Genomic DNA, 72,089 nt, shown 5'->3' on the forward strand with positions numbered 1-72,089 from the left:
AATTAATTGAAGTAGACTGAAACAATTTGACGTAGCTAATCCAAAACCATGATTTTTCTATCCAATGCAAACATAGTTTGAAATATCGGTCTTGGATTGGTTGATCCAGCATTGGTAGAGGCTGATATTGAAAATCAATTTAAAAGAAAAGAAGGCAAAATTGTCCTATCCCAACATACGGGCAATTCAGATCGATATTAGATCGAAACCATGAATACAAGGGTTTGTAGGAAAATTTCTACAATCGGCGTTTAGTAGCCTTTTCCTCAAAAATATTGTATATGGAATGAGATTAAGACTTTACAACAATTATAACGGCTGTTATTTTCTTAAGAAAAAGAACTCTGTGCGGGAGTATGAAGAGTGTGGCCTATGCCAATACTCCAATGAATCCATCTCTCTCTCTTCCTCATATGAAAAGATACCTTAGCCCTTAATGAGGAGGAGAGAGCCACACATGAGAGTGCTTGCATAAGTAGCACACTCACACTCTCAAATAGAAAACTACTTCTCTTCTTTTTTATTTGTACTTTTATTTGTGAGTAGAATTTTTAATTTGTCGCCCACAGATCGAAAAAGGTGGAGGAGAAGAAACTAGAGAAAGAGAGAATATTCAAGATACCCAAAAACACCAGCAGAAAGCCAGAAACAGGAACCTTTCATATATGGAGACCTCGCAACGTCTGTGTTGCATGTCTCTATCTTTCATTCTCTCCAGTCTCTGTCCCTCCTCACTCGCCCTCCCTTCCTCCCTGGTTGTGCTTTGAAAGTTGAAACCATCACCAGAAAACGATAGGGGTTTATCCTCCTCTCACCCTTTTTCTCATTTTGGTGGAGTTATTGGATTTTCTATATTTATTTGCTTCTGTGGTCGTCGTTTTTGTCTTTTTTCGGAGTGGTATTTATTAAGTTTCGAATGGAAGGAATTGAGTATTAGCCTATTAGGGCATAGAGGAAATTCCACAGGTAGAAATTATCGATTTCCATTTTTTCCGAATGACCGAAAATATCGATTTCAAGCCTTGAAAAAGAGAAATATTTTTTTTGTGGTTGTTTATTTTTCTTCGTTTATGGGTCTTCTGGGTCTCCATTTATTGGGAAGTAGGAGGAACCGTGCTTCAGATCCCTTTCCTCTTCTTCTGGAGCCCTAATCATCCACTGAAGAAGCAAAAGCAGAGTCACTTGCTTCAAGAGAAGAGTAGGGAAGGGAGAGCGAGGGGGTTATCATCATCTCCTCATCGTAACAATAATCGTTGAACCACCCTGAACAAAGCAGAAACAGTTTTGCTTCTCTCTATCTGGGCTTCTGAACCAAAGTACATCGCTCCGCGCAGTCCTGCCGAAGAAAATGAAGGGTATTTTCAAGTCCAAGCCCCGGACACCCGCGGAACTCGTCCGCCAGACCCGTGAGCTCCTTATTCTTGCCGATCGCGATGGGATCCCCCGTGAAGACAAGCGTCAGGAGAAGGTAATTCTTTTGATGTTTTTTTCCCCAATTGAAAGAGGGAGAGACTGGTAATCAAGTTTGATCTCCCCCCTTTATAATAAAGATTCAACTCTTTATCCAGAATTATGTATGATTTGGGTATTTACCATTTGAATTTCTGGGTTGAGAATTCGCACCTTCGAACTTGAAACTAAGGAAGTTGGCATGACGGATTCCATTGATTTCATTTCATTCTTACTTGCGAGATCAAAATTAACATGGGGAGAGCAGTATCGCAGTGGTCTATCTATTCTGCATAAGTGAATAGAATACGAGAAGAACCATGCATTTTATATGATGTTGAAACGTCAATCCTGTTGATAATGCAGGCTTCCTCTTTTCTTTTCAGAATGTAACTTGAGCTTCCTCTGAGTGTTATGTGATGGTAAAATTTCAATCTGCTGAAGATATCTTATTGGGAACTATGGGAATTTCCCTTTTGAAAAATAGGTTTAAATGTTTCTTAGGATTTTGGTCAATATGATAATGTAGAGTCACCATAAGCGTTTACGAATTAGTAGTTATAGTTTTATCTATCACCTAGAATAAATTTATTTGTTTGTGTGTGTGTGTTATCTCTTAGAATATTTTAGTACCTGCTTAAGTGTCTTTGTCTCTGTGTTTATGAGTTTGAATCCTTAACTGGATTAATGCTAACATAAAATTGTTGTTTTTTATGAAAAGGCAAAACTCTTTTAGGTAGTTTAAGCCGTTCAAATTATTAAGTTTGAATAACGTCTCACCGAGGGAACTCCTCAAGGTTACAGGCTAGTTTGGCCTTTTGTTTTGGTTATTGTATTCTTTGGTGTCTTATGGATAAATCTCTCATTTATAAAATTTTATGCCTAGTACATGTTCAAACACCAATCTATAATTCTGTTCTAGATTGATTCATGTTAACTTTCTGACTCTTCTACAGATGGCCGAATTGAGTAAACTTATTCGGGAGTTAAAGTCAATTCTTTATGGCAACAGTGAATCTGAGCCAGTTACAGAAGCTTGTGTGCAGTTGACTCAAGAGTTTTTCAGAGAGAACACACTACGTCTTCTCATTATCTGCCTTCCAAAATTGACCTTGGAGGTAACCACGATTAAATGTTATACCTGAAATTAAATGTCAGTTTTTGTTCTGTAGTTTTTGTTTTAATGTATCGTAGATGCTGTAAAGTAATACCTATTTTATGAATTGGGTTCCTTCATTAATTCCTTTTAAACTGTTACCATCTTACGCAGAGTCGTAAAGACGCCTCTCAAGTGGTTGCGAATTTGCAAAGGCAACAAGTCCAGTCTCGGTTGATTGCTTCTGATTACTTGGAAGCAAATAAAGATCTTTTGGATCTTTTGATTTCAGGGTAAGCTACTGTTTAAAACCTAAATATGTTGTAATAGTGGAGTTACCTGGAGCCCTGAAGCATGGTTCATAAGTATATTAAACATGTTGACAAATTTATAAATTTTCACTGTTATTAAAAGTGATGATACAAAAAAACTGTGTAATACAAAAATTCCAGAGTTTCAGTATAATTTGTCTAGAATTTTCATAAAACCAAAAATATCATGATTCACATCTTTTAGAGTTTCAAACACAATCGAAAATTTCACATGCATCTTTTAGAGTTTCAAACATTGTGGAATTTTGTGGAAGTTCTATTTATGCAAGTATCTTTTATGCTGATTAAAGAGGGATGCACTACTTAGAAGAGCCTATGATAAATTGTGTACGAACTATCCGTTTATTTTTGGATGAACAAATACTTGTTCTCTTATTTAGGTATGAAGACACAGACTTGGCTTTACATTATGGTGCAATGTTAAGAGAATGCATAAGGCATCAGAGCATTGCAAGGTAAGCATTATTTACATGGTTGATTAATCATTTCTAGTTAGATTTTCTGTTCCTTGAGCTTTTGGATTTTTTTTATCGTTAAAAGTTGGATGGTAATTGGTTCTTTGAGATTTTTGTTTAAGTAAACTTTAGTAATGGTTAGTAGTCAACTTTATTCATTAGAAAAAAAAGGAGTTCAAGAAAAATGCTGCTGGGGCAAAAGAATGCTAAAAAGGAGAAAATAGTCCCTGGTTGCTACGAACTTTCAGGAACATTTGCACACAATTTGAGGGATTGGTTCTGCAGTTAGAACCAGTCGCTATTCTATGAATATTTCTCCTTATTGGTGCCTTTTTGAACTTAATTATGCAATATTCAATTCTGATGAGTGCTCCAATGATTACCATGGTTTGTAATGGATTGGAGTATTTGTCGATGGCTTCATGACAGGGATGTTTACCTTTTCATGTGAACAGGGGTTGGTTTCAGGGGGGGGGTAGGTAGGATGAACCCGAAGGTCAAATTACATACCCCTTTTAACAGGATCCCAAGTAAAATCCAAAACGGAAATAGGCCAACCTATATGAATAGAGTTCAAATTTAGGTCAAAGGTAGGATGATGTTAGGTTAACAATACCCAAAGTACTGTGACGATTCAACGGCCAGATTTAACCCAATAGTTAAAATAATGAAATCTAAAAATTTAACCCAGAATATGGGAGAACTCTAATTGCAGCCAATCAGAAGCTCACATCAGCCTTAAAGCCAGGATGAGTTCAGTGCTTGGAGGGTGGTTGAAATCCCCCAAAGCCACTTGTAATCTGATGGCTAGATACAGAAATATGAGCGAACTTTCAAACATATAAGATGTGATTTCCAGAATTGGGAGATTTCCTGTAGCACCATATAAGAGGGTCTGATATGTCCACAATCCTGGTCTACCGACAGCCTAGGTAGGGCCTTTAACACTCCAAAATGTCACCCAGTTCTAACGATCAGATACTTCTCCAAGGTGAAGTCCTTGTCTGGCCAGGAAAGATTTGCAACAAACAAGTACTGATAGACCAATGATCAACGGATGATGAACTAAGAATTAACCCACCAGAACCTGAGAAGAGTAAACAGACGAGTTTAACTCGATAGAAGAGTAAACAGAAACTAACCTGTAAAACAGAGAACAACAATGGAGATATAATTTGATTCACCAAGGAATCCCTCCAATCGAACCAGAGTTTCCCTGATGTAGATCACAGGCCCATGTGTAGCCGCCGGAACAAGGCCCCAAAATCAACCCAGTGTAGTTATGGGATTCAACTGCTGTTGGTGGCAGCCTGGTCTGATTATGTGGCAGGTTTTTTGTTGGTTCGATGGAGCTTCTTGTAAGGCAGCCCAGTCAAGATTGTGTGAGGATTATAATTTCAAATTGCCAGATTTGGATAGGGTATGGGCCAGCAGTTTAATAGAGTATATTTTCCCAGATTTTTCTAGATCTGGTGGGCCCATGGCTAGCTGTATGAAGGATGGTTTGAAGGCTAGTTGTGTGGAGATTTATATCCCAATAGATTGAGCTGTCAAGAGATAATTTAGGAACTCAGTTTGTCTTTGTATGGGGGACTTATTTATTCAGTTTTAGTTCCTATTTTTAGATTAGATTAGTTCTAAATTCTAGGACTCTTTATTTTGCCAACTAATGGGTTTGGATTTATTTGTAATTAGTTTCTAATTATGACAAAGTCTAGGGGTTTCTTTTCCATGCAAGAAAGATTTGTTTTTATGTAATGAGTAGTTTCTATTTTTAGGATTCTTTATTTGTTAGTTAATTAGGTTGCTAGTAGGATTTGATTTTATTTCTAGAGGACTTTGGTTGTAATCAATTACTATTTAAATAAAGAACAAGGCTGAATAAAGCCCACGGTTGAGTAAGAAAAAAGAATGAGCTTGGTCAAAGCCATTAATGGCTGTGAGAGACCCGGGAGAGAGTGGGATACTCGGTCCAAAACTATCCTTCTATTCCAATTGATTTCAGCGAGAGATGTGCCCTGAAAGTTACTGATCTGCTGAAGACCATTCGAAAGACGGAATCGGCCACTGGAATTGATGTTTGATTGTTAATGAAGGCCTGAGAATATCAGTAGATCGATTGATGCAGTTGCACTACCTTGGACCAACCCAAACCCATTTGGGAACCTAGATGGAGATGAACTGGGTCCAGTCTGAATCTTGGGTCTAGTAGGATATTAGTAGTCTATTTATTTATTTGATTTATCTTTTAGTCATTTGTTTTATTTTGAATATGGTATTGGTAGTGCTAGAGTTTCATTATGTTTCAGTTTTAGAGTTAGAATAGGAGCTTTGATTTATTTTATTTAGACTTGTAATCATGCAATTAGAACTCAGATTTGAAGAATGGAATAGTGAAGAGTTTGTGAGTGCCTGCGTGGCCAAAGTGATTATGCGATCTTCTTCCCCCTCCCATTTCATCTTATGCGATTTCCCCTCTCCTTTCTCCCCTGCATCTCTGATATCTCTTCCTCAGATTTCTTCCCCTCTCCTAACGGCCCTCCACCAATTTGGTATCAGCGCCAAAGGATCCCATCTTCCTCCTTCCCTTGTGATATCTCTCCCCCATTCTATTCTTCTTCCTTCCTTTTCTTTTCGCTGCAGTTGTGTGACTAAATGACACCAACAGCAAACCCCCACTTTCCCTTTGTTTCCTGCAAAGCCACAAACCATCTACATATCACCCATCATCATCCCATTCTGCCCATGATCCCAACCATACCACCAAGCCCATGCATTTTCCGCAATCTCTCAACTCCTTCCAGCAACTCTCGCAATCTCTCCAACTCTTCCCTAAAAAGAAAAAAGAAAAAAAGATTTTGTTTAAAACAAAAGTCGAACGAAAATTCAGCCCTAACTCTCCCTTCGATTTCCACAAGAAACCCCCATTGACCCATTTTCGCCTTTGGAACTTTGATCAAACCTCGTTCATAGTTATCAAGGCAGGAAGGCGTCCATAGCATTTTAGGGGGGTCAAATTTCAAGGCTTCACCGACATGGCGGCAAGGCATCCAAGGCGACCTAGGAGCCTGGGCGACGCCTTGATAACTATTACCTCGTTAGGGTTCTACCACACCGAAAAAAATAAAAATAAAATACATACCTGGTTTGAAGTTTCCCACCGCGAGTCGTCCTCTTCATCGAATTCGGAGTGTCCTTGTCCAATCTGATTTGAACTCTCCAATCGTTGATCGACTCGAACTCCTTGTCGAAGCTGAGACTTCCACTTTCTCTGCAGGATTTCTGCTTGGTAGCAGAGTTTATCATGTTTTTCACCCATTGGCTCCTGTGATAAGTTTCCTTTTAGCCCACTTTCCCCATATTACCCCCTTCCCCCTTGATCTTACTTGTTACTCTTGCATTTTTTTTCCATAATTGCCCCTCTAATATTATTCTAGTCCTTTTTTTTAGTTTCCAAGTTTGTCATCCCCCCATACATTGCAATCTCCTTGTTTTCCTAGTTTAACTTCCATACTACGGTTTTGCCACTGAACTTACAACTTAATTACAATTTTGCCATTATTGTCCTAAACTGCACCTAATTATGGGATTAGCTATTAATTCCTTTATTTGAGTATCTTCTTATTTGTATGGATACATGCCGATTCCGAATACTACTTTGGCCATGGATTCCTTTGTGTTCAAATTTAGAGTGTGTTTGCCCAATAGAAAACTTGCTATGTTGTTTATTGATGAAGGGCAAAGCGACAATTTTGTATCTCAATCTTTTGTGGATGTTATTAAAGACCGACTAGATCATTATTCACTTTAAGGATTATCTATTTGTCAAATTCTCCGTTTCTTATTATTGTGATGGTTCATATTGTGAAGTGTTTGATTCTCCTCGGTGTATTATTAAATTGGGTCTAGAGTGATTAGAAGAATGAAAGGGCATCATTGGTCATGAAAGAACTTGTGCACCCTACAGCCATTTCACATGCGACAGAAATTCATTCTTCAGGAGTTAGTTGATGAAGTTTGTTCAAAGCCGAGAGAGACAACTTTAGTGATGCTGCCTCAACTAGAACATCAAATAGTGGCAACGGAAGACGAGAAGATCATGGATCAGGTAATGTTGGAATCTAGTGCAGTGAAGGCTATTCCCCATCATGAGTTCGTCCTTCCCCATGATTTTCTAGCCTTGGATGCACCCCCAAAGCTTCATATTTTAGATTTTTTTCAATTTGCAGACATGGAACCAATAGCCCCTGTTCATGAGCTTTTATTTCTACCATTCTACAAAACTCATGGACGAGTTTTTTCTCAACACTGATGGAATTGATGCAGTTGCACTACCTTGGACCGACCCAAACCTGTTTGGGATACTAGATGGAGATGAACCGGGTCCAATTTGAGTCTTGGGTCTAGTAATATTGGAAGTCTATTTATTTATGGGGATTTATCTTTTAATCTTTTGTTTTATTTTGACTACGCTATTGGCAGTGATAGTGTTTCATTATGTTTCAGTTTTAGAGTTAGAATAGGAGTGCTTTGATTTCTTTATACCATGTAATCGTGCAATTAGAACTCAGAGTTGAAGAATGGAATAGTGAAGTGTTTGTGAGTGCCTGCGTGGCCAAAGAGATTGTACGATCTTCTTCCCCCTCCTCCTTCTTATGCGATTTCCCTTCTCCCCTGCAACTCTGATATCCATTTTTCAGATTTCTTCCCCTCTCCTAACGGCCCTCCACCATCGATCCTACTGTAGTGTTGGTTCTTAGTTGAACTTGCATCTACATTGTTTGGTATCAAAGCCATGGAAGGACGACAGACAGACTTTCAACTGAAGTTTGATTCGACATCTCTACCAAACTTGAGGACGAGGTTTTTTTTTTTTTTCCTTTCAACATTGGGAGAGCTGATGTAGATCACAGGCCCATGTGTGGCTGCCGGAACAAGGCCCCAAAATCAGCCCAGTGTAGTTATGGGATTCAACAGCTGTTGGTGGCAGCCTGGTCTGATTATATGGCAGGTTTTTGTTGGTTCGATCGAGCATCTCGTAAGGCAGCCCAGTCCAGATTGCGTGAGGATTGTAATTTCAAATTGCCAGATTTGGATAGGGTATTGGCCAGCAGTTTAATAGAGTATATTTTCCCATATTTTTCTAGATCTGGTGGGCCCCATGGCTAGCTGTATGAAGGATGGTTTGAAGGCTAGTTGTGTGGAGATTTATATCCCAATAGATTGAGCTGTCAAGAGATAATTTAGGAGCTCAGTTTGTCTGTGTCTGGGGGATTTAGTATTCAGTTTTAGTTCCTATTTTTAGATTAGATTAGTTTCTAAATTCTAGGACTCTTTATTTTGCCAATTAATGGGTTTGGATTTATTTGTAATTAGTTTCTAATTATGACAAAGTCTAGGGGTTTCTTTTCCACGCAAGAAAGAGTTGTTTTTATGTAATGGATAGTTTCTATTTGGAGGATTCTTCATTTGTTAGTTAATTAGATTGCTAGTAGGATTTGATTTTATTTCTAGAAGACTTTGGTTGTGATCAATTACTATTTAAGTAAAGAACAAGGCTGAATAAAGTCCACGGTTGAGTTAGAACAAAGAATAAGCTTTGTTAAAGTCATTAATGGCTATGAGTGACAGCTCATGTGAGAGACAGGTACAGTTACAGGCCGTGGGTGAGAGACCTTGGAGAGGATGGGATACTCAATCCAAAACTATCCTTTTTTTTTTTTTTTTAAAAAAAAAAGTCTTCTATTACAATTGATTTCAGTGAGAGTTCTGCCCTAAAAGTTACTGATCTGCTGAAGACCATTTGAAAGATGGAATCAGCCACTTGGATTGATGTTCCATTGTTACATGAAGGCGTGAGAATATCAGTAGATCGATCCAACAGTAGTGTTGGTTCTTAGTTGAAGTTGCATCTACATTTCATTATTCCCACTCTCCCCTCTGTTTCTCACAGCCAGTAGACAACAGCTAACTTATTCCTAAAATTATCAAAATCGTTGGATTGGCCATAGCCTACTTGTTAATATAAAAAGAGAGAATTCCTAGCCAATAAGATGTAGGAAGTATAACATAAGTAGGAAACCTATTAGGCTAAGGAATAAATCTTAAGTTAAACAAAACTAACTTAAAAAAATGGGAAAGTTACGACTACCACCCCTGGGATTTCATCTGTTTCATAAACCTCCCCTGTATTTTGAAAGATTTTTACAAACGTACCCCTACCGTTAGATGAGAACAGTTATGTGATGATGTCATCGCCCAAATATTAACTAAAAATGCCCATAATACCCTTAATCAAGGTGCTTTTACATATTTACCCCCATTTGTTTGTAGCCCTAACCTGCTGGTTAATTTCTCTCTCGTCTCACTCCTTCCTCTTGCTGCCAGAGTTCCCTGCTGTTGGTGGAGTAGCCCTCGGAGACCCCTTCTGCTGCTGCTCCCTCTACGGCTATCTGCTCCTTCACTTCCTTTTACTCTTCTCTTTCTCCTTGCAATCCCTTCCCTGCAACTCCGCCCCCACCCTGCTCCTTCAACCTCTGATTTTGACATTGAATCGATATTTTCTGAACTCACATCCAAGACGAACTTGGAGATCCAATAAAATCATGTAAAATTTATGGAACAATCCCAACAAACATTGAATTCCAAATCACTAAACAATGAACTCAATCAGATCCACAAATATCTATACAAGGAACTCAACCTTTGTTGTACCCCTTTTATATTCCACCCAATTCACAGACCCAAACTCACTGTCGCTCTTGGAGTTCAAGTAAGTGATGCGAATCTTGTTTCACTGATATAACCTGGCAGGTCGGGCAGTATAAGCGAGGCATGCCATCTTTTGTACCCTTTTATGTTCTCAGTAATCTACAGTATGGAAATTTCCAAGAACCGTCTCCCTAACGCCTGAACAGGAAGACCATGTATTTGGGAATCTACAATATGGAGGAAATTTAACTTTGCCTCATGCACAAGAAGTTATGAACTTCAAATACCCACATAAACCAGCAAATCTGTACCTGTACTCCTGGTATAAGAAGATAATGGATTATGTTAGGAAGGAAAAGCTGCATTTTGTAAACCCCTCTCTGCAAATGCAACATCTTTACTGGGTAGTAGAGGATCCAAATCCTGAGTTATTTTTTTCCTACAAAAAAAAGAGAGAAATCATGGCAAAAAAAACTCCTCTTCACCAAACCCTAACCGCAGGTAACCCAGACGAACCCTCTCCTCCTCTGCTGATCTTCTTCTTTTCTTCTCCGGTAAACAACCATGGCCGTACCATCTCCATAATCCATAATCCATAACTCTCTGCCGGGTGCAACAATTAAAAAATAAAATTCATTGGGCAGCCACGGCTGCCATGGTTGTGAAATCAAAACCGCAATTGGGGAGGCAACCTAAGGGGTTTATCAAAATTTTTTGTTGTTTTCTGGCATTGGTTGCCGGAATAAGGTTCTTCGGCATGAGGCGGGTATTCGCAGGGCCGTAGGCGTCATACAGAGCCACAATCGGCGGCTGAATCGGTGGTAGAAACCCTCACGGCTTCTATTTTCAGAGTGGACGAGAGGTTAGGGACAACGATATTCCCGTCATTAAGAAATTTTATTCGGGACCTATTTGTCCATAAAGGTCAAAATTGTCATTTCTTATTTCTTATAAGAAATATGAAACAGAAAAATTATCATTTCCTTCCAAAACTAACAGAGTTAGTACTCAGGGGTATGGAAGTAATTTTTGAAATTCCAAGGGTGGTAGACGTAATTGTTTGAAACTCCAGATGTGGTAGACGCAAATTTCCTTAAAAAAATAAAAGAAAAGAAAACTGAACATAGCCCATGGATTGTGCTAGAAAACAGGCCCACTAATAGGCTTTAAAGGCCCATGTCGGACTGGACTTAAAGAAGTCCAGATCCATTTAAGTTTAATCTGTTGGCCACTAAGGCCTGTTTGGTTTTGTTCTTTCTTCAGGAGTAGGTTGAAAAATCCCCTGCATCAGGGGTAGGCGATCCCATTAGAGTTGAGGTCCTCTTTCTTCTCATAGGTCTTAGAGCTGCATATTTCCTTGATGTGTAGAGATTTTTTATCTAAGGTGATTTAGCTATTGTTAGTGGGTAGTTATATGGAAGAAGTGGTAGTTCTGGGCTGTTAAGACGTATGCATTATGTTGAGTAGTCAGTTTCTTTGTTTACCCAATTTAGATCTCATTTTTCTGCAGGCCAAGGTTGACTGAAGACTCAGTAGAGGATAAACAAAAGTGGCGTCACTAATCCTAGTTTAATTGTACACCCACTCTTATTATGTGGTTTTTATTTTCTTTCCTACTGTGATAGTGTAGATCCCTTTTTTCTTTTTTAACCATAAATTGTCATTCAAGACCAAAGGAAAAGGGGGGGGGGGAATGAAGAAAGAGTGATGGTGTTTGGAGTTAAGGGGAATGAGGAGCTCAAAACTGTATTCTAGGAGTATACATACAGTATCCACTACCCAGCAGCAGAATTACACAATTTTGCTCCTACATGGTACACTGAGTTGCTGAAGTATATTGTATCATTGCATGTGTGCAGTTGCTCCGATCATTGGATGTGTTGGAAAAAAGAAGGATAAAGTAAGGAATGATCGTATTAGAGTTGACTTGGGAGTTGCTTCGATCAATTACAATCTCCGAGAGAGTCGTTTGAGGTGGTATGGTCTTGTTCAACAGAGGCCTAGGGACGTTTTAGTAAGGAGTAGTGATTTGATTCTGATTGAAGGATCTAAAAGGTGAGGGGCATTCCTAAAATGACCATAGGAGAAGTTGTGAGGAAGGACATGCATAGTCTAGGTCTTGTACCAGGTATGACCTCGGATAGAGCCTATTGGAGGGCAAGGATCCATGTAGCAGACCCTATTTAGCTGAGATTCTCCTGACTTGCCAGGCTGTGCCTCTTTCCTCCTACTTTTATCTATCACTTTTCCTTTTGTTTTTACATCATTCATTTGTCATTTCCCAATTTTCACTTCTCATCTCATTTCCTTTCCCTCTTTTTCTATCTCTTCATTCCCTTATTTTGTCTAGTCCTCAATTTTGCCTACTTTGATTGTTTGGATCCATGTAGCCAACCCCATTAAGTTGGGATAAGGCTGAGTTTCTTATTGTTGTTGCATGTGTGCAGTTGCATATCCGTATTTTTTTTATCCATAAAATTTATATATACAGACTCAATCAATTAAAAATTTTCTCTCATATCATGTAAATATCTTAGCAAGGATTCAAACAAAGCATTTGGCAAAAATTTTCTGCTGGCTTCCAATTTGACACAACCTTGCAATTTTCTGCGGCGTCCTTTGTCCAGGTTTAGTTTTTTAAATGAAAGCGAAAACTCATTATTGTTAAACCAAACACTCCCTTGCAACACCCCCTCCGTTTGGGGGAAGGGGGGGGGGGAGATTGGTTGAATAAATTGTTCGCTTGGGTCAAGAATTACCACACCTATTTTTAGGTATGGATGTGCAAATATCTCTAAGATTTTATAAGGCTTCTAAAACCACTCCTGCATATGGTGCATTGATATTTAGTACCTCTGCTGTTTATTTTTGTTAGGTGTATCACCAAGACGAACTCTATCTTAACTGGCTTTGAAATGAAAGGTGAATATTATGCTGCCATATTTTATCCTTGTTAATGAGCTTGTAGAATTGAGATAATTAGGTGGTTATTTTGTTCTCGACAAGGTGATCTTGTATATTTGATATACTTGCTTCTACCACCTTGTTTAGTATAAATTTTGAAGTTATTTTGCTGATTCTTTTCACAGGTATGTTTTGCACTCAGATCACATGAAGAAGTTCTTTGATTATATACAGCTTCCTAATTTTGACATAGCGTCGGATGCTTCAGCAACTTTTAAGGTTCAGTATGCGAGAAACTTCTCCTTTAACTTAGAATAGGGACGTGTCTCTCTTTCTCTCCTCCTGAGCTCCTTTTACACCACCCGTCTATGAATCTGTTACGCATTGCTTTTATCTGTTAGTTTTTCCTTTCACAATTAGTGTTCTTGGGACAGAAGTTACTCATTTAATCTTAAAACATTGTGCATATGTTTTGTTTAGAATAGTATTTGAGCTAAAGCCATCCTTTGTTTAGCATAATTATTTGGGCACTTAAGCGCAATAAGACTAAAATGGTTTGGATGTTAAGACCTGCTAGTTTTTAATGGCTAAATATTATTGTTTAGTTAAACTTGGATTCTGCCTTCGAAATTTATCCTTGACCTGGGTTGGCTCAGTTGTATTAACTTTAGACAGGCACACCAACATCCTCCCTTTCCATGGACTAACCCATATCTGGACTTCAAAATCATTTTCAAAGTTTTCTGGAATGATTGCGCATTAGAATGCCATGGTTGCCTAGCTTACTGACTCAACAACACTGTGAGGGGTGATGACGTAAAGATCAGAATCCCCTTGCTGTTTTATTAAACATGGTTATGTCTAGACTTTTTTCATTTGGATAAGTAATATAAATTTATTAGAAAAATAAAGAAAAATCATGCACAAGCAAAAGGCAGCGAAAACCCCAACAGAGGGCAAGCAACCCAAGACCCCAGCCACTTAGGTCCCGGGATGGACCACAACACGGCTAATCCAGGGACAGCCCCCTAAGCAGCCAAACAACAAAAGCAAAACCAATGAGAGAAACAAAATTTGTCTGGTTGTGTCCAGACTTGTCCTAGAAGTAGTACCACATTATCTGTTTTTTGGTTCAGTCCAATTTTGTCGAGTTTGTGAGGTTTATCCCTCATTCCAACAGCAGCAACAACTCAGCCTTATCCCAACTAAATGGGATTGGCGATTTGTCCCTCATGCCCTTTCTTCTAAATCTTTCATCACATCGTTATGGCGTTGTGGATATATTGGTTTCGTCCAACAACAACTCAGCCTTATCCCAACTAAATGGGGTCGGCGATTTATCCCTCATTCCCTTTAGTCTAAATCTATCATCACATCTTTATGGTGTTGTGGATATATTGGTTTCACTCACCCAATTTACTGGAGCAGTTACATTCATTTTGCGCATGTGACTCACAAATATTGCTTGGTCAAACTAAAGTTGGGTTAGGAATTTCAGATTGGCTAATCAGGTGTAGAACCCCTACTTGCGAATTTGAAAATTTAAGGTCTTCAGTCTTCTTACATTTCAATGATTGCTGAAAGTGGGTCTGAAAAATGGGTGCACATGAAGCAGGGGAATTGCTGCAGAACCTAATTTGATCTTCCTTGGCTTTATTATGGGTTCTGCCAAAATAGCCTCTAAGAGTCATTGTGGTGTATGTTTTACTGCTTTTTTCTTGTTAAAATGTCTCCTTTTAGTATACCAATATCAGTTCTGAGAAGGGGCTTTAAGCTATGAGTCTACAAACTTGGACAACTATTTATGGAAGCTGAAAGCTATGGTCATGTGCTTGTAATTATCTATCCACTCTCATCATACTTGAGAGTGCCAAAACAAGACAAAAGGAATTAAGCTAATGCTATATGGAAGCTGAAAGCTGTGGTCATGTGCTTGTAATTATCTATCCACTCCCATCTTACTTGGGAGGGCCAAAACAAAACAAAAGGAATTATGCTAATGCTACTGTCGTGCTTTATTGCAGGAGCTTCTGACGAGGCACAAGTCTACCGTGGCTGAATTTCTTACTAAAAATTATGACTGGGTAAGTATGAGATAAGATTCAATTTTATATGCTTAATTGTTTGTGTCAGTGGGGGTTGTTTTGTTTGTGACTTGTTTTGCTTAGGATTGTTTTTTTCATCAGATAAGTTATGGAACTTTCACTGTGTTAATGCTTGGTACTGGTCAATCTCTATATTCCTTTATGTTACTAAATTTTGTTGGCATCACCTAGGGGATCATTTAGATTGTTTTGAAAGCTCCCTCAAATATAGAGTACCATTCATCATTTTCATATGATGCAAGTACAGCACTTTCTTGACTCTTGAGAGTAAACTATGCCCCTGAGGGGCTATATGTTCGTCCCCATAGAATGGTATACTGGTATTGAATGGTTTTAATAGTAAGGGCTATATGAAAATTCTACACCCCCAATGTGGTTTTAATTTTTTAATAGTTGGGGGAATGTGAAAATGATTTTATGGAATTAGTCTACATTATGAGGACACATGGTTATGTGCACCCCTCCCTTTATTTGCTTTACTGTTTGTACCAATGTTAATTTGGTGTGGTAAATCACTTGATGATTATTTACTACCAACTGACCCTGGTTTCTGAAAGTCCAACTTCTACATTATGTTTCATCAATTATTGTCCGAGTGGCCTGACCAAAGAATTTGTGAATGTGATACATAGTTACATACTAATCTTGCAGTTACTTGTGTTGACATTTTTGATATTTAATTCTTGTCTTCGGGGTGGATTTTAGTTGTTTAGATGTTGACTGATTATAGTTCACGATGCTTTCTTATCACATTTTTCTGGTTCCAGTTTTTTGCAGAGTATAATTCAAAACTTCTTGAGTCCTCCAATTACATCACCAGACGACAAGCTGTCAAGGTTCTCAAGACTTAATTTTGTTTTATTTTATTTTCTTAACCTTTATAGTGGATAATTACTAGTGCTAGTATATATATGTTTCAACAACAACAACTTAGCTTGATCCCAACTTAATGGGGTCGGCTAGTATATATATGTTTATGTTGTTAAATTCTTGCCATTTTCAAGATATACTTGTAACTGTGATTGCTGTTGTTGCAGTGTAATATTCGCAAGTGATTATTTTGTTGTTTGTTTTTTAGTTTGGTCTATTAAACGCACAGTTATCAAGGCAGGAAGGCGACCATGGTGGTTTAGAGGGGCAAAAAGCAAGGCGGCACTGCCATGGTGTCTGCCTAGGCGTCCAAGGCGACCAAGGAGCCTGAACGCCCTGGCGACGCCTTGATAACTATGATTTAAACTTACCTAAACTTGTGGAGTTGGTGGTTTTTGCAAATGTCTTTTTGCTTACTGCTTGTACTTATGTTTTTCAGTTGCTTGGAGACATGCTGCTTGATCGTTCCAATTCTGCTGTTATGATGCGATATGTGAGCTCAAAGGACAACTTAAGGATCCTAATGAATCTTCTCAGGGTATGTTATTGCTTCAGTTTCATCTGTCTTAAAAGTGGAAAACCTACTAAATTTCAGACACTTGATACTTTTAATACCTAGATATAGTCTGACAAAATAAAACGACTGATAATAACCTAATGGATTCGACACTAACACTAACTAGATCACCATTAATGAGATTAACTCTAGATAAACTACTTGCCTAAATTACTTAATCCCCAAGACTAAGAGGTCCCCACATACTAGAACATTAAATTAAAAGACTAAATTCGTGTAGCTCCTATGGACCTAAAATTTGGCCTTGTAATGTAGCTCATTACAAATATAAACACTCAAAGCAAAAGCCCATAACCAAATACTATCAAAACAGGCCCGAATGTTGCACCGTTATTGCATTATTCCCCCTGGTCCAAGAAAGGAATAGGAGAGTTTGGAAGAGTGTCTCGTGCTCTACACCACCATCACAAACCAGGTTCAGAAGATAAAGCATTTATGGTGCTTCTTCGTCTTGAAATATGTTGGGAGTAACAAGCTCTATTGGAGGTATTTTCATAATAGTAGTGTTTTTGCCTCCTTGTAATCCATGGTCACATCTTTTTTTTCTTGTACAATCGGGGCTGTATCCTTGTCATCACTTCTTGTTCTTTCCCAATAGGCTTAAGAATTTCATTGTGGACAGCAAGCTCTTCTTTAGGGACTATTTCTTTTGGCTTTGAGTATCCTTCATTAACCAGTCCTTGGAGAGCTAATATCTGTCGTATGTGAGAAGGCTTTAGGGTGGACAAATTTCTACCACGATCAATTACACCCTTTTGCGCCTTTCAACCACGATCGACCAACATTAATGATGCATTTGGAAGAATCAAACATCTTGTAACAAACACCATTAAGTATTGAGAAATTGAAAATTGAAAATTCGATAAAGACATCACTTTCAAATTCAATGATGATCTTATTTGTTTAAGATAACAGCTCCACCACTAATGCAACATTGGTTGTGGAACCCTAAATTTGAGTTGTTGTGGGCCCACAACTGACAAATAACTCAAATTGAATGAGTAGTGGCAGTTTTGTAAATTTTCAGAATAATTAGGACCCTTAGGAATAGATAAATAGGAATTGGGACCAAACGGTAATTAAAATTTGAAGGGGTCTTTGAAGAATTTAAAACTAGAATGAAACAAAATCAAGAACAAATTCTGTAATAAGGGGCTTTCTTAAATAATAAACAACAACTGTCCTTGTAAATGAGAAAAGTATGCTTCTTCACCACGATAAAACTGAAACATTGGTGAACTCAGTCAATTTCAGGTGAGAGTTATCCCTTATGTGAACTCCGATCAAAGTGAAATATCAGGATGAAGTGCCTAACTTACAGGACTATTCATTCCAACCAACAATCACTTAAAACAGCAATTAGAGAAGGTAACAAAATTCCTGGAAACAAAACTTGGCGAAACCAGCAGAACCAGGTTTGATAACTGGTTTCGATTTCCCAGCAGAAGGTGATTTGGGGGACAAGCATCTAGGGTTTGGGTCGCCCCAAGAGGGTGAGTTAACTCCCAAAATCTCAAGCTTATTGGGCTTGTAACCAGGGAGTTTGATCACAATGTTGGGGTCTGCAAGTACCGCCCAGAAACAGGGATTGAGAACAAATCTTTAATATTGAAACAGAAAGGAAAAAACAAAATGAAGAATGGTGGAGGCTGGAGGCATAAGAAGAAAATAGACTTGACAGAAATTTAGAGGGAGGAAACAGAACTAGGAGGAAAGATTAATCATGATAAAGAGAGGGAAGGATATCTTGTACAGCAGAGCAGCACTCTAAACTCAGAAAAATTTTCTATTCATTCAACTGAAATCTATATATTGATCTGTGAAAGCAAGAGTCCTATTCGTACTCTAAACAGGAGGAAGAGTTTGAAACAAAGTAAACTCCATGATTGCTAAACATAATTAAAATATTAATTGTCAATTTATATAAATAACCAAACAACTAGAAAAAATCTAAATATCCCTAGTAGACCTAAAGCCAGGTTTGGACCTGGTTCTTCTTGGTCTGGGTCTCCAGACTGGGTCAAGCCGGTCCAGCCATGGAAGTGCCATTGCATCAACTATGGACTGCGAAATAAATTTTCGTCTATGAATAAGCAACAGTTATTCATTAGGCATACGGACCCTAGTCTTAAAAACAGAGTTATCCATGGCCAGGTTAAGCTCTGATACTAAGTTGATGCAGACCAAGTTAGATTCCAGATTAGGAATCAAAGACTAGATCGGTTGCTCCACAGGCCCAAATCTGAATTATTTCCTTGATAAATCAGGGTTAAAAAGGCTTGCTGTTCGTTGATTTTGGGAGCCTGCAAAAGGTAAGTAAGAGAGAATAAAGAAAATAAGAAAGAGAGGAGATAGGGGATGTTATGGGACTAAATAGTACCCATGAACAGTAACTTTTAATAACAGAGAAGAGAGGGGCAGGAGAGAAGAGCCCTCTGCTCAAACTTTCTCAAATAAACCCTTATACGGCTGTGTAATTGGAGAAGGGTTACATCCCTAAATAAATAACTTAAAATTATACTTTTAACACATAGATATAGACGAACAAAATTAAACAACTAACATTATGGACTTGAACACTAAACACTAACTAGTTTAGCATTAATAAGACTAAGAGGATCCCACATATTAGAATACTAAATTGAAAGACTAAATTCGTGTACCCCTATAGATATAAAATTTGGATCTTATATTTGAGCCCTATAACAAATAAAAACACTTAAAGCAAAAGCCTATAACCAAATAACTATCAAAACTGGCCCTAATGTTGCACCGTAATTGCATTATTCACTCTCAGATGAGCAGTACTAGGGAGATGGCCTTCAATTCCTTGGCCATCTTTTAACCAGCTAGGGCTGCCGTGTTTCTGTTCATAGCTTGATGGGTGGTCAAGAGTTGAGGTCTATTTAGATTTGGTGATAGCTTATAACGGAGTTCTTCTCATTATAGTTTTGCAATACCATATCCGAGGATTTGTTGAACTATAAACAATTTTGTCAGATTGTTGTTTAAAAATATTACTTCAGCTTGATAATTTAACTACTATATGCACTTCATACTTAGTTTTCCTTTCTTAAGGATTGAGATTGATAGGCTATCTTTGCAGGAATCAAGTAAAAATATCCAGCTAGAAGCATTTCATGTCTTCAAGGTATTTGTCACTCTTTTTCTTTCCCCCCCCACCCAAATGTATGGGTGATTGAAAAAATCGAAATAATCACCCTTTAGTATCCACATGGACTTCATTTATTCAAAGTATTAATTAATCTTTCTTTCTGTTGTTATTTTATTGTTAATTTATCTTCTTGTTATGTAAATCTCTTTTCCCTGTGGTATTCACAGCTGTTTGCCGCCAATCAAAACAAGACTCCTGAGATCGCCACCATACTAATGGCAAATAGAAACAAGCTCCTACGGTTCTTTGCGGACTTTAAGATGGATAAAGGTTAGAGTCTCACAATTTTCTCAGATGGTCTTTCAATCTTTTGCATTTCAGATTGTGCGTATTCAATTATAACAATTCAAATTGAGTTTACTTTTATTGCAGAGGATGAACAATTTGAGGCAGACAAAGCTCAAGTTGTGAAAGAAATTGTCGCCCTTGGACATTGAGATCGGCAGTAAGCAGCTGTGGACTATTTTGTAATTCCGTTTTATTTAAATGTAAATTTTGAATTTGTTTGTGAATTCTATCCTTGTTAGTGCTTTGTGTTGAACTTGGTGACTTGACTTGCATTCAATCTTTTCGTTCTCCCTTGAAGTACAAACTTGAAAATAAATTTACTGCATCGTAGAATTCGAAGTAAATACATCTGTAAAGCCTTCCGATGTCCCAACTACAGATGCCTATTTGCTAGATCCATCATCCATAGCAGTTATACCAATGAAATGGTGCCAGTGTTGGGAAAATGGGTTTGATATTTTGTGGACAGGTTTACAGTAGTGCTCGGGCTACTGAGAGGATGCATGCCAATACATGGGAGAGGTGTAAGTTTGAGATGTCTTAATGTAGGTCATTTCTTTTTGAAAACCTTTTTATGCCTTGAATATAAAGAACTGTTGGGAATAAAAGAAGTGGTGATTAGAATGTGTCAAGTTATAAATACACCTATAGAAATGTCATTTAGACAGTCACTCTTTTAATATATGTAACAGTTGCGATTGTTACATCATCCTTCCATATGGCATAACTGGTCCATAGTTTAGCTAGTCTTTTAAGTCTTTAACAGTTAAGACTGCAAACTTTGGTTGTGTTTGTAGGATCCATCTGGTTTCAACTGGGACAAAGATGAAGTTTCAGATTTCCTCTTCCAAGATAAGATTTATTTATTTTTTAATCTCATGTGGACAAATTTGGCTTCTATATTGGCTCAGTATTATTATTCTTCTTGTTAAATGGGTGGGGTTGGGGGACCTTTAGAGGCTTCTTTTTGGTTCTAATGATCAAGAGGAAAGCAGCGAGATCTTTGAATTTGCAATTCTTGAGCAGAAGTTTGTATATGGTCCCCCTCCCTTATAGTCCCCTCAATGTTCCATCTTCCTTGCCTCTTATACCTAGTATTACTACTCTCCAATGACCATGGATCTTCTCCAATCACTTGAAAATACTAGCGAACAAAGTTTACATTGATATCTTTATAGATGCTTTTCCCTGATTTGATATGATAGGGTTAGGGTGACCAATGCCTAATAAATTTGGTCGGTCACCTTTCTTGATCCAGATCCAAATCCAACTGTTCATGCAAGTTTGTTAATAACAACTTTACATGTCTCTGAACCCTCCAAAAAATCTTATGTCATCTGGCTGATGAGAAGAGCTTTGGTTCTTATCGGTGACCCTCGAGCATGAAAGAGGGTAATTTTCACCACTTTTTGTTCATTTATGCCACGCCAACATAGCTGTCATAGTAAGAAGCAGGCGAAGCTGCAAAGGAAATCCCTGTAACCGAAGTCAGTGAAAAAAGAATGGGCAAGAGATCTCTATTTGGTCGCATGGTCTCTACGCAAGCGTTTGGGCCAATGGGTGAGCACACTTGGGTATCTACCCAGGGGGCAAAGCCGTTATCTCACGATGCCCTGTGAGAGGGCATAGGAAACACGAGCAAGTAGAGGTATTTTTCCCCAAAGGAAGTTATAACTTTGTGTTTTTGACTCTTGTGTATCAAAACTTTGAAGAAGATAAAATCTTATTATTTCACACGTGTACTTGAAAACATGTAATACAGTAAACTCTTCAGAATGATAATGGTAAACCAATTTTAAACTATTTTGAATTTTTTGGGAGACTGTTTTCTGTGTCGCAATGTAGGCTGCGGCCAGGCACATGGTCCTGCCACTCAGGGGGGTAGGGTGGTCATTGCACCCACCCCCATGTGCCTGGGCACAACTTGCGCTGCGCCCCAATTTTTTTTTACATTTTGAGACAATAAGGCGTGTAGATCCTCCCCTTACTAGCAGCTTGGGAAACCCTCTCTCTTACATTTTACACATGACATGGAGTTAAAGAACATAGACAAGGGTCAAAGGCCAATCAAAGTATAACTAGTTTGTCCAGTTCGGTAGTGACCAGGGCTTTAAGAATCGGCGCATTGGATCGTAAATCACCGATTCATTGCCCCAATCTCTGATGAATTGATACAGTTGATTCTTGAATAGAAACATGAACCATTAGTTGTGTCCTAGTCTGAATGATCCAGTCAATGACATGTGAGATCGGGTTAATTTTCACTCATTGGTTTTGAATATCGTATGTCTATACCTTGTGTTTATCATGTTCTCTATCTGTTTAATGTATCTTGATTTCTTTTGTTTGGCGTTGGGTGCGGATGAATGAATAGCCTTCTTTGTACCTAAAAAATAAAAAAAAATAAAAAAAAATACAATCATTAGAATATTTCTCGGATCTACCCGCCCCGCCGTCATTAGTCACCACGTCTTAAAATCCTGCCAGTGACCTTTGAAACCTTAACAGCAAATTTTAAACTTTCGCGCTCCCTGTGAAGGAAGATCACTGGAGATTCTTGAGGTGTTCTTGCAACTTTACGTGAAGTGCTTCCCAATTCGCTCATTCTCTACCATACTTCTCACCCTGACGCCCGATTCAGAAAGAAGACCTTGGGCCTCGGCCCTGCTTTTTTCGTCCTTTCTTTCTGATATACTCTCCTACTAACTGAAACAAACAACGGAAGCCAGACTCAAAGCGGCAATATGGATGGTTCAAACGGTACGGATTCTGAGATTATCTTCTCCTCTTTCTCGTTTCGTTAATTACTTCCCAGTTTCTATTGAATTATGTGCTCAAATTTGTTTTCTTTTTACATGAACAGATTCCCTCGAGGAGTTCCTTGTCATTGCGGTTGGTGCAACGAAGAGAGCCGGAGAGGTGTTCTCGAAAACATTGTTTCTTATATTACTCCCCACTTTTTCGTTTAATGAATGCACCAAGTTTCTCATATAAAACCTCAAATCTTGCCCTTCTTTTTCCTGGGTTTTTCAGATAATTCGAAGAAGATTTTATGAGACGAAGCGCGAGTGGAGTATAAAGGCCAGGTATCTTTCTGCCTTTAGAAATACCATTTGGGTTTCTTCGGCCATTTCCATTGCTCAAGAGAAAAAAGTTTACATTAATAGTAAAAGTTGAAGCGACTGAGCTTATGTGCGTTTATGAGTTACCACGAATCCCTCTTGTATTTCTAAAATTAGGAGGTGGGGGAATAAAGATTTCTAAAATCAAATTATCTCACGCATTTTCAATTTTCTTTTCCTTTCCAATAAATGCGAATTTCATTCCACTAAGGTGAACCTAAGAGAGTTAGCTGTGGAATCCTGCGCCACAGAGGAAAAGAGCAGTATGCAGATTTAAAAATTTTCTATTTCCAATGTAGGTGGATCTGGTCACGGAAACGGATAAGGTTTGCGAGGATCTCATATTTAATCATCTTAAGCAGCATTTCCCCGAGCATAAGGCAACCAATTTCATTTAAGGGAAAAATTTTTAAAAGTTTGAATCTTTTTAGAGTATTGGTCTTTGCATTCTGGATTGTTTGTGTTTTCTTGAATATAACTGTGTTTTATCTTTCTTTTCTCTCTATTTTCTTGATTTTTGTAGTTCATTGGAGAAGAGACAACTGCTGCGTGTGGTAGCACAGAACTGACCGATCAGCCGACTTGGATTGTTGACCCACTTAATGGGACAACTAATTTTGTTCATGGGTAAACTATGAATTCTTCTGTTTTGGGTCATCCTTCTTCCTTACTTTTTTCTGTTATCATTTAACTGATGTTGTTTCATTGGTTTAATTCCATGAAAGTTTCCCTTTGTTTGTGTGTCTATTGGTCTCACAATTGGGAAGGTTCCTACTGTTGGTGTTGTTTACAATCCAATAATGGAGGAGGTGAGTCTGCATTCTTGGTGGCCTTTCATCCATCAATGCCATAGTATTCAGGGATCAGGACTGACAGGACAGTGTGTATTTGAGGAACTCATTTGATGGGCCATCATTCCAGTCTTAATAAAACCTAGGAATGTAATTCTGGGGGCAAAAGTGTGAAGGGTTTTATGTTCTATGTCATTTCACTGCTGCCTGCCAAGGTTTTGGAAATTGAATTCTCATTAGGTTGAACGTATTGTCTCTGAGAAGTCAATTATTTGTCTTCTCTGCATTTTATTCAGGAGATTCAAGAGGGTTTATTGATTCATTTAAATGTGTTACTTTTGATGTGTAGCTTTTTACTGGTATTTGTGGGAAAGGTGCTTTTCTAAACGGGACTCCTATAAAAGGTGAACGTAATCCCTTCATGTCCAGCATATTTCTCCATGACCACAAATCCTGCTATATGTCCTAACTGCACTGTGCTAACACTTGAAACCTGCAGTGTCAACACAAACTGAACTGGTGAAGTCGCTCCTTGCAACAGAAGTATGTGAATCTACAATGAACAGCTTAAGTGATAAAAAATTATAGGAACTGTGATAATTTGCACAAGTAATTCCTATGCCACATATGTGACTGCTTCTACTACATATTAGACGAATTTCCATTAGTCTAACTTTGTGGGCAAACTGGGGTTAGTTTGTCTCTGTAAGCTTTTTTGTTTTAACCACTGAAATACAATTATATTTAGTTTACTGGTTCCTGCTTTGTAGGTTGACCTGTCCATTTGCTAACTCCAATCTCCTTGCGTTGTTACTGAAATAGTGTCGAAAGCATTAATGACCTATTAATCTCAATTGTTAAAATTGTGTGTTGCTGACAAATATTTTTTTTATTCATTTAAATGACTTCCACTTCCAGATGGCTTCTAGGCTTATTCAGTTTTATGTTACAATATTAGTTAACAGTTGTAACCGTTTGAAGCAGTTCATTTTGCCATTCCAATTCTGCAGCGAATGGTTGGATTGGTCAGGGCAGACCATAAAGAGGACACTAGGATTTGTAGTTGAATTTTTTCCTTATGGGCTTTATGCTACTTGTATTGAATCATCAATATACGAGAGTGTTGGTAGATGCCGATAGCGAACCAACTCTAATCCCAGTTCCATAATACCAAACTCCACCCACAAGTTTTGAATGATGATAATGCCCTCCCCTACTTTTGAAAGATTCTATCAACCGTACCTAAGTGGCTAACGGTGTTAAAATAGCAGTTCAAAAGATGATATTACCCTTTAATTATCTAACCTCATATTTTTATTCCTTCTTCGTCTTCTGGTTTTTTTACCTTTTTTTTTTTTTTTTTTTTTTTCTTTCAACACAGATCTCTTCTTCTTCTGCCAGCACCACCATCATCGCCACCACTGCTGCCGCAGATCCTCTTGACACTGGTTCTTTAGTCAAACACCACTGGGGACACATACTTTGCATCCGAGAATAGGAGCTAAGCATCATCTATCCAGCCAAAGACATCATCGAATTTGTCAAAAGATAAAAACAAACCAGCAGAAACTGGAACAAAATTGATGCTCTGGCATTCATCAACGAAAATTCAAGGCATCCAAAATGAAACCGGCAAGACAGAGATATCTATACATTAGAACATTTCAACAGACTGAAACTGAAACCACAATTTCAAATGGTAAGCAAATTGTCATGGAAAAGACTGAACCAGGGCTCATCGTATTAGAAAATAAAACTCAACAATTGATCATGAGAGACGCAAAAATGTCATCTTTCAGCACTAAAATTATCCAAGCCAAACGTAACTCATACTTCAGAAGATGAAAAAGAAACTTACTTCTGGAAGTAGCTCAGTACCAAATGAATGCAGATCCAAGATACCAGGACTGAGCTCATCGGTTGACATTTGGTCTTCACCATTCTTCCTCAGGCTAGACAACCTTGAATCAAGCGGCGGAGTCGAAGGCACCGAAGAAAGCTCATTTTCTCCATGAATGCTCCTCTGCATATTCCAAAACGTTCCTGAACCCTGAACTCCTCTGCCGGCTTCATAATAACCAGAGTCCTGTTATCGATTCAAGAAAAAATAATGATCAAACTCGAAAAAACAGACTGATCAATCCAATGTCCGCCAAGAAAGGAAAGGAAAAAGAGATCGAGAACCTGTGGACCAGGAACATTTGCATTTGCATTTGGCGTCGGTGGTGGTGCTGGCGGTGGAAGAGGATCAACGGCGGCAGTGGTGGCGATGATGGCGGTGCTGGCAGAAGAAGAAACATAAAGAGGAAGAAGAGGAAACATGGTTTTGGGGTTGAAGAGGGCAAAATTGGAATAAAATTACATTAAGGGTAATTTGGGGTTTTAGAAAAATTGGAAATATCCACAGCATCACTTAATGGCGTTTTTTAACGATTAGAGTATAGTTGATAGAATCTTTCAAAAGCAGAGGAGGGCATTATTAATATTCAAAACTTGGGGGTGGGGTTTGAAATTATGGATACTTAGAGGGGAGGGGGATGATATTTCCCCTTTGAATAAAAGATGGATACATTTCGCATTAATCCAATCCATTTCTTTTTTTTTTTTTTGGGTAAGTTAATCCAATCCATTTCACTGCAGTTGTCATGTTGGCCTTCTATTTCAATTATCTTGACTATGGTGAAGGCCAATTCTTTTTCAGTCTTAAGATAGTACAGCATTTTAAAGGCCAAAGTTATGTGCATACAACTTAGACTTCATTATATTAAATTGCATGTGGACCTCCTCATTGAACCCTTCATACCAAACTTTCTGCATCTTAGCAAAACAGTATACAGGCCTGAAAGATCATACATTTCCCCAAGAAAAGACAACAAGAAAAAGGAAACAAGAAGAAGATGAAAAGTTAAAGAAGGGAATAGAAAGAATACTACAGGAGTAGAAAATGTTGTGAGTTTTTTATGTTTGGTTGACTTCAAGTGTTTCTGGTCTTGTGTGAAACCAAGCTTCAAGAATATAGGATCTTTCAAGTTAGTGAAAATCACAAGTATTTTACTGTATGGCATGCAGTGTTATTCATTAGCATTTACTTTCTGCATGAGCAGGTTGGCAAAATGTGTGACAAATTTATAGTCAATTCACCCACAAAAATAATTAATACCTTACTTTTCAAGGTAAAATCACTTCTTCAAATGGAACATATTGGGACTTCAATTAGATGTAGAAGTTTGGCATGCATAGTAATTTTTTTTCAGATTATCAGGTGCGATCGCTTTGGACGAGTAGTTCCTGTGCATTAAATCTCTGTGGTATTGCATGGGGTAAGGATTGACCTCTTTTATGAGCTCGGATTTGGGGGTCCTTGGTATGTCTTTGAAAGATAGTCATTTGTTTAAGTTTTGTTTCTACAATGAACTTTGATGTGATTCATGATTTAATTGCTGGGCTTCGGCACTCAGGGATGTGGCAGGTGGAGCTGTAATTGTTCAAGAAGCTGGTGGACTGGTTTTTGATCCGCAAGTACCAAAATCTCTGGATTTTTTTTGTTTCCTTTTAAATTTCTGTGTGTTAGGAAAAGGGAACCTTCCCATTCTGCATACCAAGCAGGCAACATGGGTGAACACATTGTTCTGTTGCTCAAGGTTCAAATGAACATAGGACATTAGCACTACAACCTGTGGTTTCAAAAACCGGATGGAATCCGTGGAATAGGCTGATTCGAATTCGAATGGAATGGAGGCCAATTCCAATTTCAGCCGATTCTCTACGAAATTAAATGGATCGGCAAAGAAGTTAATGAAATCTCCATTTCTGATTGTTTATCTCCTTTTGATTAAAAAAAACCTCTGTTTTGACCAAATCCACATGTTTCTTGGCACAAAAACTCCAGACATCTAAGATCTGAAGGAATCTATCCTCCTCTGATCCCTTTTTCCTTTGGTCTGGAGGATTCCGGCTGATTTGATTCGAAATCAATGGAGAGTGGAGACTGATACGATGCCCTTTTTCAAGTTTTAAAACCTTGCTACAACCTGGAGAATCAGAAATCCATCTTTAAACTCAACTACCCAACCGAGTCATCAGTTTGTAGTGACCATAATGTCATTTATTCTCAAGAGTAGTCAAGATTTTCTCATGTGCTTTGCTCGAGGTTTTTAACAGAGCAACGTTTGTTTGGATCAGGTCTGGCTGTGATTTTGACATCACATCTCGGAGAGTGGCAGCTTCAAATCCTCATCTCCAGTATGACTTTGTTTTGGCTTTGACGCAAGAAGACTAATGTAGAAGTAATTCAACTAAGAACCACTTTATTGTAGGATCGATGATAGGCCAACAGTAGATTCCAGCAACAATGATCTTAGACTCTAGTTGAGTGATGAACCAATTAGTAGTATTCTCTAGTTTATAGATCTTTTGACCAGCAGCAACAGTGAAGCTTCTATTGTATTTCAGATGTAGATTAACTTACAATACAATATAGTAGAATGTACGAATGAAACAGAAACAATAGAGAAGGGGAAGAAGGGGGGATAGGTATGGTTCTCTCACCCACAACCTCTCACATTAAATGTCTCTCACATCCATTGCACAAAGCAACATTCCATGTTTTTTATTTAAATCTAAAATCATTGGTTGATCAATGTGATCAATGTAGCCGACTCCATTTAGTTGAGATAAGGCTGAGTTGTTGTTGTTGGCTAATCAATATACCCTCTTGCCTTTATTTATAATTATAGCATGGTTACAAAATAGTAACTCCCGTTCTAGCCATTGGGATTTGGAACAGAATACAAAAATAGAAACCAAAAAACAGAGACTGAAATAGAAAATTAAGAAAATAGAAATTTCTAAATAAAAACCAAGCCTACTTTTCAAACCTGAACTTAGAAACTATATCTAAGTAGGGGCGTTGTTCTCTGTGCCGCAGCAGTTGGAGGCTGTGCCCAGGCACATGGGGGTGGGCACAATGACCACCCTGCCCCTGCACAGGCTGCCCATGTGCCTGGGTTCAGCCTGCGCTATGGCACAGAGAACATTCTCCCATCTAACTATTATATGGAAACAAAAGTAATTAAAAATAAAAAGTAGTTAAAATAGATAGTAAAATATTGTCTTCCACGTAAGTCAATATTCTGGACTGGGCTGCCTCCCATAGCAGATGAATCCAACAATTACACTGGGCTGGTTTTGGGGCCTTGTTCATGCGGCTAAACATGGACCTGTGATAAGACACTTCAACCATTTGGAAATTAGAGGTCTTCAGCTAGTCATATTTATAATTTGTACTCTTTACTCAACCTGTGGGTTCCAAATTCTATACATTTCTCCAATTGGATTACAAAAGGGTGAGGAACCAATTTAGAAGTGGGTATAGAAGAATCAAATAAACTATTGATCAAGAACTCTAAATACCCATTGTTACTAGTTGGCTGCTTGTAGTAAGAGGGCTCAAGGATTTGCCTTCAGTGGCTCTGACTCCCCGTCGAGTAACAACAGCTTTGCTAATTGCTAGAGAGGAGACAGCAGGGGACGAGGGTGAGCAACTTCTTAAACCATATTGCTGTGATTCTATTCTGGAGACACCCCTCCCCTCCCCTCCTTTCAGCCCATCCCATTGGGTGCGAAATCAGTCAAGATAAGATGGGCAAGTAGGCTAGTCCAAATTTCACAGGTCTGATTCAAGACTCAGAAATTTCCTTCTACATGAAGAGGGCACTATTGTAGGACGATTCATGAGTAGCACAAAACAAAGCCGGGCTAGTTTTACTGAGCTCCCTTAAGTTATAAGGGTACCCTTCATTGAAATTGATCATGTCCAAATTACTTATTCTAGCCCACTTGGCTTAAGCATAAAAAATAATTGCTTTTGCCCTATTCTAGCCCATTCAAGTGGATTCTCTGAAAACTGTAAATCATAAGGGTACCCTTCATTGAAATCTTTGTGCTTAAGGACACAAATTATAATTGCTTTTACCCTATTCTGGTAAGTACATGTTTGAAAACTTGGACTCCATTGTTCAAATTTTTATCTACCAAGGTAACACAAATCCAGACCTGTTAAGCTTTATGTTGTGATTAATTGAGATAAATCCAGAAGAGATGAGATGCTTCCTATTATTGATAATACGTATGGAACATAAAATAAAAAGTAGATATGGTTTGTTGGATTTTTCATTGGACATTATTGTTGTTATGTGGGGGGTATTGGTTAGTGCAAACATGTGGAAGCTATACCTACTACTTCAAAATTCAATTATGCATGTGTCTTTCAAATTAATATGTTCAAAATCATCATCATCATCATTAAAAAAAAAATTAAGTTGTTCAAAAGATAGACTTATGCATGTATATCTTGATCATTTTGGAAAAAAAGAACATTGTTGGGTCACGTGGTTTCTGTGCTCAGACATAAGAGTGTGAAATTACCGTCCAGCCCCTTCTAAAATAAAAAATCTCATTCAAGTTGATACCTTGTATGTGTTCTCATTGACCCACCCATTGGTGTAGGGCTACACGACCAAGCAACGATCTCTTGCCCATTTTTCAAATTAAGATTAAGATAAATGTATCAAGGAATTTCTGTATATCCCTTCTAAGATAGTTTTCTTTTGTCTGATACCTTGCAGAGACAAAGGAGACATAGATTCAATACAAAATTTATTCATTTCTATGCTCCATTGCAAGATAAAATAATCTTGTTAGTATCCATGTAAATGATCTTTCAAACGCAATCCGCGATAATGGAAACTCCTTGATCGAAAACCCAATTCCAATAATGCACTTCTCGAATTGAGAAAGTGGAATTGATTGACGTTCCATATTTGAACTCATTAAATCCCAATTCACATCATTATGCTTGATGAAAGGAATGAGTGAAACCCCAATAGAAAAATATTAAAAGGAAAAAATGCTTTGAAAATGAACATGTTCTCATGCAATAGTCATGAATTTTTAGACGGTATCGAGCTGGACAACCTATTCTTCTCAAATACCCTGATTTAACGCCAAAGAATTTCCTGCCACTATCATATTGGATTCATCTCTACTTTAATGAAGGTTGAATACTTGAAAATATTATGGTGGTGATATTCTTGTTTTTCATATGAACAATGTGAACTGATAATCTTGTACCTAACATTATAATCTTGTTACCTAAATATATCTAACATTCAACCTAGATTACATTGCCGCATAGTTTGACTATTGCATCTCAATAATAATAATCAGGTCAAAGGAAAATCTAACCTCACATTCAATTCTCGAAATGTCCCTCAAATCGCTTTAACCCTAAAATCGTAACTCAGTTGGTAAAGATTAACACCTCACAATTAAGAGATCATGAGTTCAACTCTAATTGATGCAACATTGTCATCAATTAGAAATATCGATTGTACCCGAAGAGATGCCTTGGCATCAAACCAGATCAGCTGATCCACATGAATCCCTAGCTTAAGGAAATATCCAAGTACCAAAACCTCTGTATAAAACATCAAAGATTCAAGATACAGCAACTGTATAGAAAAGGGTGTACCAAGAAAAGAAGTAAAGAAAAAGATAAATACAAGCATCCCAGAAGATATGACAACCATCTCCCCAATACCACTCTACACTGTAAGAAAGAAAGAATAGCTTCTAACCTAAGCAGATCCCTCAATAATAATACATAGCAAGGGACAAACAAAACTGTCTCTGGACAAAACCCAGATCAGTCTCTCTCTGTCTTTCTCTCTAATCTACACTCCTGGTGTAGCACCATATCCATTCACTCCATTCGCACCATGGTGAGATTTTTCTGTGCTTCTTGACTTCCTCCTCTTCAGAACAATAACCCAAGTAATGGCCTCCAGGATCAATGCAATGATGCCCAAAATGACAATAATACCAATGTAAGCTTTCTTCCACTTCTTCTCAGGGTCCAAAATATCAAAGCCCTTGAAGATGTTGATGATGCTGAGGATGATGACACAGTATCCAACAGAGTGATGGTATATGTTCCAGTATAGACGGAGCTTGTGTTCTTTCTTGGGCCTCAAAAGCAGGGCAAACACCTGCAAAAACCCAAATTTCTCTCTTAGAAAGCTACTCATGTATGCAAGTCTTTTTAGTTGCAGATGTTCAAAATAGAGGAGATTATGTGTTTGTGTTTTTGTACCTGAAGAGTTCCAAGAACAAAGAGGGTAATCCCAATGTTTCTGTGAGCATCATATTGAACACCAGAAGATTCACCACCAAGTTTGAGACCTGTTGCCCATCCAGCAACCCCAACTACATATGCAGAGGTTTGACAAGCAGCGTGGAGATAAAACCAGGCTGGATCTGCTGCCTTGAACACCTTCAAGTACCTTGCTGTCATGGCACCAATAGGTAATAGGATACCCCAGCTTACAGCATTCAATACTCCATGAACCTGAAGAAAGCCAAATCAGTTACATTAGAGATGGGTTTTGGGAACCAATTAATTAACAGGACTTGGGCATTCACAGAAATCAAATTTGTTCAGATCTTTAATTTGGGGACTCACGTTCTTTCTTCTGGTTTTAGAGTTTCCTCCTGAAGAAGTAGTAGTTGATCCAGACAGGAAATTCAAACTCCCTGCAGATGCAAGGTTATTTCCTGAAGTTACATGACTCTGAGGAGTATTCCCCGAAAGCGGACCATCTTGCCAGAGATGATTCACCGTGGTACTGTTCTTAGGGAGCGTCACGGTTGCATAGATGATCATTTCGTTAGTCACAAGCTGTGCTGAGATATTGGAGACAGAAAAACTCAGGCTGCTCTGCTGCAACGTTGTTCGGTAACCAGTTATGGAGGATGTGTAAGCAAGCATGGATCCATTACTGTGTTGGTAAGCAACGAGAGCCTGTGCCCCAACCATCTGCGCCGTAGATCCAGGATTGATTGCCCAAGCAACCCATCGGGATGAAGAGACTCCGGTATGTCTATAAGCAATATCGACAGTTCCGGATGATGGCTTGTAAGTCCAGTAGAGGAAAGAGTTGAGGACAGGGAGATCGCTGCACTTGCTAAAGGCTATGTTGCTACTAGAGAAGGTATAGCTTGAACACGATTGAGCAGAGGAAGAGAGAAACAGAGATAGAAGAACACAAAACAACAGAACATGTTTCAAAGTTCTAGCCATGGTGGACTGGTTTCGTTGGATTTCTGTTTCTGGGTACGGGGTTTAAAAATTAAAAAGGGCTCGATGATCCAGAGAGAAAAATTTGTTTAAGTACCCAGAAACACCAAGAACCAAAATTTAGTTGAGGTGAGGATTGAAACAGGAAAATTGAGGAATACCCAGATGAGATTTCAAGCCCTTTTCCTCCTAGGCAGTGAGGATTCTTGGCGAGGGATTCACAAGAAGATGTAAGAAGGGGAGAGGTGGGTTGTGAAGAAGCGTGTTGAGGGAGAATGGGTATTTAAGGAGAGAGAGTTGGAGGGGGTTGTTGACTGGTCGGGCATGGAAGGTTCTATATTTTATTATAACTGTAGAGAGTAGAGAAAATACAGGAATTTGTAAGCTCAGAGTAGATAAACAGTAAGAGAAGGAACCCCTTTCCAACTTGGATTCCAAGATCCTAATTCCCAATTCCTGGTTCTCTTGTGCTTTACTTTTTGGGGTTTTTTTAAACTAGTCGAAAAATCTTCTATTAAATAGTAGGTAACCTATCTATTGATCTTCTTGGTTAGTTCTTTCACTTTCCATTCCAGACGGCCAGAGCCCAACTACTCTTTCCTCTTTTTCCACCTGTACTCACTTGAAGTTGAAAGCATTAAACTTTGGCCGCAGAAGTTTGACACCAGTAGTGGAAGCCAAAATTTTCAACGGCTATTTTTTCCATACGGTAGGAAACTTTGGAGTGAGGAAGACTTCCGAGTGCTCCTTAGTCCTTACTCCTTGTCTGGTCACTGGTGAGGGTTTAATTTTGTTAATACATTCTATACATATTTTTTTGTACTCAGACAACAGAATTGCGTAGGGTGGGCGTCACGGTTATAGGTATCGGTATCCATGGCTGTATCGGTCACCTACGGATCGGATGTAAATTAAAAGAAGTCACTTTTCGGCCATACTTCGAATCCCTATGACGATATTGATACGTATCAGTTGATATGTCAATATAATGTTGATACTTATAACAACAGGGTTCTAGCCTTTGTCCCGGGACTCGGGACTACAAGGTTATGGGTATCGGCATTGGTGTCTATACCGGTCATTGTTGATCCTAATACTGATACCAATACATTACGGATTGGTTTGTATCAAATCATATCAGTTGGTATCAGATTCAAATTTAAAAACAGTACAGTTTTTAGCGGATACTTTCGATTTATAACAATATTGATACGTATACAGCTGATATGACATGGATATCTAATCCATGCTAGCTTAGGAAAAAATTTTGCTGCTACATTTTACCCTCCTAGGTAAATTTTTGTTTCTTGCTTTTTTTTTTGGTTCCCTAAGAGAGGGATTGATACGTAGGGTGTTGATCGAGACAAATCTATACTAGTATCGGTACCAAAGGTACCAATTCCAGTATTGTGCCATTTAGTTAACGGGATCAAACTTATGTCTTGATCCCGGTAATTAACGTGATGGGATGGTACCGGTTTCAAAACGGTTCTAACCATTGTTAAAAAAGGAGAAGAGCTTCAATGGTTCCTAACGAAATGTTCCGTTATTAGTGTTGTGGATTTTTTTTATTTTTATGAGATTTAAGGTGTCCCTTACTTTAAAAAACAAAGTAGCATACCAAACCATGAAACAATTTTTATAGTAATTGAAAAAAAGTCCATCAGTTGAAACTTCCAAGAGAGAAAATATCACCCAAATACATCAAACTAACCAGTATTTCGGTACAAGTATTGTTGGGAATCATGTCCTAGAACCATCCCGTCCCATTTATTATGGACTCGGCTCTTGTGCAGTCGTGGCGGGAGCTGCACAGTGCAGCACCAAAACCACCCCAAATACAGGGGGGGAGGTGGTCATTTCACATGTGGGGCCCAGGTGGGACCCACCTGTGAAATGACTACCTTACCCTTGATTTTCCTGTAGTTTAGCGGTGCTACACATATGCAGCTCCCACCACGACTGCATAAAATCTTTTTCCATTTATTATTCAATACCAAAATCAAATCCCAATACCGTCCCATATAATAATGAGACAATCCAATACCGAGTTTTAGTGGGATGGTTTTGAGACGGTTCTTGGTTCTGATCCTAAATTAACACCCTTAATTGATATATGGGAGAAGATGCATTATAATTTTTGTATGCAGGGATTCAGAAGATGAGGGAGGAGAAGGTGTCAGAGTGTGGGATGACATGTATATTGGTAGCGTGCACATTATTTTATTTTCTTTTCCCTTTATGGGAAGAAATTTTGTAATACCTTCAGGTTTGTCGAGAGTGTGTACATATAGACAAACTAAATATATATTTTGAAAAAAAAATGGAGGACAAGGTATAAATTGTCCTCAAATATAGATTTAAATTTGAGAAGATTGTAACCAAAGTAATGAACTATAAAAAGTTGTAAAATTATAGTTTTACCATTTTAAGTTTACATTTTTTTCAAAGGGTAAATCTTGTCACTTATCATAGATATTGCATTAAATAAGTATTAATTTTTTGAAAATTTTTTTACCCCCACTTTAAATAGTACATTGCATAGCTTTTGAAAAAAAAACAAGGGGCACTTAAAAGAAGTTTACAGCTTCTTAGTTTACCACTTTAACTAGACCAGGTTGCACCTTTCAAATTTAAGTTTGTCGAACTAAATCAAAATATTATTTTACATCATGCATATAAAATCATAAATCATAAATCATGACTGAGTGCCTCTTCATTGGCCATTGATGGAAACCTAGAATTACAAAAAACCTATTAAGGCCATTTCGAATAATTATGCATAGCATACATCCTCCATCCAATATATGGTATGGGGAAATGATAACCTCACAATTGATGCCTGTCAATTGATGTCAAAAAATAATTTAAATATTTTTTTATTTCGCCATAACCTATTTAAGGGCATAGTTTGAAAACTCGTCGAGATTTCGTTGTTGCTAATTGAGTTAATTTTGACACTATCAAGATGTTTTTTTAGGCGAAAAAAAGAATTTACATTAATTCGGTTGGTATCTCAGTTGTTTCGACGAAATTTTGCCACTTTTCGATGAAACGATACAAGCCAAATTATAATAGTACCCCATTTCATGAGTTCTAGTCAAAATTTTGACCATAAATCACCTATTTTGCTTGTTTCGACATGGAGAAGAAGAAACATCTGCAAACTTTGAATTTTCCACATCATCGCCTTAAACTGGTGGAATAGACTGTGAAGGTTGCCGCATCACTTCAAAGTGATCGGTTGTTGCTTACTAGTGAATATTTGACCACATTCAATAGATTCAAGTAAACAACTTCTCTTTTTTTTTTTTTATAAAAAAAAAATATGATAAATATTTGTTGGTTGGTGATAAAAATTTTATATGTCAAATACCAGAGGTCGATCTATAATTTTACAGTGTCGAAATTTTTATTTCTGTTTATACATAATTTTATTTTTCTAGGTAAAAAAACAAAAATGGGGAAAATTAAAGTTAATATAAACTGGATGGGACTCAATTATATATATGCTAATCACCGTTGGTCAATCTACAGTCTCATGGAGTCGAAAATTATTTTCTGTCGGTAAATAATTATTTTTTATTTTTAAATTATGAAAAATATTTAAAAAATAACAAGTAAAGTGAAGGGGCCCGTTGAGAGATTTGATCTCTCTCGCACCTTACTTGCTTCCTAAGAATTGAAGGCGGAGAATATAGCAGAAAAGGGAGTTGTTACACAAAAAGCCGTGGCGGGGTGACCTCCATTAATAAACTTGACTTCATACCTAAATCTGTGCAAGTCAAATAGAAAGTAAGCTCAAGCAATTGATGCCGGAAGAGCGAGGCAAGGTAAAAGGGAAGGCGCTTGTCATGTATGGTGATTTGTCATCCAACTTGTGTTGTGGGCAAGAGCTAAATGAAATCCCTTAACCCCAGGGAAAACCCATGACAAGTGGTAATTGTGTGCCACCAATGATAAGTGGTTTCCATAAATGAAATTCAAAAAAACAAAAAAGAAAAAAAGAGAATATTCTATTGGGGTTTGAAAAATAAAGAAAAATTATTAAAGTAATTTCAACGTGCTTTGAAGTGCATATGGGGCTTATTATGTTGTATCATATTTATTTTTGTTGTATTAGACTAATATTTTATTAAACAAAATTATGAAAATTATTTTTAATTAAGAGAAAAATATAAGCGTTAGGTGAAAAATAATTAGTAGTTACATAGTTGTTTTAGCGGTTTCAGTTTGATGTTTCTCAGTTAATAATCATTTCTTTTCTTTATGCAAAAGTAAGGTGGTGAGACAATGGCTAAAAAGGGAGGTGACAAAGAAGGTGATAGGGGAGACATAACATGGAAGCTTGGATTGTCGATTGATAGTGGCAAATGAAAAACACAATGTAATCTCTGTCATAAGAAGAATATGGGAGGCGAATCCACAAGGATTGAAACAATAGTTGGCTAGCAATGCCAAAGATGTGGCTACATGTCCCATAGTATTTGTGGAGAATTCTAAGACTATAGTCACACACATGAGAGGAGGGAATAAGAGGAAGTCAGGAAAAGAGAAGGTCATGATAGAATTTTAGGAGGCAATTCAGGTGACCCAACGAGAAAGGGAGATGATGACAGTGATGACCATGTGTATGTGATTAATGATGTGTAGATATAAGCAAAGGCAAGAGATTGTTGACGGGCACAAGTGAAGAGCAGAGTCACTTTTCATGAAGAGCATGATAGACATAGAGCCTCTATGGGAGGAGCTGGTCCATCTGGAGTAGGTGGTATTGGTACTGATTAGCACATCCATAGGGGAGGACAACAAATATTTTATCTTCTAGTACTAAAACAATGTATAGAATATGCAATACTACATAAGGTATTCAACATGGTTCGATGTTATTGCCAAACAAGGGTGCATTCAAAACATCACTTTGTCTGACTTTTCTGGCAATATGAAGGTTTAGATATGTTTATATGGGTTAAAATAAAGTTTCCCTTAAGTATCAGAGCCTACTATGGCCGTTTACCCACTAAAACGATCAATCGAAACATCCAGTCAAAAAATACATCATTTTGGTAAAATTTTGCCAAAACTTCAGTATTTCAATCGTCTCAATAGGGCCGAACAGCCTACCGAAATGAAATTTCAAACTATGTAATGGCAGGATCCAACTCTCTAGGGAGCCCAACGCCCAGGGAGTCCCTAGGGGAGCATCCAAAGGCTGGGTTGTGCTGCACACATCCTGGTGCATGCCCAGTCAGCCATCAGGATGTGTGTGGCACAACCCAACGATTGGATGCCCCCTGAGCATTGGCCTCCCTAGAGAGGAGCTCAATCCGTAAGGGTACGGTTATATAAGGCCCTTTTTTTTTGTGTAAAACATAGAGTTGTCTGAAAACTGTTGTTTATCCACCACTGGAGTTTTTTGTTGATTTATGTAGCCTTGTAAAGAGTGCTTTTGAACAGTACATTTATTACAAATTATAAATCTCTGTTGCCTTACAAATGGGAAAAAGTTCTCTGTCCCGGAGTGCGGCCTACGTTAGTACTCCCATGAGTCTCTCTCTCTCCTCCCCATGTGAAAAGACATGTCTACCATCTTGTTTTAAAGAGGAGAGAGATAGATTCATGGGAGTGCTGGCTTAGGCTACACTCCTGTATAGAAAACTGCTTCCCATAAAATAAATACAGAAACTGAACCTTTATCAGGTGGTTTCAGATTAGGGTTTTTGGAGATGGGTAAAAACTAAACTGGTCGAATTGACTGAATGGACCAACCAAAATTGGAACCCAAATCAAACCTAGACCAAATCGGTAAGAAACCGAGAAAAACATGTTTTTTTATTATTATTAAAATAATTATTTCCAACACCAAAACCAAATCGAGCAAAACTAATATCATATTGATAATAAACCGGTAAGAGTAAATTGAACCGAACTTAAACTTAATGGTTTGATTTAATCTAGAATATTACTTAAATCGGACTGAATTGACCGATTGACACCCTTAGGTTTATGTAGGGGAAATCATTAGGTATAAAAACATGTTTTAAATTTAAATGGAGAAAGTTTTTTCTTCACCTAAAATGAAGGGTTCACCCACAAATCTAAGGTCATCACTACTCCCCTATATGTTGAAAAGTTGAAATGTCCTCACACTCATCCTATTAAAAGTGTAAATCTGCACTAGTGAAGTTTCTAATGAGCTTAACATAACCTTAATGTAATTTAAGCAAGAGGCATGTGGTCAAAATTATCTAAGGAAGTGGCCCAATGGTGGGGTGGCTGGACTATTGTGATTCTTGAATCGTGATCCATCCATCACTTTTTGTAGATTGATGTGCCATAAATAAATGTGGGGCAAAGTTTCTCAATTTTTTTTTTGGATGAATAAGTTTCTCAAATTTTATCCTCTTAAGTGTAATGCATCGCAAAAGTTCATCTGACAGTGGTCAAAGGTGAATTGGTGGATTTTAAAGGTGAATAGATACACTATCTATCGTCGAATGCACTTTAAGGTGTACTGGGCAATGCACTACACTTGAGAAGATAAAGATCCAAGTTTCTCTGAGTCCCTTGAGTATCCTACACCTCCTTACAAAAAATAATTAAATCAAGTTAAAATTAATAAAAAAAATTAGGAAAAAGACTGTCCGGAGAGTGTGGGTTGCACCCAGGCACAGAGAGGGGTGAAATGATTGCCTAGCCCCCATGAAATATGAAATGATGCTCCTGTTGAATCTTTCGCACACACTGCCATAGGCCCTCATGCGTGTAAGGCCCATCTCCCCCACAGGAAACACTTACCCTAGAAAATTAGTCGTGAGGAGGCATAGGAAACTCTGGTGGCTCAAAGATTCTTTTTCCATAGATGAGATCATAGGCTGCTAGTTAAGGTGCAGGGTAGGGTTGTCAAAACCTAACCTAAACTGACAAAACCAAGCCAAATCGAACTGAATTGAAACCAATATAAGCTTATTGGATCAAGTTTAGGATTGGGTTTTATGACTCTGAAACCAGACGGACTGCACCAAAACCAATAAGGCACCAAACTGTACTTAAAAATCGGACCAAAACCGATACCAGCTCAAAATTCATTAAAAATAAACTATAGATTCACCTTAATTCATCAACCAAAACCACATCAACTCCATTTGATTTTGGGAGTAGAATTTAAGAAAACGAACACATAGAAGTGGACCTGGTGCTCGGCTGGGTCCAATATTCCTCTACTCCGCTTCCGAGTGTCCAGTTTTGTTTTGAGCTACTTTCAAGTAAGGGTGTCAATTGGGACGGTTCCCGATATTTGGGACGGGATGGTACTGGTACCGGTACTAAAAGTGTCAATCCCAGTACCGTCCCATTTAGTTAACGGGACCAAACCTAGATCCCAGTCTCGATTACTAGCAGGACGGGATGGTACCGATTCTTAAACGGTTCTAGGCACTGTAGAAAAAGGGAGAAGAAGTTTAATTGTTTCTAACAAGACGGGTTTATTAGTGTTGTGGAATTTTTTCACTATCATAAAATCTAAGTTGTCTACTGCTTTTTATAAAGCAACTTAAATTATGAAATCATAGTTTTACTTCTTCAAACTCCCTAAGATCATATGTAATAAGCTTCTTATTTTTTTAAATCTAGAGAAGTCCTACAAAAGGGAAGAATCCCGTTGTGTTTCCTCTTTGATTTTCCCAAACAAAACTCTATTTATCACACATGTCACACGGTAGTATGGTACGAAATACGAAGTGCAAAAAGGAAGAACCTGGTAGATGTAATTGGTCGAGGGAGGAGGGAGTAGCACTGTAGTAGGTTCTGTGAGGAGAGATTTCAAGCTACGTCTGTTGACCTATTGTTCCTCTTCGTATTCAAAAGGCAATTAGTGAAACCTTAATGAGTCGTAATTCTTATACCCTTTTTTTTTCTTTTTTAAAAAAAAAAAGATCTTATATGCTCTTTCTTTTTAAACAGTACTAGTAGTTTCGGTACCATCCGGTACCTAATTGGTATTTCGGTATTGGTACCGTTGGGAATCCCGTCCTAGAACCGTCCCGTCCCATTTATCATTAGGTACCAAAATCAGATACCAGTACCGTCTCATTTACTAATGGGACAATCCGATGCCGGGTTTTAGCGGGACGGTATTGGGACGGTTCCCGGTTCCAATCCCAAATTGACACCCTTACTTTCAAGCTTATACGGTTTTCCCTATTTTATGCTATTTTAAATGACTCCACTTAAATTTAAAAGGTGATATCTTGCGTAATAATCTCATTCTCATCTAATTATTATATTATGAGAAAATTTTCTCTGCCCAAGAGCGTGGCCGGATTTACGTCAGCACTCCCATATGTCTATCTCTCTTCTTTAAAACAAGGGGTCAAATGTGTCTTTTCACATAGAGAAGAGAGAGATAGACTCATGAGAGTGTTGGCATAGATCACACTCCTGAACAGAAATCTTTTTTTTTTTATAAAAATGAACAAATAAAATAAAATAAAAATAAAATTATATAATAATAATAAAATAAAATTATAGATAACAATATTTGATAAAGAACGCCTAGATTCGGGTGATCTGGTCCGGACTCCGGAATTCCGTGAAGCCTTTAGCCGCTGTTCTTGTCGTTGATGCATCCACATTATGATTTATTCTTCTTTAAGAATAAAACTTCATCAAGTGGGACCCAATGTCCTTTAATAAGATGCCAAGACCTCACAGTCACAATTTCGTTAGATTATTCCCTTGCGTGACCCCAAAAACATAGCTGCGTGGACTTGGTAGCCTTTGATTAGAAGGGCCCAACCGTCCACGCCATTGCTACTCGTATTGGTACTCTGCAACTCCGTGTTGTACGGACACTTTTTTTTTAGGTCTATGTTCTCTATGGGTGAACGTGACCCCTTGTGCGGACTTGAGGTCAATAAGAGCGCATGCATTGGCATCATGGGATCGATTATTTCTCTCCTTATGTGTTTGATTGTGTATGATCTATTTTGTTACACAGAAAATTTTTCTACTTTTATTTTGGAGGAGGGGTTGAAGCTTCTTTATATGGGCACGCGTTTATAAACATTTGTTTGGTACACAAATGTGTAGTAAATCGGGGTTGGCCCAATTCTAATTCGAATCGGCCCATCTAATTTAGAGACTTTTAACTATTTTTACATACTCTAGTGGATTAAAAAATCGTTAATCGAGACTCAGCCAGATCCCGATTCTTGGTTTTTAACCCGGATTGTGTATCGAGGATTGGAGATGTGAAAGTGCGAAATGAATGAAGTACGATAAAGAGAACGACTAATGTGCGCCATATGCAACAACGCCACATATTAACAGTTTACGCGTTGAGCGATGGAGTAGTTGAAAATTGAAATGTTGGGCTGAAACTGAAAGCTCAACCAAATCCAAGACCATATAGACCCCAGCAGCCACGCCGGGGGCGTGTATGATGTAATCAAGTGCTCATACTTGCGTACTCAATCTCACTTCTATTTTTCAACCTAAAAAAAAAAAATCTCACTTCTATTTCGATTTCATGTCTTAATTTGTTTAAAAAACAATTCATGTTTCGATCATTATTGATCATAAATGTCTATTATGTTTTATTTACAAATAGACGAAATTATCCTTCATTGTTGTGCTATACCCTTTCAATACCAATCGAAGGTCCCGATCAAGGGATTTTCCTTCGACTGTAGCTAAAGGAAAACACGGCTTTTTATTTTATCTATTTAATTCCCGATATATTATTATTAATAGAGTATGTTATTTTTAAAAACATCACAAGAAATCTATTTGGCCATGTGAATAGATGATATTATTCATTTCCACTTAGGGATAGAAAATATAATTTAAAATAACCATGTATCATAGTTTCTAATGCAATCAAATAACCCCATGTATTGATATGCACCTCGTGTATATCCAAGCATGTGTACCAGTTAGTACTCTATTCATTACTTATATATGCAACATAGTTTTAAAAAGGGTATTGGGATTGGTATCGGTCTCAGTCTTAGTTGATACTGATTAATCAAATCAAATTAGACAGTTTTGCCTTCAACTTGAATAAAAAATCATTTAATTGGATAGAGTTTACCCCTAGTTGGAAATGTTTTGCGGATATAGAATTGTTCCAAATTAGACGGTTTGGCCTTTGATTAAAAAATCTTTTATTGGATAAAGTTTACCCCCAGTTAGAAATGTTCCACCGATATAGAATTGTTCCAAATTAAATAGTTTTGCCTTCTTCTTCAATTAAAAAATCATTTTATTGGATAGCGTTTACCCTCAGTTGGAACTGTTCCACCGATATAGGATTGTGCAAGTATTGGTATCAGTCACGATCAATACCAATAACAAATGACCGATTTAATACCATTTTTTAAACCATGCCATGCATTCTCTCAACTCTAAGCACGAACAAACAATTTTGATACAAAAAATCATGAAAATGGACTGCTCAGATCTGTATTGTGACTCACTGAAAATATAATTAGCATTTACCGCACTATGAAAACAATAACTACTACCCTATTTAGTTTATGAGAAGCAATTTTCTGTTGGGACCATGGCCTACACCAACACTCCCATGCATCTATCTCTCTCCTCCTCAAAACAAAGGGACAAAGGTGCCTTTTCATATAGGAAAGAGAGAGATAGACTCATGAAAGTACTCGTGTAGACCATACTACCGCACGGAGATCTTTTTCCCTTTGTTTATTTATAAAATCGCTTTGTATATCTTTGACATTGTGACTTCTTTTGTTCCCTTGGTCCATGTTTTTTTGTCGAGCCATTTGGAACTCAAGCAACAGTTCCGTACATGTATATTTTACCACTTTTTATGACAATATTACTAGGAAAGTTTATTCTATAATTGGGACCAAGGGCCAAGGACGTACACGTTATCTTTGGATTTGCCAGTCTTAGCTAGTTATCATTATTTGTGATATCGAAATATATATATATATATTTTTTTTTTGGAATTTTTTTTTATATAATCCGGCAAGACTAGAATGTATCTCAAGAGTAATATAATGTTTTGCCACATGATTAGACTTAGATGCAACCATATGTCATCCTATGTATTTTCATATTATCTAGTATATTTAATCATCAAATTTTTAAAAAAATATATTTTATATTAGATTTTTGAAACTTTATGTTGCTGTCTGATCAATTGTATTTTAGTTGAAACTTGACATATGAGTAAGGGACCTTTTAGATTCACCTATCTACAAAAATTCAGTTCAAAGAATAAACAAATACTATGAATTTAAATGTAAAATAAAAAATCCACACCGTATATATGGACAAGGTTATTTATTTTTTATTGTTCTTTTTTCCATCTTAACTATGTAGACAATACGTGAAATTATATCATCTTCGGCTTCACCATTGGTGTGGCGTAAGAGATTCCTTTCATATTGACATCATCGGGAACCCTATCCCCTATTTGATGTGCTAAAAACAAATTATGAAGGAAGAAAGTTGCAAATAGAGTACAATAATTTGTGGAGATTCAGGAACTACTCCAACATTTGGGTATTGTTTATAAAGAAATTAAAAAAAAAATGAAGACAAAAGGAGACATGCTAAGGTGGGGAAGGCCGAGTAGAGGACAAAAGACACTATTATTGTCCTACGGAGTACGGACCGGGGGGAAGAGTTTACCTGGAAAGTGTATGACTAAACTGGGTCGCTTTGAACCCGGCCGGTTCAGAAGTCAACAATGAACCTGCAAGTCCTTCGTTCCAATTGCATGTTATGACTCCTTTGTGTCTGAACTGAGAAGTCACGTAGGGGCCTCCATTTTTGATTTTTGACTTCAGAAAAACGAACATCAAAGAAAGATGCGGACTTAGGTCCGGTGTGATCCAATATGGATACGGAAATGGGAAAGGGATCGACCAGTTAAATTAAGGGAAAAGGAACGTTGGGCATGGCGTGTATCTGTGCCAGATACAGCCTAGTGCGAAAAGACTGGTGCACCCCTTGGAAAGGTGAAAAGATCTAGGGTTTTATCGATCTTTTTTGCACTAGGCTGTGTCAGGGCACAGGTATACACCGAAACAGAACACCGGGTAGCATTTGTCTCCTTAAATTTAATTATAGAGTGCAATTTTTTGTCATCAAAGTGGTGAACAAAATTCTACCCAAAAAAAAAAAAAAAAAATGGTGAACAAAGAAGATGTAGCTTTGTAACTTTCTTGAGACTGCTTAAATGACACATCTATAGGTATATTTAGAACTTGACACTTTGTTTTGATATATACAAGACCATGGTTCTGAATTTCGGATCGGATTTGTATCGGTCGAGGCCGATCCCAAGATTAGACCGATTCAACAAGGTTTGATTGGATTGTTCCTTGGATCGGTCGATCCAATCCGATCTGATCTGATCCGAGACCGATCCAACTAAATATTTTTTTATTTTTCAAAGTTTTTAGGTTTTTTTTTTGTATTATCTTGACCGATATTGACTGATACCAATCGATATTGACCGATCCGATCCGGATAATATCAGCCAATCCAATCCCGAGATCAAAACATCCACCTACTTTGGCCAATACATGACCCGATCCATAAAAAAAATGATTTTGGGGGGTGTTTGGACCGATCCTGACCAATTTGTACCATTCCAATCTCAATCCAGAAAGGTTTTGGCAATGACCGATACCTAGTCTGATACCGAGATTTTGAACCTTGCACAAGACACAATCATGGACATGGAATAAAAAATACAAATATGAAGAAGGGACTAATTTCACCTTCTCACTCTAGAGTATTTGGCATACTTTATTTTATACGATCAAAGACCATTTAAATTTAATTAAAGAGTGCAACTTGTTGTTATCAAAGTTGTAGCTTTGTTACCATCTTGAGATTGACTAAATGATGACATATCTATAACTATATTTAAAATTCGATGCCTTCATTTGATTGCCTCTTGACTTAGTTAAAATTTGTTTTTTAAGATAAGGGTACAAATAAATTTTAAACTTAATATGAAAGTGATTTATCATTATGTCATTATAAAAAATTATAATTTTCTTGCACATTTTTCGAATATAGATATGAAATGATAAGATATAACATCATGGGGAAAAAAAAATGTTAAACCAAAAGTGCAAAAAGTAGGATTACAAATTATGGGTGTCAATAAGAAAATCACTTTTTTTAATTACTTCTTATCTTATTCCCAAAAGTCATTTAATGCAATATTTAATGTTTTGGTAAAAATGAATTTTCAAAAACCTAAAAGTTATATAATGTAGTATTCAATTCAGTTTTTATGTGAAGTGCCAGGATTTAACCTCATTGAAAAAAAAGGTGTATTTTTTTAAAAAAGGGAAAAAAGTAAAATTACAAGTTCTTAGTACACCATTTTTTTTTTGGCAAAAGTATTTTTTATCCGGCAAGAGTAGAGAGTATCTTAAGATTGACATATGTTTTGAAGGGAAATACGACAATCTTGATCATATGGATATTTAAAAAATCTTAAATTAGTCACATGTCAAATTTTAGACTTAGATTTTTGACAATGTGTCCTTCTATGTATTCACATATTCCCTCATATTTTCTTACATCGATTTCTTTTTAAAGAACATTTCTTTTTCTATTTGAATTTTTTAAATATAATTTTGCCACTTGGTCAATTCAATTTTTGATTGAAATGTAACTTATGAGAAATTCTATCCATAAAATTTTAGTTCTTTTCATTTTGTCATATGACAAAGAATAAAATAATAAAATAATAAAGAACAAATACTATGAATTTAAATGTAAACATATACCTATTCAAGACTCTTAAAAGTTAGGTTGTTGAGCACTTGGTTGGACCTCTATGGGATTAAAAGAAAGAGATCGATTTGGTACAATGGAGAGTTGCATTGTGGTTGAAATATTATACTTGTTCACTAATGCCCTAAACTGTTGGGGGTATGATGTCTTGTATTCCGTTGCTTGGTTTGTAGGTTGATTTTGAAGGTTCCTTAAGAGGCTCTGTAGGCTCCTGAGGTAAATGTTTTGGGGGACAATTTGGGTATTTTGACAAAACTACTATTTAGGATTTCACTATAAATATATATGTAGCAAGGATTCTTTCTCTATAATACAACGAGAATGAGCGATTGTAACTCTATTCTCTATTCCATTTTTTTCTGCATCATTTTAAGATTCTTTTTCAATACTAAACACCTGCATAAGAAAAATCTAAAGATTAGGTCAAATAAAAAACAGAAAAACCTAAAGATATGATAAAAAAATCATATGAAAAAAATTTACCTCACATATGGACTAGTTTATTTTTTTATTAATTTCCGGTAATTCCGCACTTATAAAGTATAAACGTTGGTCACCAAAAATGGATCAATGACTCAAATGCGCACAAGTGACAATAATCAGAGAGGAGAGAGAGCCCATGAAAATAGTTTATTTTTTTAATTGTTTTCTCTTTCCTACCCTGACCATGTGGGCTTCATGTGACCATTCTTGGAGACACTGGTGTGGCATGAGAGATTCTCTTCATATTGATGTCGTGGAGAACCCTAACCCCTATTTGAAATACTTAAAATAAAGAAAAAATTACAAATTTAGTACAAAAGGCTGGGGAGATTTGGGGACAATTCCAACATTGGGTATCCCTCCTTTTATAAAGGCTTTAGCTTTCCAAAATCCAACCCCTATAATATAACAAATAAAGAAATGAAAAAGATCAAATAATCTGGAGGAGGGAGACATGCGAAGGTGGAGGAAGGAGGACTAAGAGGACAAAAGACGAACGGCTCCTAAATCCTACCTGCCCTGACCCTCTTTTTTGTTTTTTCCTCTCTCTCTCTCAATAGTTCTTGTTGTTTAAACTATAGTTGGAAAATCGATTTTTGATTTGGGCGAACCGTTAAAGTCAAGTAAAAAATTTGGAGAATTTGTTCAAGAGTCCCTTTTTTAGTAAATAAAATTTTTATTGAAAAGGAGGGCAAGAACGGCCCAAAGCATCTTGATTACAAAGGTCAAGAAGCCAAGGATTGGAATATGGTCAATCTATCTTACTTGTCATAGATAAAGCCTTCCGGGTTAGGGAGTCAGCGACATAGTTCACTTTCCTAGACATCCAAGAGATGGATGACACATTCAAACGAGAAATAAGAGCTCGAATATCCTCGAAAATGTTAGAAACCATCAGAGTAGGGTACAGTGAACTGTTGTTCAGCAGGGATACAAGACATGAGAGCTTGTTCAAGAATCGTGTAGAGTAGATTAGGTTAGGTTAAAAATTGACAAGACTGGGTTATAAATCGTTTGAATCAAATAAGACTCGATATTTTTACTCAAATCATGACAAACTTGACGAGTTTAGTCGCTTTTTAAAAAACCATAAAACCGGTTCACTTAGAAACTAAGTTGAGTAAAATAGTCCATATTCTAAAACAGTAAGAAACCCTCAACTCCTCGACTCCCTTCTCTTGTTTAATGGTATAAACTCAAAACGCATTGATATGTGATTCCTAAATTTTATTTTTCCCATATTTTTTCTGATTTTTTAATAATATGTACATATTTATTGCATTAAAAAATAAAAAAATGGGACTCACTTTGACCGGGTTTGACAAGGCCAAATCACCAGGTTTTTCTGAAAGACGAGTCGAGTAAGAAAACCTGATTTTCCAACTCTGGACTTTAAACACAAATTTAACATGTTACATTAAATACATAATATTTCTCATAGACCAACAACACTAATTCCATTGGCTTTACAATCTCTATTATATTTTAAGGTTCCATTTATCCATATGCCTGAAAACTAATCATTTAAGTATCAGATCATATAGTCTGCCTTGGTTGATAGAAATTGGTTGATTCAATATAGGTAGTTTAACTGTATTGATAGATATTTAATGTTTAAAAAATTACCCAATTGGATGATATCAGCATTAAAACCTAACAGGAGAGACAGGTTCTTCATTTGTTTGTTTGCTATTTATATATGCATTTTTAACTAAGCACATGAAATCATGAAAGTGAAAGGAAAAGGATAGCATATCAAAAGATATTGTTTATTGTCAAAGTAAATACCTAATTCTCCTAGTTGTGATCTGGGTTTCCATCAGATTGATGCATTGTAGGTTATCAATATTGATCTGTTACTGTATCTCAAACGAGTAAGTCAAAAGGGTTTTCTCAATAAGATATTTAAAATAACTATATTTAAATTGAGAACTTTCTTCTATTCAAAGTGCAAACTGATTACAAAGGAGCATTAGAAGCCCTAATATAGAGAAACTTGCATACAAAAGGAAATTAAAAAATTAAAAAATTTGAAACTTTGGCAGGCTGTTTTGCCTTCGAAAGGTGCGAAAAGGTCAAAAAAACATACATCAGCACCGAAGACACTGACCCCTTATAAAGCTCATCGAGATCTTCGATTTCATATGTATTTTGACCCATATCCCTTAAGACCTCCAACCAATCCGAATGACTTCTGCTGGTCCAACCGGCTCAAGAACACATCCGATATTTCCTCTACATCAGGGGGGGGGGGGGGAGGGTGTTTGTAATCTTTGTAACAAGGTTTCATCAGTCTATTAGATTGTGTTCTGTTAAAGGTTACATCAGGAGTTATGACCACTTCTCTCATGTCCTTTGGAAAGCAACAGAACCCTTCTGGCCTAATGTGTGGAAGGCCTTTGTTTCTTCTTTTTATAATATCCTTTGCGTGTATGATAATGTAAATTGACTTGGAGATTTGCAGATGCAATAATGTAATCTCCCAAAGTATCTCACTTAATTCAAGATTCTTAAAACTTATTTATAAAAGCAGAAAGAACTTGGTACTGTACGTAACTAGTCCTTGTTGACTTCTGATCTATTATGGAGAGTTGCAGGGTTTTCTTGATGGACTCTTTCATGTACATCATCACATCCCCAACTAAAATTTTGTTGCTTTTTTTTTATCACCCATCTCCCTTTCAATCCCTTGGTTCTATACGTACCAAGTCTTTGTTGACTTCTGATCTCTTATGGAGAGTTGTAGGGTTTTCTTGAAGAGCTCTTTCATGAACATCATCACATCCCTTTCAATCCATCCCTTTCTTCTTCTTTGATCTTTTTCATCTCATTTTGCAGTTAGAATATGATTTAGTTAACAGCTTAATGTTTCATTGGCCATTTCCTGACCAGCTTTCAAGCACCAACCTTTAACAGCTTATCTAACAGTAAGTATATGCAGAGCAGAGCATGTATTTTTCTGCTATCTGAATTCCTCAACCACCACAAATGTCTTTGATTAGAAAGTGCAGAAATATGTAAAGGGCACGAGATCCTTACTTCGAGTATGGTCTATAAGAATTGTGGATTGATTGGAAGTTTATGTTTGTTAGTCTTATTGTAATGAATAACAGAATGCCAATGGACCTTTAAAGGCCTCAGTCTAGCTTACCATACTTCGGCTGCAATAAGTATGCATTCAGCTTAGATGATAAAAACAGCGACAACTATCATCAGATGCATTCTCAGAATGCATACCAAATGCCGTCTTAGTGATCTATTCACCAGCCAACTATGATGCAGCAAGTAGATTAGAGGGTTCTAATACTCTGATGCATTGTTTGTTAGGCATCCAAAGGAAGGAAAGGAAACTAACAAAGGTTTACATAGAAAGAAGTCTTCAAAGACCTATTCACCCCCTCCCCCAAAAAAAAAAACTTAAAGATCAAGCGTGAATCTGTAAATACCAAGTCAAAAATGAAGTTTTTCATTGGCATAATAAACGACATGGGAAATTGACCCCCTGTTTGCAGCGGATTAATATAATTGCTGATCATATAGCAAACTTGGGAGCAATTCCAGGTACTAATAGGTTCTAGCCAACAGCACCTGCGTCAGTTACACATAACCTAGATTGGGACACCTTGTCTCATCCAAGATCTCGGGTTTGTTAGTGATTGCAAGATTAACTGCTGATGGCAATGCCAAAGATTGTTCAATATTGCAAAAATTTTTGTTTTTTGTTTTTCTTGTAGCATGATGTCCGAGGAATGCCTTGTCGTCCAATCATGCTCTGTAATATTACCATTCACCTTTTAGCGAAAAAAATTGAAGGCATCGGACTGGACTACACATCAAAATGATGCCTAACATAGCCTTTCATGCCTGCCTCTCTCTCTCTCTCTCTCTAACTACATAGTTCTTGTGGTTTCAACACAAATTCAACATGTTACACTATATACTAATCCCAACAACTTTTGTCAAACTACATTACTGCATTGGCTTAACAAAAGGTTCCAATTACATGACTCCTATGGAACAAGAAGCCAGCAATGTATCCATATGCATGAATTCTTTCTTATCTTTCAGTATCACATCATGTAAGGTTCTTAGCCCTATGGTCTGTTCTGGTTGATGGAAGTTGGTTGATTCAACATATGACTCATCCTGGTAGTTTAACTGCATTGACAGATATGTATGGTGTAAATTTACTCAATTGGATGATATCAGCATTAAAGCCTGACAAGAAAGACAGGTTCTTTATTTGTTTGATTGTTATAGATATGTATTTTTACTAACCACATGAACTCATGAAAGTGAAAGGAAGAGGATTATAGATAAAATATATGGTTTATTGTGAAAGTATATACTTAATTGTCCTAGTTGTGATCTGGGTTACCATCAGACTGATGCATTGTGGGTTATCTATATCGATCTGGAAAGACTAAGTCAAGGGTTTGATCAACAAGATATTCAAATTGACAATATGTTTAAAATTCTTAAAGCAAGAGGGAAGGTTCTATAATATTGATCAAATTCCTGATATTATTGGGGAGAGTGTTTATAATTTTTGTAACAGGGTTTCATCAGTCTATTAGATTTTGTTATTTTAAAGCTTATATAAGGAGTTATGACCACTTCTCTCATGTCCTTTGGAAAGCAACAAAACCCTTCTGGCCTAATGTGTTGAAGCCTTTTATTTCTTTGTCTTATAATAACTTTTGCATGTATGATTATACAAAGTGACTTGGAGATTTGCAGATGCAATAATGTAATCTCCCAAACTATCTCACTTTAATTACTTAATTCAAGATTCTTAAAACTAAATTTATTAAGCAGTACAGATTTTGGTTCTATACGTACTAAGTCTTCATTGACTTCTGACCTCTGATGGAGAGTTAAAAGTTTTCTTGAACAACTCTTTCATGAACATCATCACATCCCCACCTAACTCTAATGGAGAGTTAAAAATTTTCTTGAACGACTCTTTCTTCTCCTTTGATCTCATTTTGTAGTTAGGATATGATTTAGTTAATGTTTCAGTGGCCATTACCTAACCACCTTTCAAGCAGAAACCTTGACAGCTTATCTAACAGAAAATTATATGCAGAGCAGAACATGTATTTTTCTGTTATCCCAAATCCTTAAACAGCCACAAATGGCTTTGCAGAAATGTGCAGAAGACATGATTCTTACTTACATACGATCTATAAGAATTTTGGATTGATTGGAAGTTTATGTCTGTTGGTCTTATTGTGATGAATAAGTGAATGCCAATGGGACCTGAAAGGCCTCACTCTACCTTACCATACTTGTGCTGCATTAGGTATGCATTCTTATCATGTATTCTAGGTCAATAATGCATTCTGAGATGATAAAAACAGTGACAAAACATGTGGAGCACCTCAATCTTTGGCCTTCAATATCCTAAAAATTAGTCCAAAAGGACTTTTTCTAGCTTCCTGAACACATAATAATTAGAATTGGAGGGAAGCCCAGTTCTTTTGGGACCAAAACTTCAGGAATGAACCTGGGATGGCCAAATCCAATCAATGGCAATTTTCTAGTAATGGGAATATATATACCAATATCTTCTACAGTCCCAGGTTCTTCATTTGCAGTCTTATCCTTGTAATGTAGACGAGCTCTCTTCATCATCCCCCACTACTTCAGATAAACAGAGTCAAGCCTTAAACAACTCTGAGTCCCTTGTAGTTACTAGCCCTAATCAACACTCCCTCTTCCCCCTCCTCTGCTTTAGGAACAGAATTTGATCATGTATCTTCGTTGGAGTATGTGTCAAGTTATAGCATCCTCGCGCATTCAATACTTTCAAGGATTCTGTTCCCCCAAGTCCTCGAATCTTCTTCAACTTTTTGCAACCCTTAAGCTTTCATGTTGTCAAAATTTTCAGCCTCGACAAATCCGGTAGTTGTACCAATGAACAGCAATGTTCACAACAAAGTACTACTAAGCTCGAGGGAAGCTCTGGGAGGTATTCCAACTTACTGCATCTACTAAGGTTTAATTGCTTCAAGTTTTTCAAGTGTGATAGATCTGCTAGGAGGGATTGAAGCCTCCTGGACATTTTCAACTCCTCTAAATTAGAGAGCATTGAAAAATCATCAGACAATTTTGAAATTTGGGTTCCTTATAGGTGAATGCCACCCAAACATCTCATTCTCTCCATTGATCTTGGTAGCTTCACTAGTTTATCGCAATCCGTAGCTTCTAATACCTCAAGGTTCTCTAATAGTCCAACACCATCGGGCAATTCCTTAATTCCTGAAACATATTTCAAGTGGAGTATAACTAAAGATTTTAGATCACCAATGGACTCAGGCTACTTCTTGAGTGAGCGGCACGATTGACCTTTGTAAGGACCAGAGATAAGGCCTCACTCTAGCTTACAATACTTAGTGGTCTATTGACCGGCCAATTATCATGCAATCAGTAGTAGATTATGAGAAACAGCTCCTTGCTGATATATCCCAAGTCAGAGATTGAACCAATCAGAGGATGAAACAAACAAAGGTTTATATCAAGGATTTTAAACTTGGAATTGGGTCGAATCAGATCAGAATTGGTTGGAATCAGTCCCAAAACCCTAGAATCGGCCCCTTAGATATGAAACCCAATAATCCGGTTCTAACCCTGATTCAGCTAGAAAGGATAGGATCAGATCTCCCTGTTCTGTTGCCTTTCTTATTAATGAATTATGATTTGTTTTATTCAAAGCTTCTTGGATTTCATAGTGATTGTGAGGTTGCTCCATTGTGGAAGGTCCACAAAGACCATTATGGGCTCACTGGCCACGAAAGAAAAATGGACATCATGATGGCTGAAAACTCCTTCAGAAATTGACAGGTGGAAGCACTCCTTAACTACTCTTAGCTACTGCTAAACAAAGATGTGGCTTTATTGGTAAATTTTGGAGGTTAACATTCACAATACTGGAAGCATTTCCAAGAACCACTTTTTAATTTGGCCTCCATTTGATTCATTCTATCCACTTACATAGATTTCATAAGCTGTAGAGTCAATTACAGGCTCTTTTGTAACAATTGAATGATCCAAGAACATAACCAGCTCCCTCCCCCTCCCCCCCCCCCCCCCAACTTTTTTTTTTTTTTTGATGAAACATAAACAGCCCTAAATTGTCTTTTTGATTCACTGCCATACAAAATCATAATGAAAGAAAAGCCTACTTCATTATTCAGCTTACAAGTTACAGTAATGTTCCACATTCCCCTCTCTCAATTTATAAAGCAAAGTGCTTTAAAACATAGATGGGCAGAGTGCCATCGAGTTATCAAACTGTCAGTTCAGAACTAAACTCAATCCCCTATATGCCAATGTATTGGGATAAATAGTTAGATTTTAGGTTTAGTTAGAAGAGAAGAACAAGGTGAGAGAGAGGAGAAGAGATGAGAGGAAGAAGGAGACCAAGAGAGAGTGTTACGGTTGAACCTCTTGTGTGTTAGAGAGACTTCTCCACACTCTATATTACTTGAATAGAACTAAAGAGTTATTACATCCACCTCCCTAGGGAGGTACAAGGTAAAAAGGACAAACAAGATAAAAATACAAAACAAGGCAACTAGTTCACAGCCTAGTTCCCAAACTACCCCTGTTACATAGTTACTAACGACTCTAACACTCCCCCTCAAGTTGGAGAATATATATCATGCATTCCCAACTTGTTTAGAAGAGAATTAAACTGAGGAGAAGTAATGGCCTTGGTACGGATGTCTGCCAACTGATCACCAGTCTTCACAAAAGGAGTACAAATGCAGCCAGAGTGTATCTTCTCCTTGATGAAGTGCCTATCAACCTCAATATGCTTAGTCCTATCATGTTGAACAGGGTTGTAGGCAATACTGATGGCAGCCTTGTTGTCACAATAGAGTCTCATAGGGCCTCCAGTGTCAAATCCTAATTCCTGAACAAGTCTTTTCAACCATATGAGTTCACACATTCCATGCGCCATAGCTCTAAATTATGCCTCTGCACTGGATCTGACTACAACATGCTGTTTTTTGCTCCTCCATGTAACCAAATTACCTCCCACAAAGGTACAATAGCCAGAGGTAGATCTCCTGTCTATAATAGAGCCAACCCAATCTGCATCAGTGAATCTTTCCACTCTCAAATGATTGTGTCTAGCATACAACAGTCCTTTCCCTGGAGAAGATTTCAAATACCTAAGAATGCGATATACGACATCCAAGTGGCCACTTTTGGGAGCATGCATAAATTGGCTCATCACTCCTACTGCATATGAAATATCTGGGAGTGTCACAGCAAAATAGATAAGCTTCCCAACAAGTCTTTGGTACTTTCCAGCAACAACCAGAGAAGGACCACAATCTTCCCCTAGTTTGTGATTTTGCTCAATAGGAGAATTTGCTAGTTTGCAACCCAACATCCCTGTCTCTATCAACAAATCAAGAACAAACTTCCGTTGACATATGTTGATTCCTTTCTTAGTCCTTGATACTTCAATTCCTAGGAAGTACTTCAAGGGACCCAAATCTTTGATCCCAAACTGTTGTGCCAAGTAGCTTTTCAGTGTACCAATCTCAGCTATATCATCTCCTGTGACCACAATATCATCCACATAGACAATGAGAGCAGTGATGGTACCATCGCCCCGCTTGGTAAAGAGTGTGTGATCAGCTTGGCTTTGAGAATATCCATTCTTTAGGATGGCTTGTCGGAAGCGTTCAAACCATGCCTTAGGTGACTGTTTGAGACCATATAATGCCTTCTTGAGGAGACACACTTTCCCTTCAGCTGAAGGCATTTTGAAGCTTGGTGGGGGCTGCATGTACACTTCCTCTTCCAAGTCACCATGGAGAAAGGCATTCTTCACATCTAACTGATATAATGGCCAATCTTTATTGGCAGCCAGTGATAAAAGAACTCTTATAGAGTTATGCTTAGCTACAGGGGCAAACATCTCCTGATAGTCAATCCCATAGACTTGACTGTACCCCTTGGCAACCAACCTTGCCTTGTATCTCTCCATAGTACCATCAGACTTATACTTGATTGTATAGACCCATCTGCATCCAACTAGGACACGTGCCTTAGGTAGATCCACCAACTGCCAAGTATCATTTTTCTCAAGAGCCATCATCTCCTCAGACATAGCTTGTCTCCACTTTCGGTCAAGCATAGCATCACTGACATTCCTGGAAATAGAGGCTGTAGAGAGAGCAGTGGTAAAGGCAATACTTGTAGGAGAAAGAGCATCATAGAAAACAAACTGAGTTATAGGATTAGTACAAGCTCTTTTCCCTTTTCTAACAGCAATAGGAAGATCTAAATCACATAGAGAAGAAGGGATGTCACCTGACTGAGAAGGATGAGTCTCAGGGTGTGGATCTAGATCCAAAGAGGACTCTTGGTAGGTCTTCTTTCTCTTATTATGCACGCCTTCACCTCTCTTGTAGGTAATATGGTAATCCTTCTCCTTATCAGTACTACTATCAACTACTAAATCTGTATTCACATTCACATCTACAGCCCTGTGCTTTCCAATGTCAAGTGTAAAGGGAGATATGGGTAGAGGATAAAGGAAATCAGCAGCCTGTTCACTTCCACAATTCTCCCCCTGAAGAGGATGCTGAGAGGGGGCAAAGAAAGGGACAGATTCAAGGAAGGTGACATCCTTAGAAATAAAACATCGACGAGAAGAATGATGATAACATTTGTAACCCTTGGAAGTAGAGGAGTATCCAAGGAAGAGACACTTGAGAGCCTTGGGATCAAGTTTAGTACGGGCAGATTTGTTTACATGTACATAACAAACACACCCAAAGATTTTAGGAGGAAGAGAGAAAGCAGAAGCCTTGGGGGATAAGATGTCCAAGGGAGATTTGAAATCAAGAAGTTTGGTAGGCATGCGATTGATGAGGAAAGAGGCAGTGAGAAGAGCAGCGGACCAAAAAGTCTTGGGGATATGCATGCCAAACAAGAGACTACGGGTGACCTCCAATAAATGGTGGTTCTTCCTCTCAGCAACCTCATTTTGTTGGGGGGTGTCAACACACGCTAGCTGATGGAGAATGCCATCAGCAGTAAAGAAGGTTTGGAGACCACCAAACATGTATTCCCCCCCTTTGTCGGATCGAACAACTTTGATCCGAGTGTCAAACTAAGTTAGAATCATCTGATAAAAAGCTTTAAATGCATCACAAATATCACTTTTATGCTTCATAAGAACAGTCCAAGTGGCACGAGAAAAATCATCAACAAAGGACACAAAGTAACGATAGCCAAATAAAGAGGTAGTGGGAGAAGGTCCCCAAACATCAGTGTGTACAATATGAATAGGAGCAGTGGTTCTATTACCATGATATGGATAAGAGGAATGACAATGTTTGGCAAACATACATGGTTCACATTGAAAAACATGAGAAGAAGCGACAGAAGAAAATAAGTGAGGCAATTGTTTTCTCATTACAACAAAAGACAGATGGCCTAGACAGCGATGCCACAACATAATAGACTCCACAGAACTACTATCATCACGTCTACATACATAGGACCGAGCTGTGAGCAAAAAAGGCTAAAAAAAGTAAAGTCCTTGCTCCTCACGTCCACTACCAATAATCCTCTTCGTCACCAAATCCTGAAAAAGGCAATAAGAAGGAAAAAAGGTGACAGCAGTTTATAGATTTTGTCAAATGACTCACAGAGAGAAGATTAAGGGTAAGATTAGGTACATAAGAACAGATGTAAGAGAAATAGATGAGGTAATAGGGATACTACCCTTACCAGAAATGGAGGAAAGGGAGCCATCGGCTACCCGAACCTTATCCTTACAGGAGCAAATGGTATAGGAATCATAATAATGGGACGTACCAGTCATGTGGTCGGTGGCACCAGAGTCAATAACCCAAGACTGGGCTGCAGTAGAGGCTGAGGTAGAGACCTGTAGAGCAGAGGATGAAGAAGAGCTAGCTGCTGTGGGTGTAGAAGGTATGCTCAACTGTGACATGACCCTACGGAACATTGCATCAACCAAAGTAGAGTCATCCTGTGTAGCATCTGTTTCTGTCACAACAGAGTAGGCATCTCGAGCTCCCCCGCGACGACCACTACGAGTCCCACCGCGTGTACCAGGAGGACGACCATGAAGAGTCCAACATCTATCCTTAGTGTGCCCAGATCTCCCATAATGGTCGCATTTAAATCTATCTCTACCACCACCACTAGTACCACCTGTCTCCACTGCTCTGTCCTCCCCATAAGTAAGCCCCTGGCCTCTACCACCACTACGTGTGTCCCGGAATGAGGAGGAATTGAGAGCCGATCTCTCAAGGGATGATGCTGGAGCAGGTGCTATAGCTGCACGCTGAGTCTCCTCTCTCTGCAAATAGCTACAAACCTCATCAAGAGATGGAAGAGGAGACCTGCCGAAAATCTGGAGCCTGATGGGTTCATACTCTGGATTCAGCTAGCCCACCAAGAAGAGTGAAGACACGCTCCTTTTCAAGAGCACGATACACCTTGGCCTCATCCACTGGGTTGGTCAATTGGAGATCCCTGTAATGATCAGACTCCTCCAACAGGCTAATATAGGCATTGTAGTACTCAGAAATAGTCTTGTCGCCCTGCTTCATTGCATTAATTTTTTGATGAAGGTGATAAACTTTGGCGGAGTCACCCACCCTGTCAAATGTCTGGGCGACACTGTCCCAAATTGCCTTGGCAGTTTCCTTTCTCGCCCAATCTTGGGCTTCATGGAGAAGATAAGCCATGTCATGACTATGGAATTTTCGGTCTCCCATTTCTCATAAGTAAGGGAACCAAGAGCTGGAGCAGTAATGGTGCCAGTAATATACCCCAGTTTCCCTTTGCTCCGAAGGAAAAGCTTCACTGAGTGGGACCAATCCAAATAATTGGTGTTGTCTAATTTTACAATGGAGATCTGTGGGTGTGAGTTCTCAAAGACAAACTGTGGAGCAGCTGGAGTACGTTGTGATTCAGCCGTGCCAAGCCCAGAGACATCAGAATCAGGCATTTTGTGGGGATAAAAGAGGCACTTAACCATACAGAAGGAAGTCCAAACAAAGTGGGGAGTACACACTCAACCCAAATGAAGATTCCAATCTCAAGAGATAAATTCCAGCAGCAGAAAAAGCAAAGGAAAAACTGAACAGAACTTCACCCAATCATTTTTAAACAAAAACATCCACTCATACAAGTTGTAAGACCTTTAACACGGTATGCATACATACTTTTAAGCCAAGAGAGGAGTCCACGATGCTTCAAATGCAAGAAAAAAAGACAATAGCAGTCACAGTCGATACCTGGGCAGGAACAAAGAGACCATGAAAAAGAGCAAAGCTCCACCAAGAGAGCCCTTCAGCTAGGAGATACACATGGGGGCTTGAAAAGCACACTTGTACGATTCTAACAAGCCATTCCAGCTCCAAACCCATGCCAAGAGAAGGAAATATAAGAGCTGCAACCCTGAGATGGCGAAAAAATCTGGGCAGAACAGAAGCTCACGAAACTGAGCTATGTTCAAAGGAACTCAGCAACCATCAAAGGAGGACCCAGGAGGCATGAAGAGGACTTAAAAACGATCTCAGTAAGCTGCTCCATGGTCCAAATACATGCTGAAATGCAGGTGAAACAAGGCCTGCAACAGAGGACTGGCGGAAGCCCTAGCAGGTCTTTGGTTGTCTTCAAAAACCAAACAAAACTTCAAGGCAGCTCAAATAACTTCATCCAACATTGAAACAGGTTGTGTAGAACCTTTCTCATACCATCCCAACAAAATCTTTTTACATATGGTCCTTCTCCTTGGAATCTCTTGAGTTTTCGGATTCCAAAGAGAGGGGAAAAAAAATGAGAAGCAAAAAAGGGTAATACGACTCTCAAACCCTGTGGTGGCTCTGATACCAAATTAGATTTTAGATTTAATTAGAAGAGAAGAACAAGGTGAGAGAGAGGAGAAGAGATGAGAGGAAGAAGGAGACCAAGAGAGAGTCTTACGGTTGAACCTCTTGTGTGTTGGAGAGACTTCTCCACACTCTATATTACTTGAATAGAACTAAAGAGTTATTACATCCACCTCCCTAGAGAGGTACAAGGTAAAAAGGACAAACAAGATAAAAATACAAAACAAGGCAACTAGTTCACAGCCTAGTTCCCAAACTACGCCTGTTACATAGTTACTAATAACTCTAACATAAATACCTTCAGCCTCCTAATCCAACTGATGAAAGTGTAGATGGCACAACCACTGCAGAAAATGTCTTGAGAGATGTTCATCAAGGTACACCTGAGATTCCTTTGCCCCTGGAAAGGCGTACATATGAGATTTCTTGCTGGAAGATGAGTATGCACCCTTCTTGGGTTGTTTTAAGGCTTACCAAAATGAAAAGAAGCCTTCCCGTAGATCATTGGGCAGCAGATGTGTAAAGGGAGAAGAAGATTATGTGCCAGTGCTGGCTGCTGCTGCTGCTTTTTTTTCAGCCCTTTGTTAATAAAAGAGAAGGCCCCAAAGGTTAGGCAACTCTGAAGAAGAGCCTATGGTGCACCCATATAAAAAACACTTAAAAACATCTGACATCATAAGGCTTCAGCTAAGTGCATATAAAGAAGGATGCAAACTCACAAAGCAAGCAAGGAAGATATGCCACAACAAGGCTGATAAGTTCCGTGTACAAACAAATAACTTAATGGACTGAATTTGCAACTTGCAAATACCTGGAAAACTTAAAGCAAGGTTTGTGGAACATCCAGCTACACCTGCATTTATGAATAATCGGAACAATGAGAATTAATTAGAGTGGAGAAAGCTGTGGATTTAGTCTAACAATTCCATGTCTGCAACCCCTTGACACATTTTTTCCATGCAGCCTCTTCAAGAAACAGACAACCAGACTATGGACTCCAGATAATACTGCAAATGTCTGGTGGGTGTAACAGAAGATAAGTATTCTTAACTCGAAAGTTCAGAGTTGGCAAAGTAACAGAAAAACCCAAAAAAAACCATTCAGGAATTAAAACTTAAGAATAGTTGTCACTCCACTACCTTGGCAGAAGATCATGCCTCCACAAAAGATCCTTTAAACCTTTCTTTTTTTATTAATCCTGAACCTAAAATATATGCCCTAAAACACATTTGTGAGTGAACTAAAATATAAACCATAAGAAAAAGAAGACAAACAAGATGGTGGTTTGTGGATGCTACTCTTACCTAAAATATCAATCACAACAGAGAGATCATACTTAATTCCCTAAAATGGATGCTACTATGAAATATTTATTCACAAAGGATACTTCACCATGTATCCATCAAAATAGGGGGGTGGGGTGGGGGAAGGATACTTCACAATTCCCAAACAGCCTACTTAAAAAATTATACCTGTATCTTTTTTTTAAAAATTTATAAAAGGGCAAGAGATTGCTGTATGGTTGTGTGGAACCTGCACCAGCGTAGTGACCAATGAGAGCATATGCAGGGGCATCAATATAAATGCAATTTTTTATTTCATGGGGGTAGGCAGGTACTTCCATGCGCTCCCGTGTCTGGGCGGAGGAGCCACGCAACCAGGTAACATTCTTTTTCCCTTATAAAAAGTATGCATAAAACAACAATTTCTATGTGATTAGCAGAAACAAAATATGCTTACATGAATTGAATGCTATAGATACCCCATCGAGGGGGCAATATGGAGGTCAGCGCATCTAACACCTTCATATGACACAGAGGCTATCATATACCTCCAACACTTGGTTGTAACATTTACTAAAGCATAGGTATTGAATCAAAGGTGCTCATCTATCGTCTGAACACATACAACGTTGTGGTGGCATGAACAGAGACAGAGCAGCGATCACAAACTCTTAATCAGAATTTGAAAAACAACTTTGACATGGATGTGGCACGATAATGAACTCAACATGCCTTGAAGAATCAGTGATTAATTAAAAATTACTAGGCCAACGGTTTCCTACACAGCTTTGAGCATCACTAAGCACTAGACAGAGTATGCGCACTATTGCCTCATCTTCTGTGTGTATGTGTGTGTGTGTGTGTGTGTGAGAGAGAGAGAGAGAGAGACTGTAATTTCCATACAAATAGTAGAAACACGCAAAGGTCGGTTGATTAATAGGATGGACTTTAAGTATGTGCAGCACCCCAATTTCCACACATGATAGTTAGAATTGGAGGGGAGCCCTGTTATTTTGGGGCCAAAACTTCGGGAATGAACCTGGGATGGCCAAATCCAATCAACAGAAAATTGCTAGCAATGAGAATACCACTATATTCTACAGTCCCAGGTTCATTCATGATCTTATTGCTTCAGTTTGCTCTTTACTCTCCATTAAATAGTCTAGGGCTTAGGCTTAGCTAGGTAGGTGATTAGGCCCCCGACCAGTACTGGTCTTACCTTAACCCGGCCCAACTGCAAACTTTGGTCCTAAGTCCTAACCATGAAAAGCTATTAAGTTTTCAGAGGGAAGAAACAAAAAAAATCCAATTGCATTAGAAGTCAAAATTTCCCCCACCTCCTTTCATATTGGGATAATAAGGAGGTCTCCTGGAAGCATCAGCAACAAAAGAGAATGAGATCTTCCCACCATTGGCTTTGCTGAGTTGAGTTGAGTTGCAGAGATATATTCTTTGGCTTTTGCATTGCATCAGAATTGGTAACTACTATATTTCAACCCCTCCCCCAAAAAAAAAAAAAAAAAAAAACAATAAAAAAGAAGGGAAAAATCTACTGTTGAATGTCAGGAGAAGGACTTGATGCCTCATCATTGTTGTAATATAGACTAGCTCCATTGTTCTGCCTTAGCATCTCTTCCTCTTCCCCTACTTCTTAAGAAATAGAGTCTAATCCATCCTAAACAACTCAAGATATCTGCTGTTGCTTTATTCTTTTCCTCTTCTTCTTCTTCCATATTGTAAAAGGGTGATGTTTTACCCTTTACCTTTTCCTCCAATGTCACTACTAAACTCGATGCCTTATCGTCCTCATCATCAAGACTGGGTCCCTTGTAGTTACTAGCCCTCATCAATACTCCCTCTTCCCCCTCCTCTTCTTTAGGAACAGAATTTGATCCTTCATCCTCTGCTCGAGAACATGTTAAGCTCAGGCTAAGAGAAGGTACTCTACCATAATCATCAACATATGACCAATCGAAGAAATCTGCTACCGTCATGGCAATCAAATCATTAGGCTTTTGCTGGTTAGGTTCCGTGTTTTCGAACAAGTTCTCCTCCAATTTAACAAGAGAATAGTATCTCAATGGATTATAATTCCGAAAAGGCGAGATATATAACTCAAATTCACATATATATAAATTTTCAATAGCATCTTTTCCTTGCAATGGAATCCCAAACCAGTCAAAGCCTTTGAAACAGTGAATGATGATTATATGTCGATGAGTAGTAATCTCAACGTCCTCAATTCTCAACGTATGAAGACACCTGGCTGTTTTATCTTTTTTGCGGATAGAAGCAGAAATATCAAAATTGAAGGTTAGTACCAGATCATCCATGAAGTCGGAGGGAAATTCCAGAACAATGCACAGAATCAACCCCTTATAATCGATCCCATAATTAGTAGTTAGCAGTCAAGGAATAGGTATTTCCCTGTGACCTGTAGGGTAAAAGTGCTCCCTGCAAATCAGAGGAAAGGAAAGCAAAGGATCCATTGATCATCAAAGTTTTAAACTAATTGGCAGTTTCTAATAGTTCCGATAACAGTAGAAGAAAAACAAGACAATGAAAAGACCTGTCCATGTATCTTCCTTGGAGAATGTGTCAGATTATGGCATCCTCGCGCATTCAATTCTTTCAAGGATTCTGTTCCCTCAAGTCCTCGAATCTCCTCCAGCTTTTCACAACCCGTAAGCTTTAGTGCTGTCAAATTTTTTGGATTTTTATCTGCTGTTGTGCTAACATGCTCCATTTTGCTGTTGTACATACTTAGATGCTTGACATCTGTCTTGTTTTAATCCGACGGTCAAAATTAAGGACTCCTTTCCCAAACTTAACTATGGTTGTCAAACCCAACCCTCCTCTCTCTCCAGCGGCGGCAACCTCTCTTCTCCTTCGACAATGGCATTGATCTGAACAAGACACCACAGTAAAAGCCTAGAAGGAAGAAGCATAGGCCCAAAGTCGTTGTAGAAGGCAAACTCAAAAGGACTCCAAAGGCAGCAGCTCCAAAGCCGGCAAGTGACGATCAAAATCCAACAGGAAAGAGGAAGTATATGAGGAAGAAAAACCTCAAAACCTCAGAAACTCTACCAGCAGAAGCTGTAGGGGAGGCAATAGAACAATCATCGAGTTTGACCGTGAAATCATGCTTGCGGGTGCTGAATTTTGACTTGGAAGACCAAGGAAGAGATGAACACCCCTGCAAATCACTCAATAATCAGGAAGGGTTTCTGCTCAACAGTGTTGAAAGTTCTTCTTTAAGGTGGATATTTAATATGAATTCAGAATCTTAGGTCTAGGACCTAAACTAAGCAATTGATGGTAGCTCTGGAACCACATCAACTGTGCAGCTTGGCCAAGGCGTTGAAGTGACAGTAGAAAACACCTCAGCTCGGATTGAATATGACGGTAACTGTTCCTCAAACCAGGTGATCAAAGACTACAATTCCTTGCCTGGAACAACAGTCCGAGCTCCACAATCCACAAAGAGAGACCCACCAATAGAAAAAACAAATCATAGAATGAGATCAAGATGTACAGAAGAAGAGGGGGTTCTTTTTTTTATTTTTTCCTGTTAATCTTTGTGAACATGTTAAGTGGAGTGAAATGAATGATACAGTAGTATGGTTTCTTGCTTCTTTCTTCTCAATTGCAGTTTTTTTTCTCTCTCCTTTTTCCTGTGAATTTTTCTTCTCCTGTGAATTACAGCTTCGGCATCATCGCCATTAATGCCAGTAAAAACCCCTGAAGCTGGTTGTAACTCAGATCCAGGGCTACAAGCTCGATTCTGGCACCCATGTTGCTAGGCACCTGTATCGATAACAACTGAGGAGACCCAGTTGAGAGAAACAAACCCATCTCGGTGGTGGGAGGGAATATGGAGTCGGCGACGGTGCAGGAGTTCAGCCGGTAGGTGGGAGGAGGGAAGGGGGTGGTGTTGCAGAGAGAGGAATGAGAGAGGAGAGAGAAACAGTTAACTCAAGTTAGGTTAGGGTTGGATGGATGACATTTGGGAATTGAAATCTATCCGTCGGATTAAAATAAGACAGGTGTCAACATCCTACAGAGTAATGGAGCAAAATGGAGGATGTCAGTACAGCAGCAGATAAAAATCCAAAATTTTCAGCCTTGACAAATCCGTTAGTCGTACCAATGAACAACAACATTCACAACAAAGTACAACTAAGCTTGAGGGAAGTTCAGGGAGGTATTCCAATTTATTGCATCTACTAAGCTTTAATTGCTTCAATTTTTTCAAGTGTGATAGATCTGCTAGGAGGGATTGAAGCTGCCCTGACATTTCAAACTTCTCTAAATTAGAGAGCATTGAAAAATCATCTGGAAATTTTGAAATTTGGGTTCCTTTCAGATGAATGTCACGCAAACACCTCATTCTCCCCATTGACCTTCGTAGTTTCACTAGTTTATCGCAATCCTTAACATATAATACCTCAAGCTTCTCTAATAGTCCAACACCATTGGGCAATTCCTCAATTCCTGAAACATCACTCAGTTGTAGTTCAACCAAAGATTTTAGATCACCAATGGACTCAGGCAACTTCTTAAGTGAGTGACACGATCGAAGACTAAGCTCTTTGAGAGAACTCAGCCGGGAAATGCTGTCTGGAAGTTCTTCCATTGTTGTTGACCACAACAAACCAAGCTTGACTAGAGATTTTAGAACACCAATGGACTCAGGCAACTTCTTGAGTGAGACACACCATTCAAGAATAAGCTCTAAGAGAACTCAGCCTGGAAATGCTGTTTGGGAGTTCTTCCATTTTTTCTATCCATGACAAGTCAAGCTTGACTAGAGATTTTAGATCACCAATGGACTTAGGCAACTCCTTCATTCGCTTACACATGTATAGAATAAGAATTTTAAGCTCACTCAACTGCCCGATGGACTTGTCTAATTTATCCAAGGAATAACAGCATTCAAGATCTAATTGCTCCAAGTAAGGAAACCATGAAAATGCTGGGGATTTAGATAGATATTGACATCGCCTAAGATTGAGAACTTTCAACTTTTGGAACCGCTGTCAAAAAAATAGAAAACATACATGTTTATATTTACCTTACTACAAGAAATTTAATAATTAAATAAGAAAGAAAAAACAAATACTATACCTTATTTTCATCTTGAGGCCCAATACTCCAGGCTTGTTCAATCTTGCTCTCCGATAGGTCGAGATAAACTAGTCTCTTATGATAAAAATTGGTTGGTAGAATAGTACCCCAACGGCAGCCGAGCCACTTAAATGATATTAATCCAGAAGGAAGGTGCGAAAAATCTCCCATGTAGTTTGCTCGACTAATGTCAAGATATCTTAGATTGGGCATCATCTCAAAGTGTTCACTAATTAATAGGTGGAGACACACAGGGAAGCATCAAGCCTTTTATCATATCAGTTCCCTACCAGAGACAATAACCCAAGTAAATGGAAATTAGTGGACAGCAGAAACCCCCCCAAAAAAAAAGAATGGACAATGATAAGGATGCATCCATGTCATTTGGAGTATTATAGTAAAGGAAGTGGAGTGCGTATAATTCAATATCCAAAAGAATTTTAAAATGTAAGGTGTTACTCAATGCATTATATAGTTTCTGTTCTTGAAATTTTTATAGTTTTTATTATAATCTTTGAATTACACAGACAAACAGAGAGAGGCATGGGTTTAGGTCTTACCTTGTATACTTCTAACATTTCCAAGATTTCACCATGAGACCATAATCTACTACGCTTACCTGGCTCCATAAGGCTTTCTTCTAAGACAATTTTCCTTCCCATGTCTCTAATTTGATTATGCATCCTCAAGAAATTACCTTCAAATTTTAGAAGGGACCTTTTAATTAGTTTGTGTAGTGTTGATTTAAGATGATAGGCGCAAGCTTCCCATATGAAAATTAAAGTTTCTGTCTCCCATCCAATGAAAAAGCATGCATCATCAAGAAATATGGCTTTTTGATAATCATCTTCTAGATTATCATAGCTTATCTTTGTTAAGATTTGGAGAAGACAAGAAGAAAGGTTGAGAGACAAGAAGAAGAAGGACACAAGGATTTACTTGGTTCGGTGGTTAATCACCTACGTCCAAGGATTCTCTACTTGAGAGAAGAATGTATTCACTTACCTTTCTTCACTTCTCCTTTCAATATATAAATCCATTCTTTCCATAACCGATGAATTTATTTTAGGGATAGGATTTGAATGAAATCCTTGATTTTGGTGAGAATAAAATCTTTGATTGTAGAGCTGATAATTAGGGGTAGACATAGGAGACATATTTACTCTCTTTCCTTGGTATTTTGAATTATTTCCATTTAGGAAATTGGCATGTGTTTTGTGTGTAAGCTGAGCATTGGGAGAGGATAAGCCATGAGTCAGCACTGGCTCATTTTGAATCGTGGTTCCTCTTTGTACCACGGTTCCATGGTCTTGATGACCATGGACCGATTTGAAATCTTCCTGTGTCATAACACTCCCCCTCAAGCTCATGGGGTTGGAGACCACTTTGAGATTGCTTATGATGGCCGCAAACCGTTGAGAGGATAGAGGTTTGGTAAACACATCAGCTAACTGATCTTTGGTGTATAGGTACCGGACAGTTAGATCTCCTTTAGCAACTTTGTCTCGAACAAAGTGGAAATCAATTTCCACACGCTTCGTCCTTGCTTGAAAGACCGGGTTGGCAGTTAGATAAATTGCCCCGGTGTTGTCACACCATAGAGTAGGGGCATGTGGTAAAGACACTTTTAGTTCTTTGAGTAAAGATTGGAGCCATGTTACTTCTGCAGTGGCATTTGCTAGTGCCTTGTATTCAGCCTCTGTACTGGATCTTGCAACGGTTGATTGTTTCTTGGAGCTCCAAGAGATGATGTTGTTACCAAGGAATATTGTATATCCACCAGTTGATTTTCTGTCATCTGGACTCCCTGCCCAATCAGCGTCAGAAAAGGCTGAGAGTTCAATCTTTGCATTTCTGTGAATTTTAATTCCATGGGAAATTGTTGATTTGAGATATCTCAAAATCCGCTTGACAGCCATCCAATGTGTTGTGGCGGGGTTATACATGTATTGACAAACCCTGTTGACAGCATATTGAATATCTGGTCTTGTGAGAGTGGCATATTTTAGTGCTCCCACTACACTTCTATATTGTGTAGGATCCAACATGGGGTCTCCACCATATTGACTGAGAGTGGTTGAAGTGGCTGCTGGTGTAGAAACAGACTTACAGTCTAACATCTTTGTACGGTGGAGAAGGTAGTAAATGTATTGCTCTTGACACAAAATGATTCCATCAGGCATCCATTCGACGTTGATTCCCAAGAAGTAATTGAGTCTCCCCAAGTCATTGATTGCAAAAGTCATACCGACTTTGTGCAGAAATTGTTGGAGTAAGTCATCACTTGTCCCAGTGAGGATGATGTCATCCACATAAATCAAGATATATATGGTTCCCATGGGCTGTATTGAGATGAAGAGAGAGGTGTCTATTTTTGAAGCCTGGAATCCATTTTCCAAAAGAAAGGAACTTAGCTTGTCAAACCATGCTCTCGAGACTTGTTTCAAGCCATACAAGGACTTGTGCAATTTGCAGACATGGGTTGGATAGGAGGGGTCAATAAAATAGGGCGGTTGCTTCATAAATACATCCTCTTTCAGATCACCATGCAAAAAGGCATTTTGCACATCTAGTTGCCTTATTGGCCATCCCTTGGAAGTAGCGATGGCAAGGACCAACCGAATTGTTGTTGGTTTGATGACAAGACTAAATGTTTCATTGTAGTAAATCCCCTTTTGTTGATTATATCCCTTTGCTACCAAACGGGCCTTGTGCCTGTCAAGTGACCCATCGGCCTTTCTTTTTGTGCAAAAAATCCATTTGCAACCGGCCACATTTATATCACTGTGAGGGGGCACAAGCATCCAAGTTCCATTGTGCATTAACGCATTAAATTCATTGGCCATAGCTTCACGCCAGTGTGGGATCTTATTGGCAGCCCCAAAACTGGTTGGTTTAAGATGTGGATCTGCAGAACTTTGGGTTACAGAGAAAACCTTTGGCCTAATGGTGCCATGCCTGGTTCGAGTTACCATTGGATGTTGAGGTGCAGGGAGTAGTGCTTGCCCAGTAGGTATGTGGTGAGAAACTTGACTTTCTGTAGGTGGGGATGGGGGTGGTAGCTCTACATAAAGATCAACGGATGGTGTAGAGGTTGGAGTTGAGGTAGTGGATTGAGCTGGAGATGGTGGTATAACTGATGAAGGTGTGGAACCAGAAGGGTATTGGTTTGATGGTTGATGTTGTGGCATCCATTGTATGATGGGAGGGGGTCCCAAAATAGATGGGGTGGTTGGTGTTGGAGGTGAATGTAGAGAACTTTCAAATGGGAACTTGGTTTCATCAAACACAACACCACGAGAAATGAGAGATTGGTTTCTCCTTTGATCATAACAAATATAACCCCGATGGCGATTGCTGTAGCCAAGGAAAACATGCATAAATGACCTAGACTCCAATTTGTTGTGGTTGTAAGGCCTTAATAGCGGGTAGCAAGCACACCCAAATGTTCTCATGATATCATATTGAGGATGGATTCCATGCAATTGGAATAAGGGTAACTGATTTTTCAAAACTGGTGTTGGCATTCTGTTTATGAGAAAGACTGCAATAGAGAATGCATAGGGCCAAAAATGTCGTGGAATTGAACTATGTGCCATTAGGGACAGACCTGTCTCTACAATATGTCTATGCCTTCTTTCCACGGCCCCATTTTGTTCATGGGTGTGAGGGCATGAAAGCCGATGCTCTATTCCCATTTCAATTAGGTATTTGGATATTGACCAAAATTGTTCGCCGCCGCAGTCACTGTGAAATCTTTTTATTTTCCGGTCAAACATGTTCTACACTAGAGTTTTGAATTTCTGAAAAACAGTTAGAGCTTCATATTTCAAAGTAAGTGGACATAACCAGATATATTTGCTGAAATTATCAACAAAGCTAATATAATATCGATGCCCCTCTAATGAAGTAATTGGTGAAGGTCCCCACAAATCCGAGTAAATTAATTCAAGTGGTGCAGTAGAAACTGTAGGGGATGGGGAAAAAGGCAGTTTATGACTTTTGCCTTATTGACAAGCATCACAAATCACATAATGTTGACTAGAAGTAACAGGCAGTTGAAATTTATTTAAAACATAACGAACAATCCAAAGAGTTGGATGACCCATTCTATGGTGCCATTGAATATAAAACCCCCAATATCCATCTTCTTCCTCACATGACTGACCTGCAACTTAATACGAGTATTTTCAAATACGAACGCACCACCAAGCACATGCTCTCTAGATCTCTCACCGTGGCCAGTATTTTACCCTAAATCCTCTTCTCGTCTTATCCTCTTCTCCTCTTCTTGATCATTCCTCTCTCTCTCTCTCTCTCTCTCTCTCTCGCTCTCGCGTTGTTCTCTTTACGTAATCAGAAAGAAAAAAAGGTTTAAATCTCTCTTTCTTTTTTTATTCTTTCACACTTAAATCACATACAAAAGTGCAGATGATTGCCGAAGTATATGAAGGATTCAGTTTTCATCTCTCTTTGCAGATAACTCCAAGAACAAAAAGATTTGGGAAACATCAATCGGTTACTCTCATTTCAGTTTCTGTAAGTGTTACTCTGTTTTCTTCTTCCCCGTTCGAGGTTTGTTCTACGATCTGATTTTCTGATGTTAACGTAACTTTAGATCATAGAATTTTAAAAAGGTTTAGCAGCTTCTAGCCTTAGTTGAAACACTCATTTAGGAAACAAAAATCAGCTGATTCGGTATACCGAATCTGAATTCGGCATACCAAATGTGTTCATCCGGCTGTTCCAGTGGCTTTGTTGGTTGACTAATTAAGAGGGTTTTGAGGAGATGAATTTGAGAAATAGAGGGTTTTGATCTATGGGGCTTTTTGAGGAGATGAATCTCAGAAATAGAGGGTTTGAAGAAAACCCAATTGCGTGTTGAATCTCGCACAGTCTTCCCGATTGGGAGAAGATTCTTCAAGGGGAAATTATGCTTGAGATTGAGTTGCAGGTGTGAGTCACCATCGGAAGTAGCTGCCTCGTCGTTGAGTCACCATCAGAGCAGTTGCCTCCCGCTGCCTCTTGGTTTTTTTTTTTTTTTTTTCCCTTTCTCTCCGACGAACTTATGCTTTAGATTGAGTTGTAGGTGTGAGGAAGAGGATGAAATTAGGTTGCCGATGAAGGAAAGGGTAGTATTGTAAATTTAATTTTAATGATTTAGTACAAAGGTAAAATAGTCCTTTTACACCAATAACTAATAGTAGACTAACACCATTAGTGTAGAGGAGGTGATCTGAGTATTTTCAAATTTTAGGGGGTGATCTGAGTTTCGACCCATTTTCAGGGGGTGTTTCATAAATTTTCCTTTTAATTAAATTTGCCCTCCACTTAGGCATTGGTATTAAGCCATACACATACCCATGTAACATACTTAGTATAGACTACATTTTACATTACAGAAACTACATTCTTTCATGTATACATTCACTTTTAAATTTCAGTCCTCTTTTTTGAAAAATGAAATTAAAAAAGCACTAACAGAG

At 38.2% G+C, this 72,089-nt stretch overlaps 3 protein-coding genes and 1 long non-coding RNA gene across 4 annotated transcripts; 2 read left to right on the forward strand and 2 right to left on the reverse strand.

Annotated features, from left to right (window-relative positions):
• Nucleotides 1-1,037: 1,037 nt before the first annotated feature.
• Nucleotides 1,038-20,335, forward strand: LOC122644154 (putative MO25-like protein At5g47540). Its single transcript, XM_043837771.1, has 11 exons — nucleotides 1,038-1,468; nucleotides 2,406-2,567; nucleotides 2,720-2,838; nucleotides 3,258-3,332; nucleotides 13,133-13,226; nucleotides 14,972-15,031; nucleotides 15,820-15,888; nucleotides 16,362-16,460; nucleotides 19,606-19,650; nucleotides 19,842-19,944; nucleotides 20,047-20,335. The coding sequence occupies exons 1-11, from the start codon at nucleotides 1,349-1,351 to the stop codon at nucleotides 20,109-20,111; spliced, it is 1,011 nt and encodes a 336-aa protein (XP_043693706.1). The 5' UTR covers nucleotides 1,038-1,348; the 3' UTR covers nucleotides 20,112-20,335.
• A 2,371-nt stretch (nucleotides 20,336-22,706) lies between these two features.
• On the forward strand, nucleotides 22,707-27,389 carry LOC122643662 (inositol monophosphatase 3-like). Its single transcript, XM_043837263.1, has 9 exons — nucleotides 22,707-22,722; nucleotides 22,826-22,881; nucleotides 23,384-23,464; nucleotides 23,608-23,711; nucleotides 23,809-23,893; nucleotides 24,225-24,279; nucleotides 24,375-24,418; nucleotides 26,980-27,239; nucleotides 27,334-27,389. Exons 1-8 carry the CDS (start codon nucleotides 22,707-22,709, stop codon nucleotides 27,172-27,174), a joined length of 636 nt encoding a protein of 211 aa, XP_043693198.1. The 3' UTR covers nucleotides 27,175-27,239; nucleotides 27,334-27,389.
• A 3,935-nt stretch (nucleotides 27,390-31,324) lies between these two features.
• On the reverse strand, nucleotides 31,325-33,055 carry LOC122644054 (cytochrome b561 and DOMON domain-containing protein At5g47530-like). The gene is made up of 3 exons (XM_043837655.1): nucleotides 32,397-33,055; nucleotides 32,028-32,282; nucleotides 31,325-31,923 (listed from the first exon to the last, which is right to left on the reverse strand). The coding sequence occupies exons 1-3, from the start codon at nucleotides 33,012-33,014 to the stop codon at nucleotides 31,609-31,611; spliced, it is 1,188 nt and encodes a 395-aa protein (XP_043693590.1). The 5' UTR covers nucleotides 33,015-33,055; the 3' UTR covers nucleotides 31,325-31,608.
• Nucleotides 33,056-63,685: 30,630 nt separating this feature from the next.
• Nucleotides 63,686-64,180, reverse strand: LOC122642285. The gene is made up of 2 exons (XR_006330026.1): nucleotides 64,046-64,180; nucleotides 63,686-63,930 (listed from the first exon to the last, which is right to left on the reverse strand). It is a non-coding gene; the product is annotated as an uncharacterized LOC122642285 (long non-coding RNA).
• Between the last annotated feature and the right edge of the window lie 7,909 nt (nucleotides 64,181-72,089).

The sequence above is a fragment of the Telopea speciosissima genome, chromosome 10 (assembly GCF_018873765.1).
Source record: "Telopea speciosissima isolate NSW1024214 ecotype Mountain lineage chromosome 10, Tspe_v1, whole genome shotgun sequence".
Lineage (NCBI taxonomy): Eukaryota > Viridiplantae > Streptophyta > Magnoliopsida > Proteales > Proteaceae > Telopea > Telopea speciosissima.

Bases quoted from the DNA above. Each gene is read 5' to 3' on its own strand.
- LOC122643662 (XM_043837263.1), top strand. The intron at 23,712-23,808 runs GTAAACTATGAA...AATTCCATGAAA, and splicing joins ACAACTAATTTTGTTCATGG to GTTTCCCTTTGTTTGTGTGT. The intron at 23,894-24,224 runs GTGAGTCTGCAT...TTTGATGTGTAG, and splicing joins ACAATCCAATAATGGAGGAG to CTTTTTACTGGTATTTGTGG.
- LOC122644154 (XM_043837771.1), top strand. From the start codon at position 1,349: ATGAAGGGTATTTTCAAGTCCAAGCCCCGGACACCCGCGGAACTCGTC. The intron at 15,889-16,361 runs GTTCTCAAGACT...TATGTTTTTCAG, and splicing joins CCAGACGACAAGCTGTCAAG to TTGCTTGGAGACATGCTGCT. The intron at 19,651-19,841 runs GTATTTGTCACT...TGGTATTCACAG, and splicing joins AAGCATTTCATGTCTTCAAG to CTGTTTGCCGCCAATCAAAA.
- LOC122644054 (XM_043837655.1), bottom strand. From the start codon at position 33,014: ATGGCTAGAACTTTGAAACATGTTCTGTTGTTTTGTGTTCTTCTATCT. The intron at 32,283-32,396 runs GTGAGTCCCCAA...GGCTTTCTTCAG, and splicing joins CTAAAACCAGAAGAAAGAAC to GTTCATGGAGTATTGAATGC. The intron at 31,924-32,027 runs GTACAAAAACAC...GGGTTTTTGCAG, and splicing joins TTGTTCTTGGAACTCTTCAG to GTGTTTGCCCTGCTTTTGAG.